At 39.0% G+C, this 72,089-nt stretch overlaps 1 protein-coding gene across 1 annotated transcript; it reads right to left on the bottom strand.

The window, feature by feature from the left end:
- Positions 1-4,780: 4,780 nt before the first annotated feature.
- On the bottom strand, positions 4,781-29,889 carry LOC114270596 (receptor-like protein 6). Its single transcript, XM_082889933.1, is given in 5 exon segments — positions 4,781-6,425; positions 6,427-7,214; positions 7,217-8,283; positions 27,895-28,121; positions 29,746-29,889. Coding segments are annotated over 5 exon segments (3,708 nt in total). The 3' UTR covers positions 4,781-4,943.
- Between the last annotated feature and the right edge of the window lie 42,200 nt (positions 29,890-72,089).

The raw sequence follows: 72,089 nt of genomic DNA on the forward strand, positions 1-72,089 counted from the left end.
GTATTGAGGCAAATCATGGCATTACAAGGTATGTATGCTAGACAAGCATGGTGTACCAAAACCAACATACAACAATGCTATGTTATGACATAATGAGCCTGAAAATCAGCCAAGGCATGGTCAATACATACTCAAACTATATGCTCCCTCAAGAGGCTAAAAATGACCCTTTTCAAGGACAACAAGGAGAGGGGGTGGCCCTTTCATTCTTGGGACCTCAAGACACCATCCTCACCTCTGAAATCCCTCAAGATTTTAGTGGTGAGGAGGCCCAAATGCAATGGTCCCGGAGCTCAACCAAAATGGCACAAAATGGAGCCTTTCAAGGCTTAAGAGGGGTCAAACAACCCCAAAGCTTGAAACACCCTTAAGCAACTACTTAGAGCAAGTAAAAACACAACTTTTATATGTTATAGACTAAGCTCAAAAATAGATGCAAGATAGGTAAATAAGCTATGCAAAAATGGGAGAAAAGGGACAAGTTTCTTACCCTTGTAGACCCTCTTCACAAATGGTGGACCAGTAGTCTCCTTAGGTCCAAACCAGCTTCAAAACTTCAAAAACAACCCTCTAGAACCTCAGTTCCAAGAGAATGGTGTAGTAGTGGGTGTTTGTGTGCAATACTAAGGCCTAAAACACACACAAATACACCAAGAAAGAGAGATATAGAGATAGGATATATACAAACCCTAACCCTAGAACTCAAAGCTCTGAAAAATAATGCCTAACTTGTCTAACTTGTCTAACCCTTCAACAAGAGAGAAGAGACTCTTTTTTGTAGACAAAATGGTCTTGTAAAGCTTCCAAAGGAAGCTAACAAGAGGGCAATCCCTCCATACACGTGTATGGAGGGGGTGAAAGTGTATGCCAGCTGCACAAAAATATCTGCAAAAGTAGATGCACAGTAATCAGCTGGCCAAAAATACAATTGACCAAAAAAAGATAGCCGGCCGGCCATCTATAGTGCCGGCCGGCCAAACATTTGGCCGGTGGAAGCAAAACATAGCCGCTGGCCTCAAGCCATGGCCGGTGATGTGTGGGGATGGCCCACAAGCCATTCTCTGCCCCTCCAAGGCAAAACACAAGTGTTTGGTGCAAAACCAAACACAAAACAGTTGAGTCGAGGGATCCTGAGGCAAGGCGCACATCCGAGACGTCCGGGAACTCAAGATGAACACAAACAAGGATGATCACCGGGTGTTCAAGCGGTGACGTCCAAGTCTTGAGGACGGTCAAAAAGGGGTGTCTACAACGTGCAGTCAGCAGGGCTGACTCTGTTTTGTTTTCTTCTTGTTCTCTCTAACTTTCAGGCCTCTGTTTACATGTGTTTAAATGTTTTTCATATGCATTTGCAGCTCATGGAAAAGAGAATAAACGAACGAATAGGAATAACAGAACAGTTAATCAACAAAAAGAAACCGAATAAGAAACAAACGAACTGAATAGAACCAACTGAATGAATTTAATGTAATTGAGTTGTTGTGCTAAATTTGTTTGTTTAGGTCGGGTGTCGCATCTTAAGCATGTAATTCAGGGAGCCCACTGTGAGTAACAATGTTGTAAACTATGTTCAAGTGTTAATTATTTTCTGAGAATGATATTGCTACGTCTTGTTTCTGAAACGATACTGTTTATTGAATGAATGCTTGTCCTATTTTATGAACTGTATTCGTGGCATCCATAGCATACTGCTACTGTTTACTGCTATCGTTATAGAGATCTCTGCCAGTTCTAATTCTTGAAACTACTATTTACTATATTGATGGCCACCAAACGACTGTTCGATCTTTAAGACCTACTATAATGTTCAGCTATTGGATGTACCACGTATGACTGTTATGATTTCATATGACTCTGAAATGTATGAAAGACTGTTTTGTGAACTGATTCACTACTGAAACTGATTATTTTGAATTGTAATAAGGACATCATTCATATACCCCTTTACATAATTGTTATCACTGGGCTCTAGCTCACTGTTTAATATATATATGTAGATGAGCAAGCACCGGAACAGACATAGTTGGTCGACCCGAACCCTATTTTGTCAAGCCAACTATCGTGCCTCACTGTGAGGTTTCGAATCGGCAAGTCTTATGGCTTTTTGGGTGGTTTTAAGTTCACCCTTTTGAACTTGTGTATAAGTGATATGAATGTTCTATGACTTTTGTTATTACTATTTTGGTAATGGGATTTAATTCCCTAACTTATGTTTTTATTTTGTATATAGAGGTGACATGGACTTATGGGAATATCTGTGAGTATTGTATATATTATATAAAGTTTGTTTGTTCGTATAAGTCCGCACAACTCATTGGATGATATATTGTTTTATTTATTGTTCCACCAGCCCCTTTTACTATATTACTATAAAGTAGGCCTGTGGTAATCTCAGATTACTGGCTGGTTATGACGCTAAACCTATAGGGGCGAGTTTGGGTCGTGACACCAACTAAGACAATATTCTTTTCGTTGCCCGTAAATGCTATAAAGTGATGTCCTTGCCATGATGCATATTGATTACAAGGTTTTTCTTTGTTCTTTTTATTTGTTCACCTATTTTGTGAATATATGTGTATGTATAAGACTGTTGTTCTCTGCTTGGTTTTGCTAATTCATTTTGTTCTATCTCTACAGAAAGTGAAGAAATTCACTCTTGACGGACCAGAGCCAAGGGAAAGTTGAGTCAATGAGAAAGAATGATGGTTTATGATGAGAAACTTGTTCCTTCATTTCTTTTAATTTGGATAGGTTGACTTTTCTGGAGATTAGTTTATGTTGTAACTCAACTTAAAGATCCATAAATAAATTAGAGATTCAGATTTGACAGTGTTCCACTGGTTGGATGTTTCATTTAGTATTGGAATGAACTACTAAAACTAGATTGTGAACTATGGCCTAATTGGGTCCTATGTTGTTAGGAGATCCAAACTTATGTTTTGTTCGAATTTTAAAGGAGAAATTGCAAATCAATAGACTGTTTTTATAAAAAAAGTTTATAACTTTAATTATTAAAGTTGATAAAGTATTCCATTAATTTGTAATTATTTTGAGAAGATCCCACTAAATTATATTTTTCTCAATTTTAAATTTGTGAAAAAAGAATGAAAAAAGTGAAAAGGATCAATTTTTTTTTTCTTCTACAAATCAAAGATTAAAAATACAATTTCAATTGGTTCAACATATTGAATTTTTGTTGTTTACCCTTTAATTTATTCCTTAATTGATGTTGTGATTCCATTCACATTATACAAATATTCCCACCCTGTGCCGAAGAACGAAGTTATGATTCCATCCACATTACACAAATATTCCCACCATGTGACAAAGAACACAAATACAAGGTTGCATATGTGCCTTATAGACTATGTCTAAATAACTAGATAAGCCAATATACTAATAGAATTGTAAGGGAAAAAAGTTGTGATTAAAAGGTGAATCAAAGTGACAATCAAACAGAGTATGAAATTAGCAATAGTCACAAAATCAAACAATTTTCAAGTCAGAACATTACACACAAAGACTTATTTCATGTCCCAGGAAAACCACCAACTTAAAAGTTGAAGGGGACATCCAAGGTGTGGATGAGGTATGAGAGCACCAATGCCACCAATATCAACACGTATGCGATCCCTTGGTCAATCCAAACATATGATTGAATTTTATCAATCAATCTCTATCTCAGGTCAATCCAAACATATGATACAATACAAAAAAAATATCATCATATCTGAAAATTTTTGCATTCAAATTATATTAAAATAATTTTTTCTTGTATCATCTTATTTTAAGAAAGCAATTAGAGTAGTGTTAAACCAACAATAACATGACAAGGAGTTAGACCTTATATCATTGAGTATATAACAAATTAAAAATTAACACATATTATACCACATCATTGCGATTATAATTATAGAAATTTTTTGAGATCTCATCTTATTTTAAGAAAGCAATTCTATTCATTTTTGTAACCTTTTGTGTATATGTCATTTACAAAAATCAAACTAATCCAATAGTCATAATTACAAAAAAACTAGACTACCTGTATTTTTTTTTTCAATTTTTTAAAATTTTGACAAATTTGATAAAAGTGTATTTGGGGTGTTTGGAAATTATACAAATAGCTTATAACTCACTTTAATTTAGGAGTTTGCATTAAACTATTTAATGTAATTTATGCTTATAACTTATTAAGTGAAAATAATTTAAATAAACTAAAAAAATTAATTTTTCCAAAACTAAAGTTTTCCTTCCTAATTATCAACTTTTAACTTAAAATAATGTCCATCAAACACTCCATTATAATTTTTGAATCAATATGAATTTTGTAAATGATGTTTTATAAATTGAATATAATACATCACCAAAAAATGAAACCACCATTAAAACGTTCATAAAATTTGTTAATTTGTACGCATTTTCATTTGTTTTGGATTCTTCACCGGAATGAACGAACATGTCAGTGACTATTGTCTTCCAGGATATGCTTTTGCGTGCGCTCTGAAAATTTCTTTTTCCAATGGTCGAATGGTCGTTAGTCTCATTATCCACTTCGTTGTGCCTCACACAAGGTACTTGAATTCTCAACTCTCATGCTAAATCCCTTAACATGTTATGATGCTATTATATTAAGACTATAATTTTGATTCTTGGTTTGTCACTATACCCTTCTGATGAAATGATCATTATAGTAATTTATAAAATTTTGTGATCAATCTACTTGGTTTAGTTCATCACTTCATATTTTGGTTGATTGGGTAGTTCGTTGTGAAGATCAAGATTGGGTAATTCAATGAGTTCTACTTGTTTGACAAAATTCCTCAATGAGCCAGAGACACAGAACACAAATTTTTGATTTTCCTGTTTTTTGAGACAAAGAAAATGTACAGGGCAAAGAAAGAAAAAAAAAAAAAACCCACAATTCAAAATTTTGATAATTGTAACTATGAAGGAGAATGAGAGAGTGACAAGGAAGAAATGGATGGTGAGTCATGATGACAATTGCATTTCGGGTTGTGTATGCCTTTCTTCACATGGATATCAAGTTTGGAACAAAACACAAAATATCGCCCGGAAAATGCTTTATCTTCTCTCGCATTTTCATCTTCATCTTCATCAGAGTCTTCTTTGTCATCTTGGTTTTCTTCTTCAATGTTACCCTTTGGCTCAACCTTCACATAATCACACCAAGCAAAAATGAAACCCAAACTTGGAAGAATCATCATAACGAACATCTCAATGTGTTTGTTGCACCATTTGTTCCCTTGCTTCCAGAACATTAGAGGCCCAATAATGACTCCTGCTCCTATCCCTAACCTCAACCCTGTAAATATGAATTGCCAATTGAACTTTTTCACCACAAAAAAACCTGACTTGTTAGAGCTCGATGCTAGTGATGGTACTGGTGAGGCGTTGTTGCAATTGATGTTCAAAGGATACCCACATAATCCCTTGTTTCCTTGAAAGGAGGTGTCTGAAAATGTTTGAATTTGAAAGCCTTTTGGGATCATTCCAACTAATTGATTATATGATAAGTTCAGGAATGCAAGAAATGTAAGACTTGCAAGTTGCACTGGGATGCTCCCACTTAGCTTGTTATGTGAGAGGTCTAGTGATCCAAACTGTGTCAAGTTCCCAATTGATGATGGAATTGGACCTGTGAGGGCATTGTGCGACGCGTTAAGAACATAGATAGATTTGAGAGACCCTACTGTTTTTGGTATCACCCCTTCGAAATTGTTGTTCGAGATATCAATGGAGGTAAAAATAGTTAAAATTTTCACTAGCTCCATTTCCATCCCTTTATTGTTGAGTGTCACTGTATCTTGATAGTAGAAGCCATTAAGTTTTAGGAACTCAAACCGCAGCTGACTGAAATTTGATTTTGCATTATGATCAACAGTCGTCATTGCTTTCCAATGTGTGAAGACTTTATCTGGTAGATCACTACTAAAGTTATTTGAAGCTAGGTCAATGATTTGAAGCTTTAGCCACATATAATGGCCTAGTCGACAAATGGAAATGCCTCCGTGAAGCTTGTTGGATCGCAAAACTAATACACGCAAGCTAGATAGGTTCCCCAAGAAGCACGGGAAACTATCATTTATCTCATTGTTACCAACATTTAAAACCTCTAACACCGTGCAATTGGCAAGAGATTTGGGAGCTTGCCCTTTCAAATGATTCATGTTGATGTCTAGTGTCTCCAAAGCACAACTTTTCGAAAATGTACCCAAGATCTTACCACCAAGACTGTTATTTCTCAAATTCAACACCCCAAGAGTCTCAGCACTCCTTTCAATCAAGCATGGAGGTATTGTGCCACTAAAATTATTATTGGATAAATCAAGAACATTGAGGAACCTTGTGTTGCATATTGATTCGGGGATGGTTCCTGTGACGCTATTACTTGAAAGAGAGACGAAATAAGAAAAAGGTGAGCTTGTTGCCAATTTTAGCAGGTATAGAAGAGTTGAAATTATTGCTCGAGTAATCGACATAGGTAACAGACTCTGGTGGTATTGGAATTTCCCCATGAAGTTGGTTAGAATGCAGGTCAAGGACAGAAAGACTAGGAAATTTATATGGTTTTTCCAAATCTACCAGGAGATTATGAGAGAGATTCAACTGCATCAGAGTTCCAATTTTCCAAATCCAGTTTGGTATTCTCCCTGAAATTTGGTTGGCTGAGAGGTCCAAACTAATAGTTTTTGATTGGTTCCGTAGCTCAGGAAATCTTCGCAGCTTGGAAGAAGCCATTTTTAATATGCTGAGCTGGGGAAAGAAAGACAAGCTAGACTCACTGTCACTTGCATTAATTGACAAGCTATTGTATGAAAGCTCAAGTCTTGTGAGATTTTGGAGCCTCTGGATCATTTCTAGTTGTATGGTGCCACTGAAGTTGTTGAAAGAAAGCAAGAGGACATTTAGACTTCGCAGTTCAAAGAAAGATGAGGGAATTGGCCCTTGTAATTTGTTTCTACTCAAATCCAGTGTATCCAACGAAGGCAACGATTCGTTAGAAAATCCAATGACTGGACCATCAAATTGGTTATTGGAAAGCTGAATTTTTTGCAGCAATGGTAGTGAAAACAAAGACAAAGGAATTCTCCCATTGAATGAATTGTGCGCTAAATCAATATTTAGAAGATTTGAAAGGCCTTGAAAGTGAGTGGAAGGAACATGACCTGTTAGAGCATTATGAGATAGGTCTTCTTGGACATCCGAAAGGATGGGATTGTACTAGTAAAACTGTTGGATGACAAGTCCAAATAAACAAGTTGAGTAAGGTTTGCCATGGTATTCGGAATTAGTCCATTGAAATTGTAGCCTGGAAGCTCCATTCTAGACATCATCTTCAGGTTACCAACAGAATCTGGTAATGTCCCAGAAAAATTTGTGTTGCTAAGCACCAGGGTGTGAAGGGATCCATTTGGAGGAAACTGTGGCAAAAACCCTTGAAGTAATCTATTGTACGACAAGTCTAGAGCCTCCAATGTTGATACTCGGATTATATTTTCCGAAAATTTTCCATGCAAGTTGGAAGAACAGAGATGTAAGGATCTCAAATTCGGCAAATCTGCAAAGAACTCCAGAACTCGGGCAGAGAGATTGTTTTGACCAAGAAGGATGTCAGAAAGAAACTGAAGTTTCTGAAGAGAAGAATCAATAGGACCTGAAAGATAATAATTAGATAAGCTCAAGACTTGCAGTTTAGGCACTGAAGATGCAATGGCCTTACACCACTGGCTACCATGGGTAGAAATATTTACCCCGTTAAATAGGAGTTCTTTAAGCCCTGTGAGGTTCTGAACAAGGTTCAATAAATTTGGGTTGTCAAGTTTCAGAGAAGGAACTCCAGGGGAGTATAGGATTGATAGATCAAGAGTTACCAATTTTGTCATGTGCGACAATACAATCGGAATTTGCCCAGCAAGATTTGCATTTGATAAATTCAGATATGTCAGTCTGGTAAGGTTTCCAAAACTAGGTGGAATTTGTGTGAAGTTGAAGTTATTGTAAGCCAAATTCAGGTTTCGAAGAAATTGGAGACTGAAAAGACTCCTCAAGTGGTTGATTCCACCTGGGATTGATTCGCTGTTCAAGTCGAGGCCAGTAACATGACCCTCTTTGTCGCAAGTAACGCCCTTCCAACGGCCACAATCAGTTGTTTGTGTCCAATTTACCAACTTGACAGAAACTATTGAATTGTATCTGAGGTTATTCTTCAATTGGAGCAACAATGAACTCTGATCGTTGAGACGTTGGCCAGAGACCAATACTCTGTCGTTGCCAATCAAGATTGTGAAGAAAAAAATCAAGAAAAAGAGTAGAAGAATTATAGCAATCCCGGTTTTCCCTCTCATGTTTACTGTATTCCGGACTCGGTTCCGTTGATAGTAGTTGTTGTCTATATTTCATTTCCGTCCTTTAACTCTTTGTAATTGAGTTTAGAATTGTTTTGGGCGTGTTTCGAACAGGTTGGTTGAGCTTATGTCCCAACTCTTGTTGCCCAGATTTTTGGTGATCCGCTCGAGTGGAGTTTGCATACCTTCAGTACTTTGTTCGTCTGCAAAAGTACTGCAGATGTGTTTTTCACGCTCGAACGGATTTCCTTACGCTCGAGCGGGTCGAGCTCGAGAGGACCTCTTTGCGCTCGAGCGGGTGTTCAATGTCTGTAAAAATACTGGAAGAGGGTAATCTACGCTCGAGCAGGTTTCCCTTTGCGCTCGAACGGGTGTGTTTTGCAGTTGTGTCTTGGCGCTCGAGCGGGTGTTCTTGCACTCGAGCGGGTCCTGTTTTTGTGCTTGACGCTCGAGCGTCCTATTCTCCGCTCGAGCAGACTAGTCGTATATCAGATGGCAGCTGGGTGATTTTAAATCACTTTTCACACTTTCTTTCTCTCTCTTACTTTTCAAAACCTCCATTGGAGAGCACCTCACTCTAAAACTCCAACTTCTCTCTAGGGTTTGATCCAGTAGGAGTGATCCTCTACCCTTGGGCTTTTGTAAAAAGTGTGGAGCTTGTTGAGAGCTACATTTTGATCCAAAAATATTGGGGTTTGGAGCATTTCAAATTTCTTCATCTTCTTCCTTTGAGCTCTGAATTTGAGGAATGGATAACTACTTATTTCTATGGTCTTTGACATAAACTATTGGTTACTTTGATGTAATGTTAAAGTTGGGTAATCTTGGGTGCTAGGGTTTCAAAAAGAATAAAGAGGGGTTTGGTTATTTTGACTTAAATATGTGTATCTTAGGTCTTAAAATGATGGAATTGATGATATATGGAACCTTTGGGTCATTGTAGAGAAAATGAGGAGAAAGCCCTAAATTGTTGTATGAATTAATTTATATAATTAATTTGGAATGTTATGGAAATATGGACTTGAGTTGGAAATAATGAAATTGGCTCATTATAAGAGGGAATGGTAGAGTTGGATTTATTAATCGCTCACTTATGAAATTGTTGTCAAATTATCTGTTGATGCATTTATTATCTGTTTAGAAATAAACTACTTTGGGCTATCGGTGGAGGATAGTTTTGATTGTTGTAGACAATGCATGATGATTAGGCGAATTAAAACTAATCAATTGAATATGTCATTGAATATGACGGTTGGAAAAATACATCAAATTTATGTATTGATTGATTATGTATATGATTTGTGCTTATATACATTGTGTTGTGTGGGAGGAGATAGGGGATGTACTCCACGGTTTAGGAGGAGATAGAGGATGGACTCCTAAATCGGATATTATTTGGGAGGAGATAGGGGATGGACTCCATTGATACAGCAAATATATGCATCTATTGAAGTATTAATACAGTGAATGTGTGTATCTATTGTGAAGTATGAAAGTATGAAAGTGTTTTATGTGTTATTGATACAGCAAACATGTGTATCTATTGTGACGTATGGAAGTATTGTTGATATGAGTTATAGTCTCATTAAATTATTGGCCAGGTTCTGAGCCTTATTCATAAATTGAGAACTGGATAAGTGATGGAAAATGGAATGAAACATGGACATATTTGTCATGTAATTGAAATGAATTATGAATTGATTTATGTGGGTTAAACATTTATCAAATGCCAATGTTTTAGTTTTTGCTCATATTATGTTTAGCATATCTCTACCGGGCGTTGGCTCACCCTATATGACACATCATTTTCAGGTTCAGGTGTCATGCCACCTCCGAGGATGTAGCTTGAGAGGCTGGAGGCTGTTAGACTCTTTTTTTGTTGTTTTTGATTGTATTACATGCATACCAAGCCAAGGGCTTATTTTGTGTAGAGCTAGTACTCTCCTTTTCGTAACCAAGTGTTGACTCAGAAAGTTGTAAGCCTATAGGGCATTTACTTTTGTTGTCAACATGTAATACCTTTTGTAAGAATACTCTGATGATTGTAATATGAAATCTCTTTTCCTTATCGTGAGTGTATGATATTATGGGTTTATTTTGAGGACGTGACAAGAATCCTCATTGGGAACAAATGTGAGAACTACAATCACCCATAAGACAGTGAATTGAAAGAGGCTATGGAGTATCAACTTGACCTTTGGGCTAGTAGATTCAGATGATCGAAGTCCGAGCGAGTTTACTTTGGCACGGCAGTGACTGACAATGTCAAAGAGTAAGCAAAATAATGAAGAGTAAGAGTGGGGAGAGGAATGAGGAGGAAGCGAAACGAATGGGATGGTCAGATGGAGAAGAGTCAGTCAAGGCAAAAACTGATGTTAAGAACAAAAGATTAAAATACAGATATAGTCATTTATTTAGATTCTCTTTAGCCTACATAGTAGACTGGACCGTGCTGTTTGGGCTCATGAGACTCACCATAAGTCTTGTTTCGATAATCTTAACCATTGAATATGTAGAGTTGGTCAAGTATTTTATGCCTGCAAAAATATGTTGATCGGATATCGAATAGCTACTTGATCGGATCAAATTTTTGTCAATAATTTATTTTGAAAATCATATTTACCATTGATAGAATTATGATTTAATGATGTCGTTATCGATATCTGATTAACACGATTTTTTGCCAAAATAAAGTACTCGATGAATTCTACACATCAAACAGTTCATATCATTGAAACATGACCCATGGTAAGCCCCCACAGACCCAATAACACAACACGCTCTAATCTTATCTCGAACCGGAGAGAAGCCTATCCTATTCTGAAGATGGGTCCCTCCATAAACTGGGCTTAGTCTCAGTTCGCATTACATTTTTTATGAATCATTTTGTATTTAGCATTGTTAGTAAGATTGTGCAAAATGTCGCCTAATCTACTAAAATCGCATTAATTTGTATCACTCTGTCTGTTAACTGCGGATTAAACTTTAAAATTTATAATCCACCTTTCAAATTGCTCCGTTCCGCAATAGTTAATACACATATATTTTTTAACCTCCAATGAAATATCAAAATAAAAATGAGTGTGGAAAAGATTTAAAATGTGAAATTTGTTACAAATTAGTAGTTATATATGTAAAACTTATTATGTAAAATTAGTTTGTGTTACACATATATATATGTATATATATATAATAGAGCGAATTACATTAACAATCCATATAGTTTGGGACTTTTGTCACCTTGGTCCCCGACTTTTCAATTGTGACACATTTCATCCTGAATTTTGAATATTATTCCAAATAAGTACAATTGAAAATATTATTGCTTAATTTCAAGAGCAAAATTGTCAATTTGATAAAATATAAACTAATTTGATAAAAATAAATGTCAAAAAAATATTTTTAAATTTTTTAAAATTATTTCTACTCACAAAAGATAAAATTATGTTAATTTGATAAATCGTTTAAACATTTATTTATTTATTTATTTTACCAAATTAATTTTTATTATGTGTTTGGATGATGATTATATAATAGGTGGTTGTTAGAATTTTAATGTGTAATCGATATATATAATATATGAAATTTTTTAGTTTTATATTTTTAATTTAATGGATTGGTTTAATAATGATATCAAAGTTGTCGTCATATTTGATTTTTGGAAAAATAAAAACTAATTTGATGAAAACAAAAACAACCACCTATTACATGATTATCATCCAAACACATAATAAAAATTAATTTAGTAAAATAAATAAATAAATAAATGTCTAAAAGATATATCAATTTTACATAATTTTATCTTTAGTGTATATAAATAATTTTTAAAAATTAAAAAATATTTTTTTAACATTTATTTTTATCAAATTAGTTTATATTTTTTCAAATTGATGATTTTGCCTTTGAAATTAAGTAATGGTATCTTCAATTGTTTTTATTTAGAATAAGATTTAAAATTCAAGATTAAATGTGTCATAATTGAAAAATTATGGACCAAAGTGACCCGAGTCTCACACTATAGGAACCGTTAATATAATTTGTCTTATAAAATATTATACAAATTAGTATTATATATTATGGGGTGATTTGGAAACCAACTAAAAAGTTGCGTTTTGCAACTTCAAAACACAGCCAATAGCTAGGCTTTTTTTGGCAACAAACCATTTGGGAAGGTAGCAAAACGCAACATGTGAAATTACATCAACTACCCTTCAGTTGCAAAATGAGCCACATGAGTGAAATTATAAATTTTTTAAATTGAGTGGGAGTATTTTGGTCATTTATTGTGATGCGACATTATAAATAAATATTAACAAAAAAAGCCAAAAATAACTTTTTATCAACTTTTCAAATCACTTTCGAAAAAAGCAAAAAAATTTGGTTAAAAGACAAAAGTTAGCTTTTAACCATCTTCCTAAAACACTCTTATACAAATATTTGATAATTTGTTAGAATATTTTTCAATCTACTAATCCGTCCAAAACTATTCAAATCACGATTTATTAATCCATCAATCTATCATTTAATTTATAATTTTACTCTCAAATTATTTGAACTACGTCGTGCACATCCATAATTATTTGTATAACTGAAAGGGCGTGTTTGTAGTTTGTTGGTTTTGGGTTTGTATAGATTGTGTTTTCAACACGTTTAGTGTAAAATTTTTCTTTTTTGCTCATTGGAGCTATGCATATTGCATTCACATTGATGCGACTAGAAGAATCAACGAACGAATAGAACTTTTCCATTTTGAATTTGACTTGTCTATTAGTGGACTTTGATTGGTCCTTCCGTGCTTGGGACTTCAATCCGACTACATTCAACTGCATATAATTTCTAATTGAAAAATGTTATAATCAAATTTTTTACTAAATAAATGATCAAATATTTCAAATAGATATGAGATCTACAAAATTACAGACCTGACACCTATGTGAGAGATTTGATCATTTATTTGATAGAAAATTTGATATCCATAACATTACTCTTTCTAATTTCTGACCAATATCAAGTACACATAATTTTTAATAGGTTTGGTTTTTTTCATTTTCACATTTCTAACACGAGAGAATTAAGAGGGCCTCGTAGGGTTTACCATAAGTTCTATTTTGATAATTTAAATTATTTATTTTGTAGAGTTTTTAATGTATATCATTTATAATAAAAAATTAGTTAAATATGATAATCGTAATCTTTTTATTTTATTGTATTTGTCTCCAAAATAAATTAATGGTCTATTTTTAAAAATATATTTGTTATTTTTTCAAAGACAAATGAGATAAAATGAAAATGTTACAATTATCTAACTAACTAATTTTTTTTTCATAAATTACATATTTTGAAAACTCTACAAAATGAATGGTTATTGAAATGGGACTGGTAGCCACTCAAGTTCTTGAGAAATTATTCAATGCTCTAGGAGCAAATCCTAATGGTGCTCTAAAGTGGTAGTTATTGGTCTAATCTACAGGACCCACTGCTTTGTGTTAACATTTTAGGAAGCAATTGATTAAGTGGTAATTTGTAAATAGAATAAAATATTACTTCCAAGAGTATTGAATAATTTTTCTTACGTTCTCTCTAGTTGAGATATAAGTATTAGAGAAGTCTAACTCATTTCCAATCCCGTCTGAAGATTGTCTTCAATTGAACTTTGTGGATGAGATGCTCCAATTAGGCTTGTGGGTTTATTATGGGTCATATTTTAGTAATTCTATTAATTTATTCTATAAATATTGATGTATAAATTATTTTTAAAAAAATCAACTTGATCTAGTTATCATGCTCACATTATTTCATTTATAGATGGTTTATTTTTATAAATCGTAATTATCATCCATTTTTTTATAAAAAAAAAAAAAATTGATGAAATAATTTGATTACAATTATCAAATTAATCTTTTTTTTTTCCCTTCATGAATCTATAATATGAATAAATTTATACATGAAAACCTGGGTAATTATTTACAAGTCTTGTTACACTTACTTATATTTCACTTAATTCAAATTATTTTTTTATATTTCAATAAATTATATGAGTGACATAATTATCAAAATATCTCTAACAATAATATGATAAAGCGCGCATTAATACTCACATTGACTATATGAACATTCATATAATCAATGTGAACATTCACATCGTTAAATATGAATATTCACATTACCAAGTTACTAAGGATAAAATTATTTATAAAATACCTTAAATATGAGAATTAAGATTTGTGAATCAAATGTCTAAAATAATAAGACTTATAATAGAAAAATATCCTTTGAACTAACCTTAAAAGAGGTCTTGTGAATAATTACCCCCAACGAATCATCATAAAAGGCTTGTTGGTTCCAATTAGACTTTCCAATCCACAAAGTCCAACCGAAGACAATCTATCACCATCTCCTATAATTATCAATGTTAAATTTTAAAATATCTTCAATAAAAAATGTGAAATGAAAATTTTAATTTGTAATTCACCAAATTAAGACCTGAGCTATGGCCCCGTTTGGTAGAGTCTTGGGAAAGTGATTATAGATTATAGTTTAACAAATTATAGCTTACAGCTGTGAACATAAACTAGTAACCTGTTTGGTGCAGCTATGAGATTATGGATTTAAGCAGCAGAATAGCCCTTATGAACATAAAAATTGTAATTCTTCTCTTCTTTCTTTTTGTTAATTTTGTTTAATTTATTAATTCATTACAATTAATATTAATTAATATCCATGTATTTATATTAATGTTGTGATGTCATTACATATTATTTTTCTTTATATTAATTTCAATTAGGTATGTAATAGAAGTTATAATATTCATTTTTTTATTTCATTTAATATAAAATATTTCATTTTGTATTTCATTTTTTTTCTTCAATTTTAATTTTTTTAAAAAAAAATTGTGATTCTGTTTTCATTAATTTTTTTTCATTACAATTAATAATATAACAATTGTCATTACAATTAGTATTAATTAGTATCAATTAATATAAAAATTGATGTATTTGATAAAATTATTTCATTATAAATTAATTACTGTCAATTAAGGGCTTATTTTATTTTTTCATTATAAATTATTATTTTCATTTTTTCATTATAAATCAATTAGTATAAAATTATTTCATTATAAATTAATTAGTGTCAATTAATGGCTCATTTTCATTTGTTCATTATAAATTATTATTTTCATTTTTTCATTATAAATCAATTAGTATAACATTATTTCATTATAAATTAGTTAGTGTCAATTAATGGCTTATTTTCATTTGTTCATTATAAATTATTTTTTTCATTTTTTCATTATAAATCAATTAGTATAAAATTATTTCATTATAAATTAATTAGTGGAAATTAATGGCTTTTTGTAATCAATTAATACTAAAATAATTAATACTAAAAATACTAAAATTATTAATTTTTGTAATCAATCAATTTTAATAATTAATACTAAAATTATTAATAAAAATGGCCTAATTATTATTATTATTATTATTTATTAAAAAAATACTGAAAACCTCTAGAAAAAAAAAATTGAAAACCCTAGTCGGCAGGGACGACGGCTCTGGTTTACCGGAAAGGGATGGGGATAGGGGACGACCACGAAGGTACAACGGCGATGTGGCGATTGCAATCGCGATCATGAAGAGAGAGAGGGAGAGAGATCTACCGCGATCTGCCACGAACAACGTCGGAGAGACAGAGAACTGTCGTGATTGCGAAGAGAGAGAAAGAGAGATCTGCTACAATTTGCCGCAAACAACGCCGGAGAGAGAGAGAGAGAGAGAGAGAGAGAGAGAGAGAAAGAGAGAGTGAGAGATCTGCCGCGATCGCGAACACACACGCACAACCACTTCAAACACACACACACACACACACATATACATGTATAATAGATCTAATATTTGAGATCAAAGGAGACCACACGGATCTGAAATCTGTGTGGATTTGAGGCGACATTTCCACCCTCCGAACCTGAGATTGACAACGAAAAACCCTATGTACGGCGCCATGGATGTAGCAGAGAGAGGGAGAGAGAAAACACAGATCTCTGAGGATTTTCCCGAATTAGGCCTCCCAACAAAGCTATTTCCCAAACTAAGCCTAATTTGGCCGAATTTGAAGCGTTTTTACAAAACACGCTTTCAGCATGTTTCTGGCCTAGGCGCATAAAATGAATAAAATGATAAGAGCGTTGTTAGGAAAAACACTTTTAATTAAGAACACGTTGTTCCTATTAGTGTTTCCAGCTTAAGTGAAAGCGCAATAAAATGTGTGCTTTTAAAAGAAAGCGCGGTTCGTAACCACACTTTTATATGAAATTAATAAAACTGTTTATTATTATTATTATTATTATTATTATTATTATTATTATTATTATTATTATTGATTTCTTTTCAATCCACATTTTATAATTCAACTAGTCATCGATCTCTATAAATAAAATATTCATATAAAATATCATATTGATAAACAATCTTAGTTACCAAATTTTATTATTTTAATATTTAAAAATAAATTATCTAATTTTAAAATTATGTTTCTCATCCATTATTTTTTTTTTTAAAAGTGATAAAATTATATGTACGATTATCAGATAAATTTGATATTTACATAAATAATTTATACATAAAATTTTTAAAAAATAAACAGCATGAATTGTCTAAAGAGTAGTGATTAAGAGCTCTAAAACAAGAGTTCTGATTTAAGTTGTAATGATGTGGCATAAAAAAATAAAAATAAAACCACAAACAAGCAAGCATAAACATCATATCAAAGATTATTAGACTAAGATTTTACCATTGAATCAATGATCACCGCTTATGACTTTAAAACTATAAAAGTAAAAAAGAATATGAAAAAATATAAATTAAATATTTGCTTAATTTACCTTATTATTTTGTTTTTTTAATTTTTATTTAAATTTATAATTCAAATATAATTTAAAAGAGATCGATGATGGAAAAAAGTACAAACAACAAATAAAAAATTAAAAATTTAAAAAGAAGAAGAAAATAATGGCCTCGAGACACGCACCCTCCCCAGAGAACATTTTGCGCAGTTTCAGAGAGATTTTCTTGGGACTTTTCCCAAACTAAGCCTCTATACTAATTTATTTCCCAAACTAAGCCTATTTTCGCGGAATTTTCCAAACTAAATATTTGTTGTTCCTTTAAATATTTGTTGCCAAGAAATATTTAAATAAAACTTCACACAGCATATACAAAGTATCTAATTTGCTAATTACTACTACGAACAGGGAAACAAAATAAAGGTATGACTATAACACTTGAACGATGTAGCTAGTTCAAACATAAGTATCCCACAAAAATAATTTGTGGAAACATTCAACCTAACACAATACAAAAAATAAAGCGACGAGTACAATACTTAACAGTTACATAGACAAATATTAGACAAACCTTGCACAAACTCATTGTCGAAAGAGTTATTTTAACACACACAATACATAATTATCGATAACCTAATATAATTTAGTAGACAAATAGACGCCTAATCCTCGCTCAAATCAGCAATCTCCGAGTCTGAACAATCTGAGAGCTTAGGGTCAAAGAGAAGTGCAGGATCCTCCTTGACAGGCTTGATAGCCTCACCATTTGGTGTTATTCTGTTCTTCTTGGCATCCGACTTAAGTATAGATAGTTTCATATCGCGGGCTAACCTACGGTGCATTTGAGAAATCTCACGTCGAAGTCTTTCACATAGTCGATCAACATTATTTGGATCTTCCTTTTGGATCTAAACTAAACGTGCTTTCGGCACCTTTAGTCAATATTCCCGACATAATCTTTCCATTTGCACTCGCTCTATAAATAGTGCGGGGCCACTTCAGAAGTGTAGCATCTGCTAAACCATATCCTGTTTGATTATCAGATGGATCCTCCACGAAACCACATGGATCTCGATAATACTTGGGCATGACAAAATGTCGCTTCCCAAACCTATCATGATAAGCACAAGAGGCATCTAACAAAGCAAACAATGTTTCAACTTTAGCATCGCCACTTCCCCTTCTCGTTCCTCTTCCTCGGCGTGAACTCTCACCTCTTTCGAAATTCCTAGCCCCTATAAGTCCCCTTCCCGTTCCTCTTCCTTGTCGTGAACTCGCACCTTTGCGATTCCTACCTCCTGCTGTGAATGTATACTCCATTTGATTTTTTCTTAATAAATGAATGATAGTTTCCTAGGGAGAAGTGAGTGGAAAGGTTGTGTATTTACCATCACTCATTCAGTCCTTTATATAGTTGTTTGTCAACACTATTGCCATGTGGTCGTATTAATGTGACTTAGATGAGTTCTGAAATGTGAGGAAAAAATAAAGCATCTAAGTTGCACTGCACAAAGTCACATGCCATTAAAAGCCCACACATTTATGAGTAATAAACAATCAATGCTAAACACGCTCCACATAATCAGTACTTCAATCGTCAATCGAAGGTGACTACTCACTTTTTCAAAAAAGACCAATCATCCGTACGCTGTTTACTGTGGCCATGTGAACTTGGCCATTTCATTGAGTCCTTTAATTTATTACATCTGTTAAAGTCACTGCATCACTACATCACTGAGAAATATTGGATGTATCACTGCGACGACTTTGACGAGACTACTCACTGTATAAAAAAAGCGAGAGGTCGTACCATAGCTATTGTGCCCATGTGAACTTCAGCAATTCATAATGGGATGAGTGGGTGTCAGAATAAAACAATAAAGCAATTAGACCCTTTGTGTTTAAAAAGCCACCCTATGCAGCTTCAAATAGATTCATAAACCTTGAAGAGAAAATATTATAGAGTTGGAATGTATTGAAGATTAATTTGCAATAGAGTACATATAGATGGGTTTTTCGATGTATAGAACTTGAAAGTGTTACAGATAAAAGCTAGCCTAGTATGCAGACAGGAACAACACCGACTTAAATCAACACATAGTTAACTTGAAATTAAATTGGTTAAATTTCTCCAATTAAATTAAATTAAATTAAATATGTAAGGTGAAAAGTGAAATTAAATATATTGTCAAGGCAAAATAAATTGAATTATATTTGTAAGCAAAAAAGTGAAATTAAATTTCTAAGCGGATTTGAACTTTGCTTAAAACCTTCAGCTATGCACTGAGTAGTCAATAAAAGTTGAAGTGACAACTCCTATAAAATTGATGTATAGTTGTTCAGGTCATAAAGGTTGACGTGGCAACTCTTTTACAATAATTTTAAACATATAGTTACCATGTGAACTTCCTGAAGTATCAGTACTTCATTGTCGGCATGTGAGTTTAGAGTTTATAAGACATGAATACTTGCGTCCATCTCCATTTTGAATTTGTGCATGTTGCAACAATTGTTTATATGTGATATAAATATCGCATCATACCACAACAAAAGTTTTATAGATATATCGAGCGATATCATCATGAGATATACGGTGGTTGATCTATATTCAGTAATGGATCGTCATTGGGTTGCAAATGGAGATAAATTTCAATACCCATTAAATCCAAATTTGCGTTACTCACATGCCGTCGTCAATACCATGAGAGCTAAATGAGAATTTTGCTACCATTTATCTTGTAATGGATTTGTAATGCTTATCCACGGCTTATCAATGAAGGGAGAAATTTCAATAGTTTTTGAATAGTTCCTATAATTCTACAAATAACAATTACCTTTGCTTTCTCTCCGTTATTGTTATTTTGAAGAACGCTAATTGAACTAGGCTTTCATGATTTTATGCATTATTGAAGTGGAATATAATGATGATACTGAATGAACTTGGTTGCATGTATGACCAAACGTTTTCATTCCTTGTAATGGCTTTGCAATCCTTATACATGAGTTATCAATAGGAAGAGAAATTCGTAACGAATCTTGACATGTGTACTTATAAATGCAGTGATTTCATAAACTTCAGCTTCATATAACAAATAGTTGAAATACATCCGTAACCTAGATGAACAACAACATTGTCTTACACCCCAATAACGAAGATACGACACAACATACAAACATATATGAAAGATAAAGGTGTTTGATTTCTCATTCCCCATCTGACATGTAGTAGTCAGAGAGATGTTTTTCATTGTTTAAGACATTATTTCGCTGAATCACTGTCAATTCTCTGTTGCTTGTTTCTGCCATTTCGGTGGCTAGCTGAAGCATGAAATGTCGACATCTCTACATCAACATTCTGTTGTTCTCCTTCTTAATTCTGCTAACTGTTTTTTTCATAGTCACTCACATTTCGTCTAGCCATGGTGAATGAAAGATGATGAGGTACCGGTGCCCCAAAGTTACGTAGATCATTAAACAATCCTTTTTGTTCCGTTACCCTGAACGCCCATTCTGCTCGGATACTAGCATAATAATCCTTCGGACTCGAGCACTTTTTGCTCTTATAGTCATAAGTAAATGGAGGTAATTGCCACACTTTTGGATTTCTTTGACGGCGTGAACTTCCTGCACCTCTTGAAGACATTGTTCATAAAAAAAAAAAAACAAAAACAAAAACAAAAACTTAGGCCTCAAAGAATAATAATTGTAGATATATTACTATTGTTATGACTTGAACAAACATCATACTTGGGGTAGCGCTATTTATAGACATGCAAAAGAAATGACATGGTGACGATAATTGAGATGTTGGGGCACTGTGGAAGACGTGATACCTGTGATATTATTTTATCTTATTCATTTCATGCAATCCTGTGTAATATGTTGTCCGTGATTTTGTGTACCCGTGATATAGTCACTTTGGTAGACTTAATCGCCATTTAATTCATTATAGTTGCTTTTTTTGACACCCCTCATCCCACTATGACAAGCTCAAGTAACATGGCTTGTTTTGGTGTCGCAGTGAGTAGTCGCATTGGACATGCACTTGCAGACCAAAATTACAATTTCATAAAGTTAGAAACGAAAGCAGAAAATGAACGGACGTGGTTGTCAGATAAAATAATAATTGTGGGTCGTCTTTTTCACATTGCAATCCCTTCATATTCAAGCAGTGAGTTGTCAAATTAATCACTAATGCAGTGAGTTGTCACATCGCCACAGTAAACTATTTTTTGTTGCTTATTTTTTTAATAAACTAAGTAGTCACTTCGAACTGACGATTTTCGTACAAATTGGTGTTTGCAAAAAATTATAAATTAAATCATAAAATGAAACAGAGGCTTTAATTTTCTTTGTTTTAAAGCAATATTGTTCATAAACAACTATGAAACAGAGTGCAGGTAAATACACAACCTTCCAACTCATTTCGACCTACAAAACTATCGTTGATTTTTTCACAAAAACAATGTTCAAAACAAAACAAAACAAAATAATAAAATGGCCACCTGATATGTAAAGAAGATTGGCATTATAGCGTATATTTTATCTTATTTTCACTTTACGAAACTTCACAGTTATCCCCTTTTCTCCTTTTGCATTTTCTTCTTCTTTTTTTATTCGATAAATTACACTTACCTCCCTTGAGATTTTTGACAAATACAAAAATCTCTCCTGTAATTTTAATAATTACAAAAGTCTCCCCTACTTTAACTGACAATATGAAGATTATCTCATTTTTGTTCTGTTGTCCACCCAACTAACCGAAGCTGCTGATGTCATCAAAAATAAATACTGAAATGCCCATAACACCCTCAAGTGTCTTGAAATGCCCATGAGCTAAGTCACATGAGATAAAACCGAAATTATTTTCTCAGTCATAGACAGCACTGTGAAACACACCCACAGTCAAGTACCTAGATGTAGAACATGTACCTCAGTCAAAAACTTCTATTGCTTGGGTTTTTCGAATACTAAGGGGAGTTGTAGACACCCCATTTTTGACCGTCCTCAAGACTGGGACGTCACTGTTTGAACACACGGTGATCTTCCATGTTTGCGTTCGTTTGGAGTTCCCGGAGGTCTCGGCTCGCGCGCCTTGCCTCAGGATCCCCGAACTCGACCGTTTAGTGTCTGGTTTTGCACCAAACACTTGCATCTTGCCCTTGAGAGGCAAGGTGGGGCTTGTAGACCATCCCCACCCATCACCGGCAGTGGCTAGATGCCACCGGCTGGTTTTTGCTGCCACCGGCAATATAGTTTGCCGGCCGGCACTCTTTGTTGCCGGTCAGCACTATTTTGTGCCGGTCGGCACTTTGTTTGGCCAAGATGGCATTTTTTGCCGGCCGATTGCTGTTCATCTGCTTTTGCAGATATTTTTGGACAGCTGTATTGCTTTTGCTCCCCTCCATACACGTGTATGGAGGGATCTCCCTCTTGCAAAGCTTGTCTTGTAAGCTTTACAAGAGGCATATAGAGAGGAACTCTCTCTAAGGCAAAGAGGAGGGGCTTTAGACATTTTTGAGAGAGAAAAATACAGAGGAGAGCTCTGGTTTTCTAGGGTTAGGGTTAGACATACACAACCTATCTCTCTTTCCCTCTCATTTTGCACACTAGGTGTTTTGTGTCTCATTATTGCACACAAACACCTAGTGTTTCACCTTCCTCTTGGAGCTGAGGTTCTAAAGAGTGTGTTTTGAAGTTTTGGTGTTGGATTCAAGCTCAAGGAGGCCATTGGAGCACTATTTTTGAAGAGGACTACAAGGGTGAGAAACTAGTCCCTTTTTCCCCCATTTTTGCATTGATTTTCTACTAGTCTTAGAGCTGTTTTTGTGATTATTGTATAACATAAAAAAGTTCTGTTTTTAGGCCCTCTTTATTGTTTATTAAGAGTGTTTTGTTGTTTGAGGGGTGTTGACCACCCTTAGGCCTCAAAAGGCCTCATTTTGAGCCATTTTGTGTTAGCTCCGGGATTTTGGTGTTGAGGTCTCTTCACCACTGAAATCTTGAGGGATTTCAGTGGTGAAGATGATGCTTTGAAGTCCCAAGAAGGAGAGGGCCACCCCCTCTCCTTGTTGTCCTTGAAAAGGGCATATTTTGGCCTCCTAAGGAAGCCTATGCTTGAGTGTGTGTTGAGCATATTTGGTTTGTTTTTCATGCTTATATATCCATAATATAACATGATTTCAAGTTGGTTTTGGAACTTCATGCATGCTTAGCATAGTTGCCATGTAATGCCTTATTTGTGCCTTAACATGTTCTAGGTTGTTAGCCTTTGTTGGAGCATGTTTTAGGCTTGCATTTGTGAAGATTATGTGCTTATTTTGCCATGTTTTAGCTCTGTCCATAATCGTTTGGGTTGATCTTTGCATGCATTATATAGCTCCTTTGTATTTGGGCTTGTTGGCCTTGAGTATGTGCATGTGTAGCATGCCATCTTTGCATTGTTTTGGTGATTTGGAATCATCCTACATGCTATTTCAGTCCCATTTCCATGCTTGTTTGATCGCCTTGCATGTCTCTTTAATGCTTTGAAAGCATGTGTTGCAATGCTCCATGTTTTGGCCATGGTGTATGCCTTTGAATTTGGGCCACTTAGATGCCATCTAAGGAGTCCTTTGGCCTTGTTTTAACATGCTAAAAATCTGTTTTTAGTTGTTTAATGCATGCCATGTTTGGTCATGATAAGTGTAGTTCAATGCATTATTGATTTGCCTTGAACACTTGGACTACTCTTTGCATGTTTTGGCTTGATTTATAACTTGATTTGGCATCATTTTATAACATGATTTTAGGGCTCATGTTGCATGCTAATTAGTCCATGATTCCTCCTTTCAAGTGTGCTTGAATGTTGCTTGTTTTGTGCTTAAGTGTTGGTCCTTATGTGCATGTGTGTGCGCATGCCATTTAGCTCTCACTCTTTAGCACTTATTGGCTACTGTTTTAGGCCTTTTTAGAGTTGCCTAATTCATGTTTAAGTCCATCTTTGCACTCATTTGTATTGCCATATGCATGCTTGTATGCTTGCATAAGTTAATTGCCATGCCATGTTGCATTCCTAGCTTGTATGCCTAGGTTGCATTGCATTTTGCATGCATGCCTTGTTCCTTGAATTGGTGATAGGAATTGGGCCTAATTTGTTTGATTGGTTTGCATGCATTTGAAACCAAAGTTGCATGCTTGGTTCTTTGGGCCATCATGCATGGAAATGCGTGATTGGTGGTCCGAGAACCGAGGCATATGTCCCTTTGAGTCATTACAATGATAAGAGACATGGTTGGTGCATACATGCTTTGAATTGTGCTGCCATGCCTTGTTTTGCCCTCTGTTGCTGTGAGTTGCAGGTTCTGCAGGAATACTCTGCCGACCGGCAGTGTAATGTGCCGACCGGCACTATTTTCTCTGCCGACAGCTTCAACTTTGTGCCGATGGCCATACAACACTGCCGGTGGAAATTTCATCTAGCCGGTGATGATCCCCTCTGTCCAAGGATGTAGTCCTGAGGTTTTGACAACCTCCAGAGGAGGAAAGGGAGGAAAACAGAGGCAGCTTGCGCATGGTGGCGCGCTTCTCGAGACGTTTTACTGTTTTCCTAAATTAGTTAATTTGTTAATTAATTAATTTGTAATATTTAATTAGCTTGCGTATTTAATTAATTTGTAATATTTATTCGGTCCCTCCGAGCGAGGGCAAATCTGTAATAAGTGTGTGTGGGTGGTGTGTATGTCTTCCAACCTCACTTCTTTCTTCCCTTTTACTTACCCGCTTTAATGGTTAGTATTAGGGCACGTTTAATTTAGCATACCTTATGCTATGCATGTGTGCATCCATGCATTTGTATTACACACGTTAGGCTCGGTACATCACGCTAACTGCATCAGTACTTCAATTCCGAATTGAATATGTGTTAATTGTGCATTTTCACATGACATGTCTAGGATTAGCCGAGCCTATCTTAGCGACATTTTGTATGCGATGCATTAGGCACTTCACATGGACTTGGATCATGCATGTTTGCTAACTAGTTTACTGTTTTGGCACGGAGTACGATGTAAGTATTTTTGCTTTAGCATCCAGCATGCGTGTGAGTGTTGCCATGACAGTATGCTTGCCATGCGGCTAAGTGCTTACATGAGATAAACTGCTTGAATGCCTGTGGGTGGAGGTCAAATTGCTTAAATTGGGATAATGCGTTAAAACTGCGATTTTTAAGCCCACTAGATAGTGGCAAAACCATCTTTTCCAAAAGCCCACTTGAAGGTGGCAAAACCTGCATTTTAGCCTACTTACGAGTAGCAAACCATTTTCAAAACGAACGTGAAATGTTTTGTTCCAATTTGGGTGATTTGGTCTATACTTGTTTGCTGCGCGCATAACATAGTAATTCTAGGCTAACAATTGGTTTAAGAACACATAAAGTTTTCAAAAACGGATATCACGGTTAGTAGAGGCCGGTCTTCGGACCGGGCGAAAGGGCGTGCTCATAGCTGACCTTCCCCGATCGTACCCAAGCTCCCGAGCCGAGACAACTCCGGTGATGACGGACATGTGGCCTTTGGCACCGAGTCAGGGTTTCCTAAATTCTCCCATAAAAAATATTTAGGTGGCGACTCTGTATCTGGCAAAGCAGTCCATGTTTGGCACTACTTTTTCAAAAATCTGTTTCTCAAAACGATTTGCCAGATTTGGACTCTTTGGTTCAGACTAAGAACCGTGACACAAATTGAGTCCGAACTGTAGCATGAGGCCCACGCGGGCGCTGTTACAGGAGTAAAGTTGAAATACAATCTCAAATCGAGCATGAGAATGAGTCCCCCACAGTCAAGTAAGAAGATGTAGAGCATGTACCTCAGTCAAAAACTTCTACTGCTTGGGGTTCTTCGAATACTGAGGGGATTAAAGTTGAAATACAATCTCAAACTAGGCATGAGAATGAGTCACCTACTAATATCTAGAGTTGTAATAAAATTAGTGAGTCCAATGGTGGAAACGAGTGGGCTATGGACAAAAATCAGATTTTGGGGAACGAAACAATGTCAAAGGCAAATGGCTGTGGGTCCAATAGAGGGGGTTGGGGTTCTTCGAGTGAAGAGGGCCACAGTAAAGTTGAATTACAGTCGTAGACAGGATGATAGAAAGATTCACTAGGCGATTCTTGGAAGAAGTCGAGTAAAGAACGATGACCACGGTGATGATGGGAAGGAAAGAATGTGGGGTTGGCAAATTATAGAATTTGGGAGCTGTAGAAACAATCTCATTTGTGAGTTGTTGGTCTAGTTGGGGGGTTAATCTATTCTGTTATTAAAGGGGAACACCAATTTTGGTGTCCTGAAGCCTGGCGTAGAAATTTTTTTCTATTTTTCCTAAAATGACCATAACTTGTTAAATAATTTATTATTTTAAAACTTATATCAATTTGTAATTAAGGGTTAAATCATAAATTACTAACTCAGTAAATAACTTCCACTTTTCCACTTCCCATATTTCAAAAACTGCTGTGCAGTTCCACGTTTCACCATCTTCTCTCTTTTTTTTTTAAAATTTTTTTATTTTATATTTTAAATTTATAACAAGCTATTGTGTAAGTTCCACATTTCACCATCTTCACGCTATTCAAAAACTAAAATTTGTTTCTTTTTTTTTTTAAGGAAAAAGACTATTCAAGTATTCAAGAACTTTTTTCTTTCTTTCTTTCTTTCTGCTTTATTTATTTATTTATTTTGGTGTGGAGAAAGACTATTGAAGAACATTGCAATCTTATAGTTTTGTTGCAAGTTGATAGAGTGGTTGTTCAAAATATATATTTACTGCTCATCTTGCACGGTAAGTGTAATATTGTTAATTATAATTTTTATCTTCTTCATTAAAAAGTTTCATTATGTAATCAAGTTTTTTTGGGGAAAAAAAGCAGAGTATAAAAAATTTGTGTGTTTGTTTTCTTAATGTTGTATGTGTGTGTGTGCGCGTGTGTTGTTTAAAAAAATCAATGTTCTTAAAATTTATATTATATTATCAAGTTCTATAGCCTTTTTTTTTGGGGGGGGGGGGGGGGAGGAGAGTTTTCTTTAATCTTAAATTTGTGTGTGTGTGTTTTAAAAAAAAAAAGTGTTCTTAAATTTTCCATATGTTATCAAATTCTTTTGGAAAAAAAGTACAGAATAAGAAATAAAATTTATTTATTTATTTTTTGTGTTTTTTTGTAAAGAAATAATTCATTGTTCTTAAAAAAAAATTATAAAAAAAACTGTTTAAAAAAATATATAGTTTATTATTGTAAAACAAAAATCCATATGGTAGCAAATGCAGCACAACTTCAATCTCTTATGTATATAATCACCCTGTTTAAACCCATTTGCACCATTTTCTTTCTCTCAAATTTTATTTTTGACTGAAACTTTTTTCTCTCTCAATTTTCTTTTTATTTTATCTATTGACGCAAAATATATTAGTTAATAACTACGTATTCACTTTTTACAAGTAACTTAGTCATATTGTTTGATCCATTGTGACATCATGATTTGAATATTTGAAGTATTTAGGAAAGCCTCAGAATAAGTAAGAACAAAAAATTGTAAAATTCTATTTTGGAATAAATAAATATAGCACATTTATATCCTCTGTACAAGTTTGATTTACAAAAACTATAAATAAAAAATGCTATACACTCCATATCACACCCTCTAATGCCCCAACTTGCCCCCAGTCCCACAACCTCGACTATAGACCTCCATCCCCGGTCTCCTGCCACAGACTCTCTGAATATGTGGCTCCCCCAATCGCAAATGTGAATCCTGTGGTGCTCCCTCCCCTGCATGTGGCCCTCCAGCGATTGCCTGTGGAGCCTGTGACTGTGACCCTCCCTCTCCTGCCTGTGCTGCCTCTGATCCTCCTTCTGGCCCAACATCGGATACTACTATGAGCTGTGAAACTCCCTCATTTGGTGCAACTGTATCACGATTTGCAGCTGGACCTCGACCTTTGCCTCTGCCCACACCCCGACCTTGGTCGCGACGTCCGCCACGACCATAACCTCAGCCTCTCCCTCACGCTCTGGGGGGAGGGGGGGCTTAATATAGACCTCATCCTGAGCGTGGGAAATGTCAGTGAGAACTGCATCATGTGTAGTCGTGGTCGTGGTCGTGGTCGAACTAGTCCCCACAAAAGTAGGTGTATGCAGTGTGGGAATATGTGATGTACATGTATCAACTCCAACACTACACACACCTGAACTGTTTGGTGGTGGTAATTGGGTGGGTAGGGTAACAACCTCATGCATGTATCAGGGAGGTGTCCAATCAGGGTCAGCTACATAAGGTATACGAGTATGCTGGGTAGGATGTACATGGAGGGAATCTGGAGATATGTATGGGGTAGCATGCGGTGGGGTCACTGATGTCCAAAGACCTTATGTGGCCGGCGCTGAAGTGGAAGGCACTGATATGGATGGCACTGATGTGTCTGGAGCAGCTGCTGCACTCTATACACCGTAGTGGCCAAAATGTAGACGATCCCCCCCCGATGAGCATGTTGGATCGCCTCGTACAATAAGTCTCGGATCTCTCCAACGGCCTACAAGGCATGCTATCCGTCACATCTCAATAAGGCTTCCTCAACCAAGTGATATGACCTCCCAGCTCCAACCACCCAAACAAAAATTCAGACATGTTAGGTTACAGTTGACTGAAAGTAAATCAATTATGATCTTAATAATTATCTGACACATACTATGATACTCACCAATGCCTCAAGAGAAAGCCCGACTCCCTAATATCCAGACTCAGACAGGTGGCTCGGATTATCGACTAGTAGACGTGTATGTCGCTGATACCACAACATGTAAGGGTCGGACGACGGGAGTACTTCATTGCTCCAATCAGCCTGTACGATAGTGTCCCGACGGGCATCCCACTGCTGTATATACCGCATGTAAAACAGACTCCAGTCAGTGCCAGCTCGGCCACGCCTATCAGTCGAATGCAACTGCCACTCGGTATCGAACCGGTCCGGCATGGACTGGACCCAACCAAACTATCGGAGGACACGATCAGGAAGATGCCACTCAACCACATCAAAACAAATAAGTGGCACTCTCGCCATCCATATCTCCCGGCCTAGTCGGCAGTAGTTTGGCAGCGTATTGAGGACCCCAGCATACGGCTGCCATATAAACTACAACAACGACAAGTATATTAAAATTCGCTCGTGAACTCAAAACATATACAATGAACAAGGCAACTAAAATGCAATAAATTTCAAACCTCGCCCTCGATCATCCGATCGGACTAGTCTCTATAAACGACGACTACATGGGTCGATACGACCTCGTGGCCGAAGTCAACCCTCTACTGGCTACCTCGAGGTTCGGGTGGCAACTGCTGCTCTCCCTGGCCCATGGAAAGTTCCCTAGGCGCAACCACTTGCCACCTAGACGGGGCAATGCTAATGAATCTCTCCCACGCCCAAATCTGCAATAGTTTGAACCCAATTACAATACTGATATATCTCATACAATATGAATTGACATGTACTAAAATTTTTACTAACCTGTAGCAAGACAAGTGGTCCTCCGATCTCCTTCGCACCCACTTGAGCCACTCGACACAGCATCCTATACAAGCATGCCAAAGCTGTGCCATCCCAGCTGTACTCATCGATCTCATCGATGTCGCTCAACAGTGGCAAGTACATAAGATTGAGCAGGTTCTATGACTTATCGGGGAGAAGTACCCCCCAAATAAGCCACAAAATATATGCTCGGGCATGCTGCCGTACCAACTTATCTGCCGCCTACTCTGGAAGAAGACCAAAATGCTTGGCCAGCCACTTCACCCTTAGTCTACCTGCCTGTAAGTCTTTAGGTGTAGGTGCTACTCCCAATAGCTCACCACATAGAGCTATCCACTAGTCCTTTGTAAATGGTGGGTCAATACCAATAACTGCTCGGCTGTCAATCCGTAGACCATATAGGACAGATACATCCTGCAATCTGATCGTGGCCTCTCTGATCGGAAAATGGAATGTATGAGTCTCCGTGCGACACCTCTTGGCCAGAGCAGTGATGAGTGGGTGGTCCAGTCTAATATGACTGATACGGTAGACACCATAAAATCCTGCGCGTAGTATATACTGCAGGACTCTATGGTCCAACAGATGCTCCCACAGGCCAGAATCTGCCCGGCGACATGTCAATGTTGTACGTGCCTCCTCCTGCATAACAGAATGACTAGTTTAAATAATAGCATTATCACGTAAGATAGAACAAAATGAAGGGCATTTTAATTGTAAGCGTAAAGTCCAACAAACGTTATTGCATACTGGATGCTCCCATATATTGTCGGCCCGATGTGGATGAATGAGAAGTGGGACTTCCTCAGGTAGATATGCCATAAAGCCTGTACAAGTGAAATACTAGATCATAACAATAAAACTCTTATTTAGTCATAACAAAAAAACTCTAATTATTCCATAAATTACGATTTGTAAAAGGAAAGTATACTCAGCTATTTCAAAATTTAAAGTTGTGTGATACTATATATGTAAGTAATTCACTAAATGCAGTTAATTTTTATTTCAAAAAACTCTATTGGTTAACTGTAATTTAACTATAACAATTACACTCTAATTATTCCATACATGATGACTTCTAAAAGAAAAATGTGCTCAGTTATTTTAAAATTATAAATTTGTGTGCCACTAATATGGAAGCAATTCACTAAAAGCTAATTATAATCATAAAAAAACTCTAATTATTCCATAATTTATGATTTTTAAATACATATATATATATACATATTTATATTTTAAGATTTAAAATTATGTGTCATTAAATATGATAAACAATTCAACAGAACCTACCATTATCCATGCTATAACTACTATACAAATCTTTTTCAAAATAATTTTAGGGCCTCAGTTACATAAGCTTAATAATGACCATGAACATACTGCAGTAACATGTGGATAGTTTTCCTACATAAATTTTCGCCAAAACAGTGAATGAGAAAATTTTGTTTCAAAAATAGGTTGATAATTACATTTATGGCATATTTGACAAAACTTAATTATTGATTTTATAATGCTAAAAGTTTCAATAAAGTATAAAATTTTTAAATTACATAAATTTATTCATAACTTGTAAATGTGAAAAATGCTTGGAGCATTTGAAAATATTAAATTTATTCATAAATATTAAATTTTCAAATGGTAGAAGAACTATTTGATTAAGTACAGACTTTTTTAATACACATTTTCAATCAAGTACACAATAAAAAACTTAGGCCTGTGTGCTACAATTAAATTTTTTTTGCATACATATTTAGTTTTATTTATTTGCTTAGTATATTAGTTGTAATTTTTTAAAAATATAAAACAATTACAATATACAAAAAATTAAAAATTAAAAATGATCTAGTTAGAGTTCAAATTAAGAAAATGACTTTAGGGTTTGCAAAATGTTCAATTGGTCTAACCTCTAAAACATTAGTAAATATAATTAATTAATAGTTTAACATGGAGTCATTTGCATTACAAGCTAAAAATTCACACGGGCTGTCCAATTACAATCTCACAATTAAAAAGCGCAACCATTTTACAATTTCACAATTCATGAAACTCATGTAAGCATTACATAGTCTTCATCGACCAAGCCGCGTCGGAAATGTCCACCTGTCATGACCTGTCTGCTGGCACACACTGCAACGAGCGGTCAAATGCTTATCTAATATATCCATCTCATTCGGAATACGGGACATAGATTTATGACTCCGTTTTACTTCTCGCAGACGAAGTACATTAGGCATTAAGGTCCACTGCGGATCATCTCAATAATCTTGATGCGGTATTAGATTGAATTTAGTTTCCCAAACCCTCATGTATACAGGAAGCCTATATACTGGATCAACGTACTCAAATAGATTGACACCGCATTCAGACATAACAACGAGGATATGGGAACATGGATAGTGTCTTATCTCGTATTTTCCACAACTGAACGTGTGTTGATTCATGCACACAATCTGTGTATTGCGACCTCGTCCATGGCGAAAAGATGTTTCCACCTCAAATACGCGGCGGGGTCTATCAGACAATATTGACAGAAGCTAATCAAGTTCATGTTTTTAGGTGTAATTAACTTCACAACATAATAAGCACAATTTAGTTTACATTACAAACTAACCTGTCGTATGATGTCAACTAGAAAGTATTTCCCCTTGTGATGCCCTCCTCAATAATTTTTTGCATCTCTCTAGGGTATTGGAACTCATTTCATGCATCGATTTCTACTTGGGCTCCCATCTCGTCAAAATATTTTACGAGCCGTCGAAATGTAAACTCAACCATAACTGAGATAGGTAGGTTCCTTGCACCTTTCAAGGCACTGTTAAAGCACTCTGCGTCATTGCTGGTCAATACCCCCCCACCGATATCCACCGTCATGCGCAAGGACCCACTCCACAGGATTCATCTTGCGGACCCAATCGATGGCATCTTGGTTAATGGCCTGTATCTATTCTAAGTAAGCATTACACTTTCGTTGTTGATGAGCACTCCCTGCTTTCCATAGAAATTGTTTCAGCTTCTTATTTTTAAACTTTGTATTGAAGTTACTACAAACATGTCAAAGGCAGTGCTGATGATATCCAACAAATTAGAGCGAGGGATTTAGCCAATGCCGCCTCAGAGCAGCTAAAATACTCTCAGCTCGATCAGATATCAAAGTCACTCCATGTCGGTCCATGACAATATGTTCCTTGATATTTGAAATGAAGAACGACCAAGACTCCAAACTCTCCGTGTCGACAACAGCGAATGGAAGCGGTAATACTTTGCCATTGTCAGTGACAATCGTTGCTACAAGCAACACACCAGTGTATATGCCGTATAAGAATGTACCATCTATGGTTATAACATGCCTACAATATCTGAATCCATCGATGACGGTTTTGAAAGACCAGAAAATAAAGTGGAAGACGGGCATAATGGTTATACCTCCGGTATATCTATGCTTACATTGAATGATGGTGCCAGGATTAGATGTCTGTAATGCATGCATGAATTTAGGCAACTGCCTATATGAATCATCCCAATCCCCGAATACCATTCTAATTGCCTTTGACCTTGCATGCCACGCCTTCTTGTATGATATACTGTAGTTCATGGTCTTTTTGATATCTTCGATGACATTCTTAATTGGCATACGGGATTCATTTTGCATACGACAATCAAATATGAGTTGGATTATTTGGGTGTGAACACTATAAACAAACATATATATATATATATATAAATTTATTTTTTATACTCACCGCAACTTGTCCCAAAAGATGAGAAGCAATATAACTGGAGTCAATATTAGTGTGGTCCTTGTTCATTCGTGGGTATAAACAATGGTGAAGACCCCTATACTGCTTTATTTCAAAAAGACCATGTGTCTTATTAAGAGATGTATGCAACCACCACCTGCAATCATGCTTGCAAGCAGACACCCAAAGGTCTCGCTTGGAGGTTACGACCTTATACTCTCGATTATTTATTGCGTGATACAATTTCACAGCATGTACAAGTTGCTTCTTATCGACGAAGACCATCCCTTTGTCCAACTCTGCATTTTCAGCGTTCCAGATTTGGTTACGGGGAACGACATCACGGCTACTCATGTTAAAATCACCACCCATGTGAATGTTCTTATAAAAGGGGATTTCAGGTCTAGGTGGGATGGGAACATTTTCAGGGTCAACGAGGCCGTCGGCATCATCTTCTTCGTTATCATCCGACCAATAAATTTTCTTCATCACACATTTAATTTCATCATCGTCTAAGGCGACATCAAGACCATATATTTCATTGTTAGCAATATTGTCAGCAAACTGCACATAGTTCATCATTTTTGCCATATTCCCAACAACTTCAACTGGAGTGGTATGATATCTACAAGTGGGCACATCTTCTGTGTTATTGTGAAATTCATAATCATATCCACCATATGAACTTGATTCCACACCACGACCCTCAAATGTCTGTTGTGTGTAGCCCACTGAATAACATTGATCTAATGCATGCATAGGAGACCGAAACACTGTCGTATCAATCCCCTATGTAAGCAATGTAGTGAAGGGACGAGAATCCATTTGTGTCATATTCGGGACATTGTGTACAACCTCTTTATCAATGTACACTTCCAAACAATTTGGTGGTTGAAAACTTGCATTGATACTTTATACGGTGTTTAACGTCTCATCGTCATTGATCGGTAATATCTTTTATTTTTTGATTGCTTGCCACTGGCGATAAGGATATCTACATTTGAAGTTCAATCGGACACTTTTGCTGTAATTTGCCACCTTGGACATGAATATCTCCTCCAAATTGTTAAGTATGGTGCCAAGTTGCACCACATATATCCCTTTCGGCTCAGCATCATATGACACACCTTCATCGGGATCCCGAATTATGTTTCCCCCCAATAGAAGATAATTGGAACACTCTCCATATACTTGCTTCAATGAAACAAAAAACATTAAAATATCAGCAATATACTTATATTGGATTTTACTTCTAAAAGAATTATATGAATTTTAACTCATTCAATTATAATTACTTGTGAGTCAAGAACTTTATTTAAGTAATCATTAATTGTAATCCAACAATCATTATTGATTTTTTAATTAAAATATGAGTTAAAATAATTATTATGTTTTGGATTTTTAGCTTTTTAAGAAAAAAGCTTACAACACATAAAGAATGTTGGTTTGTTTTGACATAAAATAATTTTTTTAAATAATTACATATTTTTTATTATTTGGTTAAATTAAAACTAAGTAAAATATTTTTTGCCATAGTCTCTAAAACAACTTATCATTACAAATTTTGTAAGTCAATTTTTAAGAAGTTTACTTCCTACCTTGGTAACATAGTGATCTTTAGGCAAATTACACTTCATATCACTTTTTTCCCATTGAACTTAAAATTATAACACTCCCCCTCCCCCTCCCCCTCCCCCTCCCTTCTTATCTATTATTTTTTTTTTCTTTTCAATTTGGACTTTAATATTCAATTCTAATCAACGTAAAATTTAAATTTTTTCAAAAGTGGCGAGGGGTCATGTCTAGCAATCGTAATATTTTTTGGAATCTTAATATCTTAATTTTGATTTTATAGTATATTATTTCAAATTTCTTTACAGTTTTCATAAATAAATCAATTTTCTGAATGTATTTAGCCTAAGTGTTGATTCAGGAAGGAGAAGTTAAATTAATTATAAAGACATTATTTAAAATTTTTATCAATCAATTTAAATTTGATTGGTTCATGATAATTTTGAAACTTCTTAAAATTTAAGAGTAGTTTATTGTTTAATATGAATGAAATTATGCAAAAGTCCCAATTCTTGCTATAATTTTTGCTTCAATCGAAAGATGATTTTTTAGAAATATCTTCAATTTATAACATGAGTTTATAAACTAAATTGTGAAGGTTTAACTGATTGTAAAAAAATTATATAAAATTAATGATTAAATGACACATGAGTTTTTTCATATTTTTATAAACTCAAAAAATTGAAAACATTGTCTAGTATAAATTAGGGTGATGCACCAATGAATTCCAAATAGTGATCTTATGAACTGTTTGATAATTTTTTTTTTTATGGACCCAACGGTCTGATTCTAGTATAAATTACATAACGGCAAAGTATAAATGCGCGTGTTCTATGTTGAGAGCAAATGTGGATTTCCTCAAAATGTTGAAATTACTAAACGTAACACTTCAAAAAAAAGATATCAACAACGTATTTTTCTACAAGGTATTTACTCATAAAAATCAGTTTTTTGTATTTTTAATCCCAAAAGTAAAAGATATCTACAAGGTCTAGTACAATTAGAAAGTTTGTCAGAAAAAAAAATTATAAATTGCCTTAAAGATAGTTTTAATAGCATAGAACATGAGACTCTCAATCAAAACCATTCACTAGGTGCAACATTCTTAAAAAAAAAAAAAAAAGTTTTGGATACATAGTCTAATATCTTAAAGATAGTTTTACATCTTATTTAAGAATACTATATAATATGCAATATATATATATATATATATCCATGACGCTTCTCTTGTCCAACTTTTGGATACATAGTCTAATATCTTAAGATGTAGGTTTATGAAGAGTTTTTACTACTACTCTTTTACTCACTTGCCCATATTAGAAGACTATTACTTTACCTTTACGATATCACAAAAACGGTATGAGATCCCAAGAGGAAAATCAGCAATGAGTCAAATCATGGGCATGTTTTTGTGAAGAACTTGTTAGACACATTAAAGGAATGGAAAAGAGTTGTATAATTTTATATTTTGCATACACTTCCACATATAACTGTCTATGGAAAAGAGTTGCTTGTAAATTTTTGTTTTTTCATGTTTCTTCTTCTTTGTTTTGGTAATATTTCAGAGACCAATGATTACAGAGACTAATGATTTAATTTACAATTTAATTAAATTTTTTATTTCTCTTTTGTATGAGATAATTGGACAAGTATTCTAACATGAATAATGTAGACTAGTACTCTAAGAGCATGTTTGATTGAGTGGATTAGAGCATGGGATTAGGATTATTAATCCGTGGGCCCAATTATCCTATGTTTGTTTTAACATTTTGATTTAGGATTATTAATCCAATGGATAATTAATCCAACAAATTTGTAGGATTATTAGTAATGGGGTAGGGGTGGGATTATTAATCCAATGGATATTAATCCAATTGGATAGTGAATACCACACTAATTTAATAGGATTATTAATACTTCACTATTAATCTTGTGAATCAAACATGACCTAAAAACACTAAATAATGGAAAATTAAAGTAATGTCCCGAAAATATTTCACCATGAACTACCCACATTAATGAGTATTCACTAGATAATAACAATAATCCTTCCATCTTTCCATATTGATCAAAGAGTTTAATACAAAAGTCCCACATACGGTATACATTCAACGAAATAAAAGAACACATGAATCTATAGCATGTGAAACATCTAGTTCCAAAAATAAATAAAATGCCCTTACAGGCTACAACTTCCGAGGCTTAAGCCTGGTTACACAAAAGTGGTCCCTCGGACCCATACCAAAAATAGCCCTTGGCTTTACAAATAATCACAACAAAAATAAAGAGTACACTACTCTTCTCAAAACATTTCCCCGCCCTCAATTCGGCGGGAGCACCACATCTTTACCTGCACCAAAACCCATAGGGGTGAGCATAAAGCCCAGTAGAGAATTCTCACAAAGTATATATAGTTATGCATTTACCTTAATCAAAAAAGAAATGTAAATGCAATGCCATGCCAAAGCTAATAAATGAGGAAAAATATTCTTTTCAATGCACTAATTTAAAATCACCATGGTCTCATTATTATCTTGTAATCTCAACAATTTCAAACTTCCAATATTAATTCAGTAGGGGCGGTAAATACGACACTGGTAACCCCTAGGCTGGTGTCTGCAAGTAGACTCTATGAGTACTACCAAACTGTCATTTTTACCGGTATTAACCGGAAGGCTCGACACCTATCCGCACAGTTTTCTGGTCTTTCGCTAAGGACACTCAGGCCAACTTATCAAGTACAACTACACCCCCTATCCGGACTTACCACGTATTTACCCCATATCACAATTCCATTATTCTCATTACAATTTGATCTTTCTCAAAATAAATATTTTTCCAACATACGTCAAAATGCACAATAATAATAACTCAATTGAAACGTGATGCAATAATTACTACTCTCAAAATATCTCTACAACAATATCAATCAATCCCATTTCTCATTTCTTCCCTTCAAGCCATTTTATAAAATACCCATGTGTCTTCAACACACAACAACAATTTCCCATCATATACAATTCTAATTAATTTGCCTCTTCAAGGTCACATACAGTGTTTTTCAAACATAAACCTCCAGTATTTAGAGTTCTCACAAGCTATACTGCACAACAATTTGGTCATCTCACAACAATATATATATAATCATGTATTTAACTCTAGTCCTTGAAACAAAAACTCTCCATTTCAATATGCATATTACAAGATGGCCATTTTCAAAACACTCATGAAGTCTACACCCATCTACTCTTTTTAACACAAGAAGAATAAAAATACCATTGATGTTTCCATCCCTTCCCAAAATCCCCAATTTCTAGGGCCTTTATCAAAAATCCAACATTTGTCCACTTCAAGATGAAAACCAACCAAAATCACATTTCATGAGTCAAATGAAAAGAGAGCCCCTTAGGAAGAACAAAAGATTTGAGATTTTAGAAACCCATCTTTAAAAAACACTCTTTCTCTCTCTTCATTTAGTGCAAGATTAAAACCAACACAACTACTTCATGGACACTTTAAAATCAACATTTTGTAGCAAAACATATATATATAACTCAAGAACCCCTATCTCAATGTTTGATAAAGAAAGATAGTGAAACCCTAGCTTTGATTGATGATTCTCCCCAACTTCCAATACACCAAGAGGAGCCCTAGCTTTTAGATCTTCAAGATTAGAGGATGGTGATTATCCAAGGCTCAAGAAATCCCAAGAAATCAAGGGTTTCGTGTGTTGGATGAGGGTTTTTAGAGAGAAGGAGGAGAGAATATAAGGTTTTGAGTGGAAGAGGAAAGCCCCAAATGTGATACAAATTCGGACCAAAGGAGTAGAAAAACAGGGTTTTCGGACTGCCCAGCTCCCGCATGTGCAGCGCCCGTCCTCGCATGTAACGCCCTCAAAATAAACCCATAAATCATCCAACAATAGCATGCTTGAACATAATAGAATAAGGCATAAATATATTCCATCAGAGTAGTCTTTACAAAATGTATTACATGTTGACATCAAAAGTAAATGCCCTATGGGCTTACAACTTTCCAAGTCAACATTTGGTTACAAAAAGAGAGTGCTAACTCTACACAAAGAAAGCCCTTGGCTTGATATACATGTAATACAACAAAACAACAAAAGAATCCAACAGCCTCAAGCCTCCCAAGCTACGTCCTTGGAGGTGGCATGCTACCTGTACCTGAAAATAATGTCCCATATAGAGTGAGCCATAGCCCAGTAGAAATATACTAAACCAACGATAAACAATGACTAAAATGATAGCATTCGATAGATGGTTCACACTTATACTCCAACTCATGTCATATTACATTTTCCATTTCTTACTCAACTTTAAGTTTGAAAACAAGGCTCAGAACCTGGCCAAGCAATTTAATGAGGTTATGTCTCATTACCAAAATACTTTCGCAATTCATGATGGATACACATTTTGGTGCTGTATCAATAACACATAAAACCACTTCCATACTTCACAAATGATACACATTTTAGTGCTGTATCAATATAACAAAAACACTTCCATACTTCACATATGATACACATTGTAGTGTTGTATCAATGGAAAACAGCTTCCGGTTTAGAGGTCTATCCCCTATCTTTCCCTAAACTGTGGAGTGCATCCCCTATCTCCTCCCACACAATACAACGTATATAAACACAGATCATATACGAAAACAATTAATACATACGGTTAATGTATTATTCCAACCGTCATATTCGATGACACATTCCATTGATTAGTTTTAGTTTGCCTAATCATCATGCATTGTCTACAACAATCAAGACTATCCTCCACTAATAGCCCAAAGCAGTTATCTCTAAACAGGAAATAAATGCAGCAAATGGATAACATATCGACATTTATCTAGGTGAGCGATAAATTAATCCGACTCCACTCTTTAATTCCATACCTTTCCGATTTGAATATTTCCTATTCAATTTCTCATTTCCCAAAATTAATTATACAAATTAATTTATCAACAATTAGGGCTTTTTCCCATAATTACAACACCAACCCTAAGGTTCCATTTTCATCAATAATCCAACACCGAGTCCATTTTCCAATGTATTACATACATAAAGGTTTATATGTTTGAGACCCCATCTTCTGAAAAATTACACAATGACCCCAAACTTTCACAAAATTACCCAACGACCCTTAACATATCAAAATGCCAAAATTCAAAGACAAAGCTCATAAGATGGAGTAGGATATCCCTACCTCGAAGTTAGAGCTCAAATGGAGAAGAAGACCAAAACCAAAGTGCTCCAAACTCCAAAATTTTCGGATCAAAACGAAGCCCTCGACAATCAACACACTTTTTACAAAGGCCGAAGGATAGGGGAACACTCTAACTAGATCAAACCCTAAAGAGAAGGGAGACTCTAGAGAGAGGGGCTCTCAAAATCGATTTTGGAAAAGTAAGAGAGAGAAAGGAAATGTAAAAAGTGATTCAAAAATGCCCATCTGCCAACTGATATACGACAGGTCCGCTCGAGCGGAGAACAGGACGCTTGAGCATCAAGAACAGAAAACTGGATCCGCTCGAGCGCAATAAGGCTCGCTCGAGCATCAAAACACAAAGATAGAATACACCCACTCAAGCGCGAAAGACCAGTCCGCTCGAGCGTAGATTTTCATCTCCCAGAATTTTTACCAAAAATGTACTACCCGCTCGAGCGCAAGAAACCCGCTCGAGCGTAGAAAACACACCTGCAGATGTTTTGCAGGGACACGAAATGCTGGAAGGGTGTAAACGCCGCTCGAGCGCAAGAAGACCCGCTCGAGTGGACCACCTAAAAACTGGGCAACAAAGAAATGAAACCAAGGCTCAACCAACATGTAACAACCCTGCCCAACACATCCTAAAACTCAAACATAAGGAATTAAAGAGTGACAACAAGCTATACAACTACTAACTCCACGGAACCAAAGTCCGGAATGAAACAAATACAGAAAGGGAAAACCAGGATCGCTATAACCTTTTCCCCTTAAAGAATTTCGTCCCCGAAATTAAATATAAGTTTTTCAAAAACAAGGTTTTCTCAATTCCCAACATTGTTTCAGTGCGAGGTTTAGCAACTCGACCCATTACCGGTCATCTCATCTCTTTTCAAGAGGCAATTTACCACATTTTCCACAACATGCATTAGAGATATGCATTCCCTGAAATTTCACAAATCTCAATACCCCATTTCACAATTCTATATCATATTCAGTATTCATGATATATTTTCATTTCTACAATACATCCAACATATACAATGTTTACATTAAACTTCCATTTTAAGGCAAGTTCCAAAACATAATTCCATAAACCAAAACATATACCATGTTTTACAACTTAAGACATATATAATGTTCTTAAAGTTCAACAATATTACAAAATCTCAATACATGATTACACATCAACAAACAAGTCCGGATAATTCTCACGGACATCCGCTTCACGTTCCCAAGTGGCTTCCTCCACTCCGTGATGTTTCCACAAAACCTTTACCAAGGGAATGGTCTTGCCTCGCAAGACTTGATCTCGCATATCCAAGACCCGAACCAGTCTCTCCTCATACGAGGCATCCTCATCTACTTCTAAGTCGGTCCAATCCAACACATGTGATGGATCTGGCTCGTACTTTCAAAGCATACTAATATGAAATACGTCATGTACCCCGGACAACTGCGGTGGCAAAACCAAACGATAAGCAACCTCCCCAATCCTCTCAAGGATCTCAAAGGGACCGATAAACCGAGGGGATAACTTCCCACTCTTCCCAAACCTCATCAAACCTCGCCTAGGTGATATTTTCAGAAAGACATGATCACCCGTCTCAAAAGCTAAAGGTCTCCTCCTACGGTCGGCATAATTCTTTTGACGACTCTGGGCTGTAACAAGCCTCCTACGGATAAGCCCCACTTTCTCCGTCGTTTCTCTCACCAACTCCGGGCCCAACAAAGGTGCATCACCCACCTCGGCCCAACAAACTGGAGACCTACAAGGTCGGCCATACAAGGCCTCAAACGGTGTCATACCGATACTCGACTGAAAGTTGTTGTTGTAGGCAAACTCCACCAAGGGTAAGTGCCTCTCCCACGTCCCATTAAAGTCAAGGACACAACCTCAAAGCATATCCTCAAGGATCTGAATAGTACGCTCGGACTGCCTGTCAGTCTGAGGGTGATAAGCCGTACTAAAGGTCAACTTAGTGCCCAAGGCACTCTGCAAACTTTGCCACAACCTAGCAGTAAAACAAGGGTCTCTATCTAAGACGATCATCACTGGGACCCCGTGCAACCTCACTATGTCCCGAATATACAAGTCGGCAAGATGATCTACCGAATCTCTCATGCGCATAGGGATAAAGTGCGCCGACTTAGTCAACCGGTCTACAACTACCCAAATAGCATCACTACCCTGCTGAGTCCTCGGAAGACCTACAACGAAGTCCATAGTGATATGCTCCCATTTCCACTCGGCAATAGGCAAAGGTTGTAACAAACCCGCTGGCCTTTGATGCTCGGCCTTCACTTGCTGACAAGTGAGGCACTTAGACACAAACATTGCCACATCTTTCTTCATACCCGCCACCAAAACTGGCGATCCAAATCCCGATACATCTTAGTGCCTCCCGGATGCACCGCAAGGCATGAATGGTGAAACTCTCGAAGTACCTCCTCTCGGCAAGACTCCGGCACAAACAAACGGTCTCGGTATCTCACACTCAGGTCGGGAAACACCGTCAAACCCTTCTCAACCTTCCCACTGGAGATCTTCTCTCGGAGGGATTCTACCTCAAGGTCACCTCTTTGTGCCTCTAACACTCGAGTCATAAGTGTAGGCTGCGCAACAATAGAAAACAAGGCCGCAGACTCAACGGATTCGCCCAGAAGTAAATCAAACTCGCCAAGTGCACCCAACATCTCCCACTCCCGGATGGCTATACAAGCTACATCACTAATGGATTTCCTGCTAAGGGCATCGGCCACTACATTGGCCTTTCCCAGGTGATAGTGCAACTCAAAATTGTAGTCCTCAATGAACTCCATCCACGTCCTCTGCCTTAAATTCAAGTCCCTCTGTGTAAACAGGTACTTCAAACTCTTATGGTCGAGAACACCTCGAACCTCTCACCATAAAGGTAGTGTCTCCAAATCTTCAAGGCAAAGATCACAGCTGCTAACTCTATGTCGTGTGTGGGGTAATTCTTCTCATGAATTTTCAACTGACGTGAGCCATAGGCTACTACTTTCCCCTCTTGTATCAACACACAACCCAAACCCTCTCGTGAGGCATCACAATAAACCGCATAACCCAACCCTCTCTCCGGAATAATCAAAACCGGAGCAGTGGTCAATCTAACTTTCAGCTCCTGGAACGACTTTTCACAAGTCTCACTCCATACAAATTTGACTCCCTTCCGAGTCAATCTAGTCAACGATGAAGCTAATCTGGAGAAATTCTTCACAAACCGGCGATAATACCCAACTAATCCCAGAAAACTACGGATCTCAAAAACACTCTTAGGCTGTGCCCAATCTTGCACTGCCTCTATCTTGGATGTATCAACAAACATCCCTTCCCCGAAAACCACATGGCCTAAGAACTTGACTTCCCCTAGCCAGAACTCACACTTCCCAAACTTGGCATACAGCCTATGGGCTCTACGTAATTCAAGCACCACTCTCAAGTGTTCCTCGTGCTCCTCCTATGAAGGTGAATAAATCAGAATGTCGTCCACGAAAACGACTACAAAACGATCTAAGAATTCCCGGAAGATCCGGCTCATCAAGTCCATAAAAACTGCCGGTGCATTGGTGAGCCCAAATGGTATCACCAGAAACTCATAGTGGCTATACCGTGTACGGAATGCCGTCTTTGGAATATCCTCCTCCCTGACCCTCAACTGGTGGTAACCCGATCTCAAGTCTATCTTAGAGAAACAACGGGAACCCTTCAACTAGTCGAACAGGTCATCTATACGGGGCATAGGGTACTTATTCTTGACCGTAGTCCGATTCAACTTCCGGTAGTCGATACAAAGTCTCAAAGCACCATCTTTCTTTTTAGCAAAGAGGGCCGGTGCTCCCCACGCAAAACACTAGGGTGGATGAAGCCCTTATCTAGCAATTTCTGGAGCTAAATCTTTAACTCACTCAACTCGGCTGGGGCAAAACGATAAGGTCTCATAGAGATCGGCGCCGTGCCGGGCACTAAATCAATAGAGAACTCAATCTCTCGGTGAGGTGGCAAACTAACTGTCACGCCCCACACCCGCCCCTAGAAGTTTGGGCATGACCACTTCAAAAACGGACACTTAACCTGTTATATATAACATATGGGGCCTGAGTGGAAGCATAAATTTTATATAATAACATGCAAGGAAAGAGCTACATCCATTCAGCGACCACTATCATGCCAGGATCACAAATAGACAGATAATAATAGTTACATACACATATACAACCCCGCCCGTGTTTGGGCGTATAATAAAAAAAAAACATTAGAAGTTACAACATATTATAGACAATCAGAATCTAAGCCAAAACTTCACCAAACGGGTAGGCTTCACCCAAATGCTTGGGCACACAGAGGCTAACAAGGAAGACGAGCATGAAAAGTTGAGGCTGACCTCCAAACGCAGGACCTACGAAATCAGACAAAATACATAGTGAGATAACCTTAGTGAATAATAGTACGTGAATAACTCAATGTTCAACTTGAATTATAATGCAAATCAGAGTTTATATAATATAAAAGACAGGTAGTTAATCTGATTCCGTACTAACGTCAGAACGGTCTTGTTGGTTCACAAATTCACAGACTGGCCCTTGGCCTGGTGGGTTCACATATTCACAATTAGCCTTTGGCTTTATAGATTCATAATTGAGATTCATAACTTCACAACTTGGCCCTTGGCCCTTTGAATTCATAGTTTCACACGTTGGCCCTCGGCCTCATAGACTCATATTTTCACAAGTTGGTCCTCGGCCTCATAAGTTCACAAATTCACAAGTTGGCCCTTGGCCTCATAAGTTCATAGATTCACAAGTCGGCCCTGGGCCTCATAAGTTCATAGATTTCACAAATATTCATAATTTCACAAGCTGGCCCTCGGCCTCATAAGTTGACAAATTCACAAGTTGGCCCTCGGCCTCATAAGTTCATAGATTTCACAAATATTCATAATTTCACAAGTTGGCCCTCGGCCTCATAAGTTCACAAATTCACAAGTTGGCCCTCGGCCTCATAAGTTCATAGATTTCACAAATATTCATAATTTCACAAGCTGGCCCTCGGCCTCATAGATTCATATTTCACAAATGGCTCTCGGCCTTATAAATCATACAGAAGCATATAATTCCTTCTAATTATTCACATGAGGTAACATAGTTACGTTACGTTCAACAGAGTGCTAATAGCAACTATTACTAGATTGAACTTCATAATGCAGTCACATCCCATTTGTTTGTCATGAATTAATACCTCTAGTTCACAGATAACAGAATGTTAGTACATATTAAACGAGTCCAGAGATACGCAGATACCATAATCTCGTAATACACTTACATTCCCCTTGTTCGTTATAAATTCATACAACTGACTTACAGATAACAGTGTGCTAGTATCCATTATCAATAATAAACAGAACGTAGTACCCAGTAATGCTCTTAGATTTTCCCATGGTTTCTCATAAGGTGACATAATTGTCCCACAATAATAGAACAACACTATTAACAACAAACAGAAGGTAAATGCTCTATTACAATAATAAGAGTGGAGCCATTCACATCATAATGTGGGTCACATAATCGTGTTATTGACATTCAATTCTTTCTCCGGATTGAGTCATTCAGAGGTTCATCTGATATTTAACATAATTTCATAATGGTTATTAACGTACAAAACAACCTGTAGTCTTATCCAATTATTCGTTTTGATGATCCACTCTAGGTAGATATCTGTATCATGTCAGTGTGTGCCAAATCCTTCAATGTTTACATAAGTTCACACTGATTCTCGTTCCACATACATGTTAACTTAATTGACCACGGGGAACAAGATGTTAATAAGAATCATTATTAACGGTAAATAATGTGCATTAGAGTACTATTACTCACAGTGCTATAACGGAGTGCTCGTCCTTCTCAGGTTATGCCCTACACGTGTACACAACTTATATAGTAAGGAATCAAACACAAATTCCATGAATACCAGAGGGTTAAGCATGTAAAACAGAGCAAACAATATTTTGCAGCATGAAGTTTAAAACCTACTTCTCCAACTCAATATATATATATATATATATATAAGATTACTAGTCTTACAAAACACATTATGGAATTTACACCCATTCATCTTCTATTCAAAGAAAGAAAGGATTTTTATGAACATTTCCATGTTCCCCAAAACTCCTTAAATTTCTAGTGTTTTCACCAAAAACCAAACATTTCCCCATCCCCATAAGAAATCCTATTAAATCATTCTCTTGGTTTAATAACTAAGCAAGCCCACAAATATTTAGTAGAATGATTTGGGATTAAACCTATTCTTGAAAACTTCACATTTTAGGTCACAAAAATTAATATCAACATAGTTAATACCATCCCACATAATCATCACAATTCAACATATCTCAAAAGGAATTCTTAAATTCCATTTCAACATTCCATAATCGAATTTATATCATCCACATTATCAATAAATCTTTTCCCCCAATTTCCCTTTTATTAAAACATAATTTATAATGCATTTAACAAAGTTCAATCGCAAAATTTAAACATAATTTTCAAACATAACCAAATTCCAATTAAACTTGAACACATCTAATTCAACCTACCACTTTCATGATTCAACTATCAATTTGGGCCAAATCATGGATTATCATCAAAAATCAACCTAGGGTTTCTAAGAAATCTACAAATTTCAAATAAAATTGTAAATCTTCTTAACGCATTACTTTTTATTTCAAATCTTCCCATTTATTAGGCACCCTAGGTCCATAACCCATAAACCATACTCTAAACCCCATAATAGAACCCCAACATACCTCAAAAATTTCGAAATTCCATTCGGTAGAAGGTGGTGATCTCCTCTTATTCTCCATCCTTGATGTAAGATCCATGGTTGATTTGTTGAGAAAAGTGGAGGAAATCAAGGTTTTGGGAGCTAGGGTTTCGGACATGGAAGAGGGAAGAAGAAGAGAGGAAAAGAAAATCTAAGAAATGACTCAAAAATCACGTTTTTGAGCTGCTGCCCCGCACATCGCCACACGTGCGCCGCATTTCCCGCACGTGCGGTCCTGATTCCAGCACAGATATGAAAACTTCAAACAGGCGTAACTCTCTCATCCGGACTCCGTTTTAGGTCATTCTTGTGCCCAAATTGAAGCCCCGAAAATAAGATTTCCAATGGTTCTAACCTCACATCCAAATTCCAAGTGTGGAACAAGAAAAGGGCAAAAGAGTGACGGTTGGTCGTAAACGAATTATTCAAATTAAAGTTTTTGATCCAATCTTACTTTACCATCATATTACCACCACAATCAATAGCCCAAAATAAAATAGGGAGGTTCCAAATACACTAATAAAATGCCACAGATATAAATCACTTTTCACAGAAAGCAAGTAAATGCACAGAATAACAGATCGAAAATATACTAGAAACAGATATGAGGGTCGGGTTATTACACTAACGAGATCCTCGGGAAAAACATCTGAATACTCACAAACCACTCTCGGTAATATAATCTGGGTCTCATCACACTCACTGCTCAAGAGGCTAGCAAGAAGACCACTAAGCTCACTCCGCCCTCGCAGATCATACACCGGTGGCAACACACTACCAATCCGATCCCCCAAGAAATGGAAACACTCCCCGCTTAAGGTACATACTGTGACCCTCTGGCGGTAGCAATCGATAACAGCCCGGTATGACGATAGCCAGTCTATACCCAAAATAACATCAAAACCCGTCATGGGCATAACTACAAAAGGAAACAGAAGCCAATGATCGACGACCTTTATATCACAACCTCTACAACCTTGTTTCAAAATCAATTCACCCCCAACAGGTGATACAACACATATAGGAGATGCCAACTGTGCCAACTCCAATTCTAAAACAGATGCAAATGCAGTAGATACAAAGGAATGAGATGCACCCGTATCAATCAACACACTAGCAACCGAGTTGCAAAATAGAAAGGTACCTCTCATAACTAATGGAGCCGGTACTAGGTCCTACGCGGTAACAGCATACACGCGCCCTGTAGGCCCTTGATCCACCTGCTCACCCCTCGGAGCAAACAACTGCTGCACTGATTGGGATGATGAAGCTCTCAGATTGGCCCTCGAGGCCTGCACAGACTGAGCTGGCTGAAAACCCTGCGTCTGCCTAGAACTAAACGCTCCCGATGTGGCACTCAACTGTGGGCAGAACCTCTTTAGGTGCCCAGGCTGACCACACTGATAACAAGACAAAGGCTGGCCTCTGCCCTGACTCTGGCCCTGAGGTCAAGCCGAAGAAGAAGCAGCTCACTGGCCTCCTTCCTTCTGTGGCCAAATCGAAGCCTTGTGGCCCAGTTGACCACACTTGTAACAGGTGAAATCTCCCTGATTGCCTCTCTCCGAGCCTGTACTCGGCACTGGAAAGGTCGATCTAGTAACACCACCCTGAGACTGCTGAGGGTTAGAACCCCTCTGTCTCCTACCATCACCCTGACTATCCTGACTTCTCTTGGAGCCTTTCTGGCCTTCCTCCTCTTCCTGCATCATGATCTCCATATGGGCTGCAGCATCAACTAGACGCCCATAATCTCGGGTCATAGAACCCCCAACTCTCATCTTGAGGCCGCGCCTCAACTTCTTCTCAAACTTGATGCAACGGCGTTCCTCGGACGCCACAAGTTCAGGTGCAAACCTAGACACACTGGTAAAAGTAGCCTCAAACTCGGCCACAGACAAACTCAGCTGCTTGAGCTGGCAAAACTGTTCTCTCAGCTTCTCCCTGACTGCTGGAGATAAATACTTCTCCTGGAAAGCCTTTACAAAAGCCTCCCACGTGCCCCTGTAGACGTCCCCCGAACGCCCCGGGAGGGATGAGTTCCCGTTCCGTTCATTTATGGGGTTTCACTACAGTTCGGACTCGATTTTGTGTCACGGTTCTTAATCTTGAACCAAAGAGTCCAAATCCGGCAAATCGTTTTGAGAAACAGACTTTTTGAAAAGAAGTGCCAAACATGGACTGCTTTGCCTAAGTATTTTTTATGGGGGAATTTAGGAAACCCTGACTCGGTGCCAAGGCCACATGTCCGTCATCACCGGAGTTGTCTCGGCTCGGGAGCTTGGGTACGATCGGGGAAGGTTAGCTATGAGCACCCCCTTTCGCCCGGTCCGAAGATCGGCCTCTACTAACCATGATATCCGATTTTGAAAACGTTATGTGTTCTTATTCCGGTTATTAGCCTAGAATTACTATGTTATGCGCACAGCAAACAAGTATAGACTAGATTGCCTAATTTGGAAACAAGCATTGCATATCCGTTTGTTTTGAAATGCGCTTTGGGATTTGCTATTCGCAAGTAGGCTAAAACACGGATTTCAATGAGTTTTTCCAACTCAAACAATCCAACCTTCACCCACAGGCGTTCAAACAGTAATATCACATAAGCATTTAGCCGCATGGTAAGCACATTATCATGGCAACATTCACACGCATGCGAGATGCTAAAGCATAAATACTTACATCGTACTCCGTGCCAAAAACATAAGCTTGTTAGCAATCAATGCATGATCCAAGTCCATGTTAAGTGCCTAATGCGTCGCATACAAAATGTCACTAGAGTAGGCTCGGCTAATCTATGAATGACATGTGAAAATGCACAACTAACATGTATTTAGTTTGGAATTTGAAATACAGATGTAGTTAGAATGATGCGCCGAGCCCGGTGTATGCAAAGCAAATGTATGAATGCACGCATGCATTGCATGAGGTATGCTAATTTAAACGTGCCCTAATACTAACCATCAAAGCAGGTAAATAAAAGGGAAGAAAGAAGTGGGGATTGGAAGACATATACACCACTCACGCACGCTTATTACAGATTTGCCCTTACTCGAAGGGACCAAATAAATAATACAAATTAATTAACTACGCAAGCTAATTAAATATTACAAATTTCCTAATCAGCTAGTCAAACTAATTAAGCTAGGAAAAGCAGTAAACCGCCTCGGGAGGAGGACCAGATGCAGCGCGTGCTCGGGTCTTGCTCGGAATTGCGCCGCTATGCATAGTCTGCTTCTGTTTTCCCTACTCTGCCCCTCTGAAGACTGCCAAAGTCTCAAAGATGCCTCTCTAGATACTGGGATTCACCACCGGCTGAATAAAATTGCCACCGGTAGTGGTATGTGGTCACCGGCACAAAATGAAGCTATCGGCTGGAGAATAATTGCCGGTCGGCAATGTACATTGCCGGTCGGCAAAGAATGCCTGCAGAACCTGCAACTCACAACAGCAGAGGACAGAACTTGCATAGCAATACAATTCAAGCAATGTATGCACCAATCATGCCCCCTATCATGTTTGTGACTCAAAAGGGTATGTGTCTCGATTCTCGGACCACCAATCACGCATTTCCATGCATGATGGCCCAAAGGATCAAGTGTGCAACTTTCATGTCAAATGAAATGCAAACCAAACAAACAAACCAAGGCCCAATTCCTATCACCAAGTCAAGGAATAAGGCATGTATGCAAGATGCAATGCAACCTAGGTATGCAAGCTAAGGATGCAATATGTCATGGCAAGACACTTATGCAAGCATACAAGCAAACATGAGGCGATGCAAATTGATAGAAATGTGGACTTACACATGATTTAGGCAACTCTAATTAGGCCTAAAACAATGGCCAAAGTGACCAAAACAAAGGACTAAACACATACACGCATGCACATGTTAAGGCCTAAATGCTTAAGCATCAAAAGACTACTTCTAAGCACACTTAGAAGGGAATGATCATGGACATATGACATGCATTATAAGCCTGGAAAACATGTAGGAAATGATGCCAAATTAACCTACCAATGCAAGCTATGCATGAGTCCAAACCTAAGGACCTAAAACATGACCATATGACTCATGATGCAAATGACCAAATTGAATCAAAACAGCCCTAAATCATGCAAAAGTAAGCCTCAAGAACCACTTAGATGGCATCCAAATGACCTAATCTTAGAGGCATACACAATGGCATAAACATGAAGCATGAAACATCAATTCTTGAAGCATCAAAAAGGGTCATGAAATGCAAGCATATGAGCATGATAAGTGGACTGAAATAACATGGTGGATAGTCCCAAACCACTAAATCAATGCAAGAATGTCATGCTATACGTTCATACACTTAGGGCCAACAAGCCGGAATGCAAAGGAGCTATACTAAGCATGCCAAATCCGACCCAAACAACTATGGACAGACCTCTAGCATGGCAAAATAAGCACACAAGCTTCACAAGTCTAAGCCTCAAACATGCTAGAACAAAGGCTAACAACCTAAGGCATATTAAGGCAATAACATGGCATTACATGGTAGGTATGCTAAGCATGCATGGTGTACCAAAACCAACACACAACAAGGTTATATCATGGCATAATAAGCATGGAAAACAACCAAGACATGATCCATACATGCTCTAACATGATGCTCTCTCAAGAGGCCAAAAAGGGTCCGTTTCAAGGACAACAAGGAGAGGGGGTGGCCCTCCCCTTTTGGAGACTTCAAGGCACCATCTCCGCCACTGAAATCCCTCAAGATTTCAGTGGTGAAGAGGCCCAAACACTAAAGTCTCGAAACTTGCACAAAATAGCACAAAATGGGGCCTTTCAAGGCCTAAAAGGGGTCAAACACCTCCAAACCACAAAACACCCTTAATAAACAATCAAGAGGGCTAAAAAACAGAACTTTTTTGTATTATACACTAAGCTCAAAAATGATTTTAAGATAGGTAGAAAAGCAATGCAAAAATGGGGAATAAAAGGGAAGTTTCTCATCCTTGTAGACCACCTTCACAAATGATGCTCCAACAGCCCCCCCTTGGCTTGAATCCAGCTCCAAAACACCAAAAGTAACCTCTTAGAACCTCAGTAGCTAAGTGAAGGTGAAACACTATGTGTTTGTGTGCAATAGTAAGACACAAACACACTTAAACACACACAAGAGGGAGATATAGAGATAGAATGTGTATGGATTGTAGCCCTAGAACTCAAAACCCTAAAAATGACTGTCTAAAAATATCTAAAGTCTCTCAAGTGTCTAACCCTAAAGCCAAGAGACAAGGCTCTCTCTTATAGAGCTTCTTGTCTTGTAAAGCTTACAAGACAAGCTTCTCAAGAGAGAGATCCCTCCACACACGTGTATGGAGGGGAGCAAAAAGCAAGACAGCTGTGATAAAATATCTACAAAAGAAGATGCACAGTAGTCGGCCGGCCAAAAATGTCATTTTGACAAAATTGAGTGCCGACCGGCAACAAAGAGTGCCGACCGGCAATATATATTGCCGATGGAAGCAAAAACTAGCCGGCGGCCTCTAGCCACTGCCGGTGGTGTGTAGGTATGCCTCATAAAGCATTCCCTGCCCCTCCAAGGCAAAACTCAAGTGTTTGGTGCAAAACCAGACACAAAACGGTCAAGTTCGGAGATCCTGAGGCAAGGCGCGTAGCCGAGACCTCCGGGAACTCCAAACGAACACAAACATGGATAATCACCGAGTGTTCAAACGGTGACGTCCAAGTCTTGAGGACAGTCAAAAATGGGGTGTCTACAGTTGTTCCTCTTTGACAGAACTCGAAAGTCATAACAATGACGGGAGTGAATGTCAAAGCCCAGAGACGACCCATTTTTGACAAGGCCGAAGACTTAGACAAACATGCAAGACAAACAAGATATGCGCCCGAAGGCAGGGGCAAAATGCAAGACAATGCACAGAGCCGAGCACAACTTATGATCATGCAATATATACAAAACAATGTAAATGAAGATGCAAATGAAAATGAAAATGCAATTGAAACAATGCAAACTATATGCAAAGTAATTGAATCACGATCCAATCACGAGTGGTTCGAGACCACACCTATGTCAAATAGATTGATGGAGGTAACAAGTCTGTCTACCATAGAACGGTCAACTGAACTATGAGCATCGTAGACAGACACAAAAACAAGTATTGGGGGGAGGATTGACATAAGTGGGGAAACGACCCGCTGGAGAGAGGACAATGATCCTAATGCCGGATGCAAAAACTACACTACAATGCAATATATAATATATGGGTGTGCTAGGGAAGTGGCAATGGATATGGCACGTAGGCCAAACCAAATCTTGCCTAGGTAAGGCATGTACATATACAAGCTACGTCTAACATAGAACGGTCCACTGAACTATGCTTCGACACGAGAAGTATGGGCACGTACCAGACCAAGCTCAACATGGAAAGGTGCAAGCCATAGATGAAAGGTGATGCAGTGAATGCATGCAAATTACAATGCAATGGAAATGGATATTTACAATGGATATGGCCTGCAAGCCAAACCAAATCTTGCCTAGGAAAGGCATGTATGCATACGAGCCATGTCTAACATAGAACGGTCCACTGAACTATGCTTTGACGCGAGAAGTATGGGCACATACCAGACCAAGCTCGACATGGAAAGGCGCAAGCCATAGATGGAAGGTGATGCAATGAAAGCATGCAAACTACAATGCAATGGATATGGCACACGGGCCAAACCAAATTTTGCCTAGGAAAGGCATGTACGCAAACAAGCCATGTCTAACATAGAACGGTCCACTGAACTATGCTTTGACGCGAGAAGTATGGGCACATACCAGACCAAGCTCAACATGGAAAGGCGCAAGCCATAGATGGAAGGTGATGCAATGAATGCATGCAAACTATAATGCAATATTTACAAATATGCAATGGAATGGATATTTACAAAATGCATGACAATGCAGTATGATGCGATCTACGGGGGAAAATGCAATGGAGCTACAATGGAAATGCATAACAATGCACTATGATGCAACGACTATGATTGCAACTTTCCCTATCTTACCAACAGGGCGATATACTAGGTTGGTTCAGTATCCAGAACTGAGGCGTAGACATGCCGCCTCAATCTATGGGGCTTCCATACAGATTTCAAGCCGAGGATACACCCCTGGGTATTTAAACCAGACTTTAGTCTCGAAACTCCCAAACCTTTGCGTTCTAGGCATAAGCCGTTCGAACTCTAGTTTCCACCGTCCCAGTTGGTCTTCTAGGAACTCACCGCAAACATAGGCAGGTGGCTTTACCAGACCACCGAAAGTCGTTCGGGCACGACAAACACCAAAGGAATTGCACCTTCAGAGGATTTAGGGTCTCCTAGACCGTGGAGATTGCATAAGAAATGCATAACAATGTAAGTGAACTACACACCTCAATACACAGAAGGTTTTGCACCTTCAAAGGATTTAAGGTCTCCTAGACCGGGTAGATATACCTGCGCGGTTCATCTGGTCGCTCCAGCCTCAAATGAACCGTACATACAATATCATGCCTGAAAAGAAAACAAACTTAACAGGTACAATGTTGTTAGCAACATGCATGACAATGCAACCGAACTGCATACATCAATGTGTTGAAGGTTTTGCACCTCCCGAGGATTTAAGGTCTCCTAGACCGTGGAGGCAAAATGTATGCAAGTGAGACACGCATGCCTCACGGAATGTAAAATGATACAAATGAGACACGCGTGCCTCATAAGATGCAAAATGATGCAAGTGAGAAACGCATGCCTCACGGAATGTAAACTTTGACAATTGGACTTATACGCTACGCGAAGCCGATTTATATTCAAAACAATGCAATGTACTAACAAGTACAAGTGAGGTGCGCAAGATAGCGCGATAGGATACATGCAAGATGCAAGTAAGGTGCACAAAACAGTGCGATGCGCAAGAAAGCGTGAGTGATTTGAAATGCACAAGACAGTGCGATGGTTTGAAATGCACAAGACAGTGCAATGTGCAAAATAGTGCGAATGATAAACAGCACAAAACAGTGCGATGCGCAAAATAGCGCGAATGATTTGAAATGCACAAGACAGTGCGATGCGCAAAACAGCGCGAATGATAAACTGCACAAAACAGTGCGATGCGCAAAATAGCGCGAATGAAATGTAATGCACAAAACAGATTGAGGTGCGCAAAATAGCGCGAATGCAATGTAATGCACAAAACAGTGCGATGCGCTAAACAGCGCGATCGATTTTGAAATGCACATGAGGCAACTTTTGAGCTTTTGTAAAAGCTAAAAGGATACAAAAAGGATACACCTTGCACGAATTCGAGTGCCACGCATGGAAGACATGATCCGAGGTCACAACGGAGGCCGGTTGAGCGTCGGGGATGCACTTTCTTGAGCTATGAAGGCCAAAAACTACTCATATGGCCTAAACAAGGCTGTGGGAACACCACCGGCCGGGAGGGGAAGCCACCGGCTGTCCATCGGCTGAAAAATAATCCCATCGGCACAATATTCTGCCGGCCGGCACAAAATGTTGCCGACCGGCAAAAAGTTCCTGAGTCGGGGCAGATTCGACATTTCACCACGGGTGTTTTAAAATAGGGTTTCTAAACCCTATTCTTCACTTCCTTTTCTGCCGAAAACCTACACTTTCTCTCTCTAGAGCGTTTTCCTCTCCTCTTTCCTCCGTTTCTTCGCGTTCTACGCTCGTTTCATCGTTGGATTCGCGATTTTCTTCGCGTTTCGGACATTTTCAACCGAACAAAACTTTGTTTCGGTGCCTCTTTTGCCGTTCCCACCTTTTTGGGGTTTGTCCCTCTCGCTTTCCTCTTGATTTCCGTGCCTTTTTCATATCCCGGCCTTTTCGGCCATTTTCGACCTTCCCGGGAGTTGACTTTTCAGTTGACTTTCCATATTCTAGCCCGGTTTTCCTTCCTCCGGCTATTTTCTCATCATTCTTGACATGGCGGATGACATTCCACGCGGTGGGACTCCCCCGGATCACGAGATAGATCCCAGGGTCGAGCTCCTACCCTTGAGCGAGCGCTCATTTGACCCGGCGACCTACCGGCCGGCGATCCATGTTCTGTCCCCAGACGGACTGCGCCAGTTTCGGAGTTTCCAGAGGTACGCACGACCCGAGCTATTACTGCGTGAGCCTACCTCCCACCTGTCCTTCGACGCTTCTGAGGTAACTCTCTGTTCTATGCTTTACTTTCTGCAATGAAGGACTTCTTAACTGTCAACTGCCATAACCGATTACAGTCGATACTCTGTATATTGTAGTTGATTGCAAATGCACTTGCAACTGATTATCTGTTTAAGATTGACACATGTACACACACTGCACTAGCCTTGAACCACTCAACACGCGGCACACACCGTATTCCACTGCAAACACCGGCACCCGATATCTGCTTGAGTCTGAACGTATGCACACATGCCATACTGTACTGAATCATCCGAACACGCTGACGCATCACACGTTGTAGTTCACTGTAAGCACACCGGCACCCGGTATTTGTTTAAATCTGTCAAACTTGCACGCATGCTATACTGTACTGAACCACCCAAACACGCTGACGCATCACACGTTGTAGTTCACTGTAAGCACACCAGTACCCGGTATTTGTTTAAATCTGTCAAACTTGCACACATGCTACATCTATGTGTTTCTTAGAATTGCATTTTGAATATCGCCTTGCAATTGTTGTTTTCTGTTTACAGGGGATTCCCATACCATTCGTGGGTATGGGAACACCGGTGCTCGGGACTGGTACGCCGAGCTTCTCGATGCGGTCCGTCGCATCGTGGACCAGGCGGGTTTTGGCGCATTCTGCAGAGGACTCTCCAGGCTTCCTACGTGCAGACCTCTACTCGCCGCTTTGGTGGAGAGGTGGTGGGATACCACCGATTCATTTCATTTCTCTGTGGCAGGGGACATGACGAAGACCCCTTACGATTTCTCGATGCTCACAGGCATCGGGGTAGGGGGCGATCCGATCCCCTTTGATACCGACATGGATGAGTGGACTGCCACGCAGATCTACTTGCTCGATGAGGTGCCACCCCTCGCTCGTCCAGGCTACGTCCGATACTCCTGGTTCGAGGTGCAGTTCCGGGTCCAGCCCACCCTTGTTGATGCAGCCCCGATGACTCCGGAGGCCGTGGAGAGGTACGCTCGCGGCTTCCTCATGTTTTTGTTCGGGACGACTATTTTCGCCGACCGGGTGAACACTGTGCCTCTCTGCCTGCTCAGCGCACTGGTGGACGTCAGGCGGATCTTGCATTACGACTAGGGTGGCGCCGCTCTGGCCACTCTCTACGGATACATGAGCTCGGCTTCCCGCGGCAGCGGACAGTTGCTCGGAGGCTACTGGCGGGTCTAGGAGGTACGTTTCTTCTCCGCTTTTCATTTCTGTTCTATATTTTCTGTACTCTGTACACTGCACACACTGTAGTCTGCTTTATACTTGCTGTATACTGTACACACGGCACACACATACACTTTGCTTTATACTTGCTGTATACTGTACACACGGCACACTCTGCACAATACACTGCACAACACACGGCCCTGCCATTTCTGCTTTATTCTGTATTCTGCTTTATCTGATAATCATATTGATGTTTTCTCTGCAGTTGTGGGTTTACGCCTACTTTCCTAGGCTCGCACCCGTGCCAGTCACGGGGACCCCTCTGGTCGTCCCCTTTTCGCGCCGCTTTGACGGGAGATGAACCTGGAGGCCGTGAGAGACTTTCAGCTTTTTTCGCCGCTTCTTTGACACCATCACCCCCGCGGAGGTATGTTTTACTTGCAGTTCATTTAAGCTTCGCCTTTCCATTGCATATTTCAATAACAGTAGATAACAAACTGTGTTGCATTTTCAGATCACCTGGCAGCCTTAGGCTCCTTTGCCAACCGTGACGCGGGATCGGTTTGCCGGTGCCGATGAGACCTCGCGTTTCCGGATCTTGTTGGAGGGCCCGGTCTGTCGGGCTTGGTACCTAGGTGAACGTTTCTTACGCCAGACCCTAGGGTTACCGGAGCAAATAGTCCCGGTTCACCCTCCCAAGGATATGAGGGAGACCGAGAGGCTCACCACTGAGCAGATGGATGATTACACCATCGGTTGGGAGACGACCCGCTTCAGAGGTATCGGCGACTACCGAGAGTACGTGCAGACGTACCTTATGCGGCCTCTGAGCGGCGGCCGTCGGGTTGAGGGAACTAGGCCTGCGGCGTCGGCGGCTAGGGTAGGAGCGGGAGCTGGAGCTGGAGCTTCGAGGAGGGCCCGAGTCCGTGGCAGGGGCGGAGTCCAGGAGGGACGGGGGACTGGTTGGCCTGTTCTGCCCACTTCACTGACTTTCCGAGGGCAGGGTGGCACGACCTATCAGATCCCCTTCGCCCCTTCGCCAGCTGATCATGAGTTTGTCGGTGTCCCCGACTTGCCTTTGGTATGTATTACCGCATTTTTGTACAGTCATTTCATTTCAGTTTATTTGATATTCCACAGAATATTGATGCATCTGATATTTTTGCAGGCTTCTTCTGAGTACACCCGGCAGTCATTGGAGATGAATGCCTCCATGATGGGGATGCTGCAGTGGACCTTTGATCTCCTGGCCCTCTACAGCATTCCGGTATGTTTTTCTGATCACGGCCTCAAATCACTCACAAGCTAATTCACATAATCTGATGCACAGCACAACACCTGACATATTGATCTCATAGCATCTGATACACTGCATACACTGCATTCTGCACTGTTAAACTGCCCACGGCATTCTCACATTGTACTCATACACTGCATTCTGCACTGATAAACTGCCCACGGCATTCTCACACTGTACACTGCATTCTGCACCGATAAACTGTCCACGGTATACTGATGCATTTGCCTTTTGTGTATTTTTTCAGCCTCCCTTCCAGATTCCCGGGGTAAGAGGTGCTCCAGCTGGACCTTCCGTCCCTGCCCGAGGGAGAGATGAGGAGGGCCGAGTATTCCCCCGCACCAAAGCGGGGCGCACTTATGCCGGGAGCAGTTCGCGGGCTCCCGTCCCCGATGATGACGATGAGGATGAAGAGTCGGAGGCGGAGGTAGAGTCGGAGGTGGAGTCATCGGAGGAGGAGACCGGAGGCGGCACTAGCTTGGGCTCTGACGACGATGCTGATGATGCTCCTGGACCTTCGTCCAGGAAGAGGACTAGGACAGACTGATGGCCCTCGGAGTCGCTTGACATGGATACAGATTTTTGTTGTTTTTCTTCTTTTTTGTACTTTTCCCTTTTGTTGGTAGTTAGATTACCTTGTATTGCCGCAGACAGATTTTTGTTTTCCTCAAAACTTTGTAATTGAAAAAGATTATGAAATGAACAGATTTTTTTTTTTGCTTAAAAAAAAGTGTTACATTTACATATCTCATGTATTACATCGCATCACATCATGTTACACTTCAATGTAAATGGAATATGATTTGTTGTCTGAAAATTGAACGCTTGCACTGTAATAATCAGATAACTAAACAGCCAACAGCAAAGCAACCCACTGCCTGATTCTGGACACACACAGCCCTTTACTCTGTTGGGGATTAATCTGCATACAGCCCATAACACAGCATTCGGCTCATTCTGCACATAGCAAATCCCGAGCGAACGACCCAATTTGACAAGACGGAGCCCAAAGACAGAACCGGTTGGAGTTGAAGCCTGCTCAAATATAGAGAATGGCATAGCATTCTGAGTGTAAACGATTTTTTTTGAAATTAAATAAGGGTTTTTCAAACCGGGGTATCGAGCCTACAACCGAACACAGCGGGGAGGACTCAAATAAAAAAAGGGTACATGACCTAAACATAACGAGACACGCTCGGGAAAGACTACAAACAAAAGACGAGACCGACAAATCGAAAAGACACAACACACAGACGCGTCAACGGAGACGAGGGACCTCAGATCACAAGGAGCCAGTTTCTCTGGGTATTGTTTCCCACCCTTTTCTCATTTGTGATTCTCACATCACTCTGGCACTCAAGCTCGGATTTTCTCTCAAAACCCTTTTCCTCACTTTTGTCTCAACTTACACCTCTCTATTCTTTATTCTCTCATTTTTCGTCCCTCCCCAAGGTGATTAATGAATGAATAGGAAGGTGTGGGTTCACGCTCAACACCGTTAGCTCACGGCTATTTCTTCTGGCGGGTAGAGTGCCCTTCTGGCAAGTATGTTGACGACGCGGGGGGGGGGGGGGGAGGGAGACAGAGCGCCTGGCTCAACTGTGCCCCTAGTTCATCATTTTAACCATTCTTTGTTTTTTTTTTGCTTTCTACTAAAACAATTTTGATCAAAATGAGAGTCGGATTAACATACTTGTTCGATTTTTGATTTGAAAATCATGCAAGTCAGGCAGTAAGCACTGAAAATTTTGGAAAATGGAACAGTTTTCGAGAAAATAGTCAACCTCAGTAAAAATTTTCAAAAACTATTTTACAAACAGTCAATGCTCAACGAGCATGGAACTTACTCTTTGAGATGCGCAACCTTGGATCGGAGGCAATGGAAAATTGCCCTTGGTTTGAAGGGGTTGGTAGGCAACGGAAAGTTGCCCCTGGTTTGAATGGCGTCTCGCGACGGCTCATGGCAACGAAAAGTTGCCCCTTGTTTGGATGGTGCCGCAGCAGTCTGCAAACAGTCTTCATTGGCGGTGGTCGAGCTCTTGGACACAGAGATGACGAAGACGGTCATAACAAATATATGGACACAGTCGCCTTGGAAGGTGTTGGTGACTGGACTTTGGGATGAAATCGAAACCATTGCATGGACTGAGACGCTATGAAAGCGTTGGGGGCTGGACTTCATGATGAAGTTGCCTACGTATCCCAAACATGGGAATCAAGCCTTACGTAGTTCCGGTTAAGGTACACTCGGGTATTTTAACCTTCATTTTTCAGGCTCTAACTTTTGCCAAGGCGCCCGATGCGGGTTTTCGACCTTGCAAGCTTCTTTTCATTTATTTTCCGCATTTTTTGTTTTTTTTTTGTTTTTGTTTTTCTTTTTTGTATTTTTTTGTATTCTTTTTTGTATTTTTCTCTTGCTCTAACTTTTGCCTGGGTCGCCCTTCTGGGTTTTCGGCCCAGCGAGCCTCTCAAAGGGTAAAAGTGTAACAAGTCCATGCCAAATGGTTTTTGAAGTTGAAGCCTCTCTGTGTCTAGGAGAACGGCTGTTGCGATGATTTGTAGGAGACTCCATCATGGTTACTCCACAAACTCCTTCTGGTGAGATCTACTCTTTTTGATTTGGCTTTGTTGCCTCTTGTTCGAAGACTGCTTCTGATCTGGCCATACAGACCTTGCATGACTTTTGACCGTTGAACTTTCTGAACGGGTTCAAGGTTCGAAACGGACGGGTTGAATCTTGAGGCTGAGAGCGATCCTAGGCTGCACAATCTCAAGAGCGATCCCACACAGGTCTTCATAGGGCCGCGTAAAACATTTGTTTTTGAAAGTTTTTAAGAAAGTGACAAATCGCTCGCGCCGAAGATAGTGTGGAACCGATCTGGATCAAGCCAGGGTCCTTCCCAGTACTTATGTTGACAAGCATGATTTCGTTCATAAAAAGCTTAGCACGCGTCTCTTTTTCTCAAAATGGTCAAAGTTTTGCAAAACCCAAGGAATTCATTCCTCTTCGTTTTTATCACCGCAGTGCTCGAAAGAGGTTTTTGAAAAACTTAGGTTAATGCAATGAATTTGGCGCGCAGGAGGGCAGGCGAGATGTACTGTCAGCCCAATCGAATTCTCTGGCACTTATACTGAAAACAAGCACGAAAGTAAGATAACCACAGCTGTTTCATTCAGATTTGTTGGTGTAACTGGCCCCTTGGCAGAAACAGACTCAAAAACAAAAACAGGTAATTACAAGACAAAACGGTGTTCGAGGCAACAACCCCAGAATCACCTGGTATTCTATACAGATGAGACCAACTCGCTACAACAAGACAGACCCTTAAGCAAAAGACTGACTCAAGTCAAAGACACAGACTCAAAACAAAAGACTGACTCGATACCCAAGCCAGGATTTACAAAGCTAGCATTACAGCCACTCAAAAATGCGTGCCAGACGCCACATTCAAAATACATCCAGATGCCGCCCGCAGGTGGTTCACCTTCTGATTACATACTTGCAGTGTCTGTGTCCTCAAAATCCAATAGCTGGGTGGTAACGGACTTGGCTGAGGTAGGTGGGAGGATAACCTCGTTGTCAATCAAATCTTGCACCTCATGGCGGAGGCAGAAGCAATTGTCGGTGGCATGGCCTGTCTGCTGGTGGTACGCGCAGTACTGAGCAGCATCATGCGTGGCAGGGAGATTCTTCGGGAGAGGCCGAGGCTCCAAGGGTTTAAGGTGCCCCCTCTCGGCAAGGATTTGAAGTGCCTTGGACAAAGGCATGTAGAGAGCATGAAAAGTCCTGCGCCCCCGGGGCAGGTACTTTGGGGTCTAAGCGCTCTTACTAGCCGCACAAGCGAAAGGGTCGGCAGGCGCCACCTTAGCTTTCTGATCTTTCCCGGGTGCAGGGGTAGGAATAGGAGGAACTGTTCTGGCATGACGGGGCCCATCCCGATTCTCTGACTGGCTTGAACTACCCTCAAGTGGAGTGGGGAAAGCATCCTCCACAGTTTTTGCCACAACTGCGGATATCTGTTGCTTGTTCATCCCCCCGGTTTTCAAAGCCTCGACTGCCCACAGCAGTTGTTCAATGGGATCGGCATCTGCCTTCATTTTGTCTTTTCCTCTAGCCTCAACCTGATCGAGGGTTTGAGTTGATGTTGATATGTCATTGCCATAGTTGGAGGCCATCTCCGGTTGGCTAAGTTCAATCACAATTCGCCCCAACAACGGGGGTTCCTGGGGTACAAAACTCCCGGCATACGGTGCGGCTGGAGGTGAAGCTGACATTCCATAGGCGAGATCCGCCATAGACCTCTGGAGATCACCTATCATCCCCATCAGTTCGAATGTAGTAGGCTCGCGAGCCTGGTATAGCTGGAGGGCCCAAACCGGGTGTGCAACAGGCGACCTGGGTGGATGTGACACATCAATGCTGGCCTCACCTTGCAGGGTGATCCCTTGCTCTAATGCAGCTGTCATAACCACAATCTCTTCCGAATTCTGTGTCATCATAAGCCCTGCCTCGGCGAGGGGGAGCATTAGCTATTCTGTACCAGCTGTCAGCCCAAACAGATCAAACACGGGTGTAGCTGAACAACTGTACTCTACTGCTGATCACTGTTTCCAGAAATCACTATCTCCAAAAACTGAACCCGATACCCGTAGATAACTGATTCTCATAACTGACACTGATGCCCTCAGGCCTAATACTCAATCTTGCAAACTGATATGCACTTTCCCTGTAGAAATACATTCTAAAAGCACATAGCAAGTAAAGAGAACCAAAACACCCCTATGTTGGGGTAGGGTTTCCCTGTCCTATTTTGTCAGGAGCTAGGGTTTCACTATGCACGCAGCAGTTTTCAAACAACCTATCATCGGGTAAGCAACCTGTCCTAACTTGGGATGGTCACTACGGATCCGAATATGCACTAGGGCGAATGGTCAAAAAGGGTGCCCCGGTAAAACCGGGGTTTGTGTTCCCATACTGTCAGAGCCCATAACCGGTCAGCCTTATGGTCATGTCTTGACAAGACAAGCCTCCGGCAAACCGTTCAGGAATGGCAGATGGCAAACACCGTGTTCCTAGGCGCACCAATGCACATGCAATGCAAAGAAACACATAAGTGTAATCAAAACAGGATATCATGAGTTCGAGTCAAGCTCTCTAAATCCCCAGCGGAGTCGCCAGAAACTGTAGACGTCCCCCGAACGCCCCGGGAGGGATGAGCTCCCGTTCCGTTCATTTATGGGGTTTCACTACAGTTCGGACTCGATTTTGTGCCACGGTTCTTAATCTTGAACCAAAGAGTCCAAATCCGGCAAATCATTTTGAGAAACAGACTTTTTGAAAAGAAGTGCCAAACATGGACTGCTTTGCCAGATACAGAGTCGCCACCTAAATATTTTTTATGGGGGAATTTAGGAAACCCTGACTCGGTGCCGAAGGCCACATGTCTGTCATCACCGGAGTTGTCTCGGCTCGGGAGCTTGGGTACGATCGGGGAAGGTCAGCTATGAGCACCCCCTTTCGCCCGGTCCGAAGACCGGCCTCTACTAACCATGATATCCGATTTTGAAAACGTTATGTGTTCTTATTCTGGTTATTAGCCTAGAATTACTATGTTATGCGCACAGCAAACAAGTATAGACTAGATTGCCTAATTTGGAAACAAGCATTGCATATCCGTTTGTTTTGAAACGCGCTTTGGGATTTGCTACTCGCAAGTAGGCTAAAACACGGATTTCAATGAGTTTTTCCAACTCAAACAATCCAACCTTCACCCACAGGCGTTCAAACAATAATATCACATAAGCATTTAGCCGCATGGTAAGCACATTATCATGGCAACATTCACACGCATGCGAGATGCTAAAGCATAAATACTTACATCGTACTCCGTGCCAAAAACATAAGCTTGTTAGCAATCAATGCATGATCCAAGTCCATGTTAAGTGCCTAATGCGTCGCATACAAAATGTCACTAGAGTAGGCTCGGCTAATCTATGAATGACATGTGAAAATGCACAACTAACATGTATTCAGTTTGGAATTTGAAATACAGATGTAGTTAGAATGATGCGCCGAGCCCGGTGCATGCAAAGCAAATGTATGAATGCACGCATGCATTGCATGAGGTATGCTAATTTAAACGTGCCCTAATACTAACCATCAAAGCAGGTAAATAAAAGGGAAGAAAGAAGTGGGGATTGGAAGACATACACACCACTCACGCACGCTTATTACAGATTTGCCCTCACTCGGAGGGGCCAAATAAATAATACAAATTAATTAACTACGCAAGCTAATTAAATATTACAAATTTCCTAATCAGCTAGTCAAACTAATTAAGCTAGGAAAAGCAGTAAACCGCCTCGGGAGGAGGGCCAGATGCAGCGCGGGTCTTGCTCGGAATTGCGCCGCCATGCATAGTCTGCCTCTGTTTTCCCTGCTCTGCCCCTCTGAAGACTGCCAAAGTCTCAAAGATGCCTCTCTGGATACTGGGATTCACCACTGGCTGAATAAAATTGCCACCGGCAGTGGTATGTGGTCACCGGCACAAAATGAAGCTATCGGCTGGAGAATAATTGCCGGTCGGCAATGTACACTGCCGGTCGGCAAAGAATGCCTGCAGAACCTGCAACTCACAGCAGCAGAGGACAGAACTTGCATGGTAATACAATTCAAGCAATGTATGCACCAATCATGCCCCCTATCATGTTTGTGACTCAAAAGGGTATGTGTCTCGATTCTCGGACCACCAATCACGCATTTCCATGCATGATGGCCCAAAGGATCAAGTGTGCAACTTTCATGTCAAATGAAATGCAAACCAAACAAACAAACCAAGGCCCAATTCCTATCACCAAGTCAAGGAATAAGGCATGTATGCAAGATGCAATGCAACCTAGGCATGCAAGCTAAGGATGCAATATGTCATGGCAAGACACTTATGCAAGCATACAAGCAAACATGAGGCGATGCAAATTGATAGAAAGGTGGACTAACACATGATTTAGGCAACTCTAATTAGGCCTAAAACAATGGCCAAAGTGACCAAAACAAAGGACTAAACACATACACGCATGCACATGTTAAGGCCTAAATGCTTAAGCATCAAAAGACTACTTCTAAGCACACTTAGAAGGGAATGATCATGGACATATGACATGCATTATAAGCCTTGAAAACATGTAGGAAATGATGTCAAATTAACCTACCAATGCAAGCTATGCATGAGTCCAAACCTAAGGACCTAAAACATGACCATATGACTCATGATGCAAATGACCAAATTGAATCAAAACAGCCCTAAATCATGCAAAAGTAAGCCTCAAGAACCACTTAGATGGCATCCAAATGACCTAATCTTAGAGGCATACACAATGGCATAAACATGAAGCATGAAACATCAATTCTTGAAGCATCAAAAGGGTCATGAAATGCAAGCATATGAGCATGATAAGTGGACTGAAATAACATGGTGGATAGTCCCAAACCACTAAATCAATGCAAGAATGTCATGCTATACGTTCATACACTTAGGGCCAACAAGCCGGAATGCAAAGGAGCTATACTAAGCATGCCAAATCCGACCCAAACAACTATGGACAGACCTCTAGCATGGCAAAATAAGCACACAAGCTTCACAAGTCTAAGCCTCAAACATGCTAGAACAAAGGCTAACAACCTAAGGCATATTAAGGCAATAACATGGCATTACATGGTAGGTATGCTAAGCATGCATGGTGTACCAAAACCAACACACAACAAGGTTATATCATGGCATAATAAGCATGGAAAACAACCAAGACATGATCCATACATGCTCTAACATGATGCTCTCTCAAGAGGCCAAAAAGGGTCCGTTTCAAGGACAACAAGGAGAGGGGGTGGCCCTCCCCTTTTGGAGACTTCAAGGCACCATCTCCGCCATTGAAATCCCTTAAGATTTCAGTGGTGAAGAGGCCCAAACACCAAAGTCTCGAAACTTGCACAAAATAGCACAAAATGGGGCCTTTCAAGGCCTAAGAGGGGCCAAACACCTCCAAACCACAAAACACCCTTAATAAACAATCAAGAGGGCTAAAAAATAGAAATTTTTTGTATTATACACTAAGCTCAAAAATGATTTTAAGACAGGTAGAAAAGCAATGCAAAAATGGGGAATAAAAGGGAAGTTTCTCACCCTTGTAGACCACCTTCACAAATGATGCTCCAACAGCCCCCCCTTGGCTTGAATCCAGCTCCAAAACACCAAAACTAACCTCTTAGAACCTCAGTAGCTAAGTGAAGGTGAAACACTATGCGTTTGTGTGCAATAGTCAGACACAAACACACTTAAACACACACAAGAGGGAGATATAGAGATAGAATGTGTATGGATTCTAGCCCTAGAACTCAAAACCCTAAAAATGGTTGTCTAAAAATATCTAAAGTCTCTCAAGTGTCTAACCCTAAAGCCAAGAGACAAGGCTCTCTCTTATAGAGCTTCTTGTCTTGTAAAGCTTACAAGACAAGCTTCTCAAGAGAGAGATCCCTCCATACACTATGGAGGGGAGCAAAAAGCAAGACAGCTGTGATAAAATATCTACAAAAGCAAATGCACAGTAGTCGGCCGGCCAAAAATGTCATTTTGACAAAATTAAGTGCCGACCGGCAACAAAGAGTGCCGACCGGTAATATATATTGCCGATGGAAGCAAAAACCAGCCGGCGGCCTCTAGCCATTGCCGGTGGTGTATGGGTATGCCTCATAAAGCATTCCCTACCCCTCCAAGGCAAAACACAAGTGTTTGGTGCAAAACCAGACACAAAACGGTCAAGTTCGGAGATCCTGAGGCAAGGCGCGTAGCCGAAACCTCCGGAAACTCCAAACGAACACAAACATGGATAATCACCGAGTGTTCAAACGGTGACGTCCAAGTCTTGAGGACGGTCAAAAATGGGGTGTCTACAGCCCCCAATACGGCCCCTCATGTATTTTCACCACTGACCCGCACCCCCTTTAAGCTGGAAGGATGCCAAGGTCACTTTCAATGCTCCGTCCTCGATGCCAAGCATCTCGAACGTCTTACTCATTTGCTCTAACCACTCATCCGTCTTAAGTGGCTCCTTCGGATCCCCAATAAACTCGTCCGGATTAGACCGGAAGAACTCCCTCTTCAAGAAGGAAGGCCCTGCATCAACAACCGGGGCCTGCACTTGAGCCTGCACTGGATTCTCAGCTCTGAGAATACCCATAGACTCCCTTAAAGCATCGGCTATCCCACAGGCTAAAGCACCCATAGCCTCCTAACCTGCTGGCTCGGCCACATTGGCCTGGCCAACCCCTTCCTGCTGCGCCGGATTATCATCCGGTAAAGGCATCTCCTGCCTACCATGCCTACCACGTCTACGTCCTCGTCCTCGTCCTGACATCCAAATAAAGGTAACGAAGAACGTTAGCACATTCACAAATGTGCCGAAGTTATAACACTCGCGTCCTAATACATGGACAACTGTAATTCACTCCACGTAAGCACATAAACACATAAGCACTTCCGAATTTCATTTCCAGACAATGGTAGTCCCGAGGTGTTACTAGAGTTCCAGTTTGAAACAACATTGATCAAGTGCTTTTCCAACTAGACTCACAGAAACCCAAGGATCCAATCAACATCCTAAAAACTAAATCCCATATCCATAGAGTCACATAAACATGTTATCACATAAGCACATAACATTACATCTAAGTCTCTAACAAGCGAGACAAACCCATTGTGATACTAATCACTTCCCACGTACCCAAAGTATTCAAACCCGGTAGGCTCTGATACCAAGTTGTACATGCTTGAACATAAGAGAATAAGGCATACATATATTCCATCAGAATAGTCTTTACAAAATGTATTACATGTTGACATCAAAAGTAAATACCCTATGGGTTTACAACTTTCCAAGTCAACACTTGGTTACAAAAAGTGAGTGCTAACTCTATACAAAGAAAGCCCTTGGCTTGATATACATGTAATACAACAAAACAACAAAAGAATCCAATAGCCTCAAGCCTCCCAAGCTACGTCCTTGGAGGTGGCATGCTACTTGTACCTGAAAATAATGTCCCATATAGGGTGAGCCATAGCCCAGTAGAAATATACTAAACCAACGATAAACAATGACTAAAATGATAACATTCGATAGATGGTTCACACTTATACTCCAACTCATGTCATATTAGATTTTCCATTTCTTACTCAACTTTAAGTTTGAAAACAAGGCTCAGAACCTGGCCAAGAAATTTAATGTGGTTATGTCTCATTACCAAAATACTTTCGCAATTCATGATGGATACACATTTTGGTGCTGTATCAATAACACATAAAACCACTTCCATACTTCACAAATGATACACATTTTAGTGCTGTATCAATATAACAAAAACATTTCCATACTTCACATATGATACACATTGTAGTGTTGTATCAATGGAAAACAACTTCCGGTTTAGAGGTCCATCCCCTATCTTCCCCTAAACTGTGGAGTGCATCCCCAATCTCCTTCCATACAATACAACGTATATAAACACAGATCATATACGAAAACAATTAATACATAAGGTTAATGTATTATTCCAACCGTCATATTCGATGACACATTCCATTGATTAGTTTTAGTTTGCCTAATCATCATGCATTGTCTACAACAATCAAGACTATCCTCCACTGATAGCCCAAAGCAGTTATCTCTAAATAGGAAATAAATGCAGCAAATGGATAACATATCGACATTTATCTAGGTGAGCGATAAATTAATCCGACTCCACTCTTTAATCCCATACCTTTCCGATTTGAATATTCCCTATTCAATTTCTCATTTCCCAAAATTAATTATACAAATTAATTTATTAACAATTAGGGCTTTTTCCCATAATTACAACACCAACCCTAAGGTTCCATTTTCATCAATAATCCAACACCGAGTCCATTTTCCAATGTATTACATACATAAAGGTTTATATGTTTGAGACCCCATCTTTTGAAAAATTACACAATGACCCCAAACTTTCACAAAATTACCCAACGACCCTTAACATATCAAAATGCCAAAATTCAAAGACAAAGCTCATAAGATGGAGTAGGATATCCCTACCTCGAAGTTAGAGCTCAAATGGAGAAGAAGACCAAAACCAAAGTGCTCCAAACTCCAAACTTTTCGGATCAAAACGAAGCCCTCGACAATCAACACACTTTTTACAAAGGCCGAAAGATAGGGGAACACTCTAACTAGATTAAACCCTAGAGAGAAGGGAGATTCTAGAGAAAGAGGCTCTCAAAATCGATTTTGGGAAAGTAAGAGAAAGAAAGGAAATGTAAAAAGTGATTCCAAAATGCCCATCTGTCAACTGATATACGACAGGTCCGCTCGAGTGGAGAACAGGATGCTCGAGCGTCAAGAACAGAAAACTGGATCCGCTCGAGCGCAATAAGGCTCGCTCGAGCATCAAGACACAAAGATAAAATACACCCGCTCGAGCACGAAAGACCAGTCCGCTCGAGCGTAGATTTTCATCTCCCAGAACTTTTACCAAAAATGTACTATCCGCTCGAGCGCTACCCGCTCGAGCGCAGGAAACCCGCTCGGGCGTAGAAAACACACCTGCAGATGTTTTACCAGGACACGAAATGCTGGAAGGGTGTAAACCCCGCTCGAGTGCAAGAAGACCCGCTCGAGCGGACAGCCTAAAAACTGGGCAACAAGGAAATAAAACCAAGGCTCAACCAACTTGTAACAACCCTGCCCAACACATCCTAAAACTCAAACATAAGGAATTAAAGAGTGACAACAAGCTATAAAACCACCAACTCCACGGAACCAAAGTCCGGAATGGAACAAATACAGAAAGGAAAAATCGGGAACGCTATATCGCACGTGCGGTGTGCCTTCCCCGCATGTGCGGCACTTCCCGTACCTCCTCCCGCACGTGCCTTTTAGGCAGTGTGCAATCCACCAGAAGTCCCCTCTTCCTGCACGTGCGGCTTAGCCTCCCGCACGTGCGGCCTTGGGCCCCCGCACGTGCGGCCCCTGTTTTCCAGCCTAGATTTTTTTGACTCGATTCCCAGACACCCTGGACTCGACCGTGCCCACTCCGGAATGGATGAAATTAAACTGCCGAACCAAAAACAAGAATAACAACCTATTCAAAAGAAATAGTTTCCAAATGTTTTAGTCCATCGAAGCAAGGGAATGGAATGGAGGAAGAAAGGAAAACAAAGGGAACAAGGAACTGGTCATCGCAATTTAAAATAAAAAACAAATGGTTTAGATTATTATAATGAAACTCGTAATGCACTCTATGTCTTCGAACAATACTTTTCAACACAGATCGAGGACTAAATTTTTTATTTTTTATTATTTTTGTGAACATTTGTCTGACAATCATAAAAAATAAAAAATAAAAAACCCTAGCCCTAATTTGTGAATTCAAATTCAATTCAAAACTCTAGAATTGGGTTAGGGCTACGGTTCAATTTGCATTACAAGCTTTGGGTTAGGGCTAGGGTTCAATTTGAAACCCTAGAATTGGGTTAGGGCTAGGGTTCAATCTGTGTATTCAAAACCACAATTTCAATTCACAAACCCTAATACAGATCTAGATTAGTAGTTTTAAAGGCTAAAAGTGCAAAAATAAATAAAGAAAAGAAAAGAAAAGAAGAAGGAAAAGTCTAGAAAATTGACATGTAGCTTGCATATGTTATCTCAAATTTTGATTGTATTCAGATTTTAATTTGATTATTATGTGTTAGTTAATCCGTGATTTTTGTAGATAGGAGTTAATATTTTTTAAAAATTAATTTGTATATATTTTTTTAATATCCTTCTCAGTTAATATTATAGTAAATCTATTTAATTTTTCTTCTAACATAATTGCTCTCAATAATAATTTTGAAAATTTCATTTCAACAAGAGCAACTGTTAAAGTATTGTCAAAATACATTATAAGCGATGCAAACATTATAAGCTTCTATTTGAAGTCATAAGTCCCAACTTATTTTGAATGCTTTCGCATAATTGGGTGTTGTATATCTGTTGGGCTTGCGTTTAATATTTTAGGATTAAAACATATATTAATTTTAATAAAATACATTAAATTCAATGCAAATCGCATTTCTTGATCTCTATGGGTGCTTTTTAAGCAACAGTCATATTTAAATATGGATTGGGTTTTTTTTAAATTCAAATATAAACTTGAGAAAATTTGAGTGGATATCATTTCGGTAATCTAAACTATTCTTTAGCTCT

This window comes from Camellia sinensis, chromosome 10, assembly GCF_055761805.1.
Source record: "Camellia sinensis isolate YWXY chromosome 10, ASM5576180v1, whole genome shotgun sequence".
NCBI lineage: Eukaryota > Viridiplantae > Streptophyta > Magnoliopsida > Ericales > Theaceae > Camellia > Camellia sinensis.